The sequence below is a fragment of the Amblyomma americanum genome, chromosome 3 (assembly GCF_052857255.1).
Source record: "Amblyomma americanum isolate KBUSLIRL-KWMA chromosome 3, ASM5285725v1, whole genome shotgun sequence".
NCBI classification, from domain to species: domain Eukaryota; kingdom Metazoa; phylum Arthropoda; class Arachnida; order Ixodida; family Ixodidae; genus Amblyomma; species Amblyomma americanum.
In genome coordinates this window covers 200,374,622-200,446,456 of record NC_135499.1, presented here as the reverse complement: position 1 = coordinate 200,446,456, position 71,835 = coordinate 200,374,622, and the positions used below count along the sequence as shown (strand labels likewise).

At 45.8% G+C, this 71,835-nt stretch overlaps 3 protein-coding genes across 30 annotated transcripts in view; 1 reads left to right on the top strand and 2 right to left on the bottom strand.

Moving 5' to 3' along the window:
• by (focal adhesion protein tensin) overlaps positions 1-1,670 on the top strand; it is a 248,222-nt gene extending 246,552 nt beyond the window's left edge. For all 28 annotated transcript variants that reach the window (XM_077659626.1, XM_077659629.1, XM_077659625.1 and 25 more), the window contains one exon: positions 1-1,670. This exon is cut by the window's left edge and continues 781 nt beyond it. The gene's annotated coding sequence lies outside the window, so the exon portion shown is untranslated.
• Positions 1,671-5,816: 4,146 nt separating this feature from the next.
• LOC144125873 (clotting factor G beta subunit-like) lies at positions 5,817-34,631 on the bottom strand. Its single transcript, XM_077659621.1, has 7 exons — positions 34,284-34,631; positions 29,988-30,012; positions 14,646-15,136; positions 13,677-13,771; positions 11,769-12,064; positions 7,927-8,072; positions 5,817-6,872 (listed from the first exon to the last, which is right to left on the bottom strand). The coding sequence occupies exons 1-7, from the start codon at positions 34,383-34,385 to the stop codon at positions 6,633-6,635; spliced, it is 1,395 nt and encodes a 464-aa protein (XP_077515747.1). The 5' UTR covers positions 34,386-34,631; the 3' UTR covers positions 5,817-6,632.
• Positions 34,632-41,537: 6,906 nt separating this feature from the next.
• On the bottom strand, positions 41,538-64,453 carry LOC144125872 (motile sperm domain-containing protein 2-like). The gene is made up of 8 exons (XM_077659619.1): positions 64,224-64,453; positions 54,116-54,262; positions 52,296-52,382; positions 49,396-49,550; positions 48,440-48,500; positions 44,251-44,289; positions 43,129-43,250; positions 41,538-41,695 (listed from the first exon to the last, which is right to left on the bottom strand). Exons 1-8 carry the CDS (start codon positions 64,336-64,338, stop codon positions 41,636-41,638), a joined length of 786 nt encoding a protein of 261 aa, XP_077515745.1. The 5' UTR covers positions 64,339-64,453; the 3' UTR covers positions 41,538-41,635.
• Positions 64,454-71,835: the final 7,382 nt, after the last annotated feature.

The following is a 71,835-nucleotide window of genomic DNA, read 5'->3' as shown; positions in this document are numbered from 1 at the left end:
TTTATCACTGCACATCTTGTTTCAAATGAAATGAGAAACAAGTGTTTATGTGCCTGCTTTTAACCTTTGATTTGTAATGCACAATCTACCTGCGTGTCACAAGAGTCCTACAAATGTGATCATATCTTTTGCCCAGTATTGAATGTTCACATTTGATTATCGATTTTGCATCGATTTGCCTTGATTCACATTGGATGTATCAGTTGAACAATTTTGCATTAGTGTGATTGTATGCAGTATGGTAAACCCAAAACAATTTGTCTTGTGTAATAAGAACTATCTCAGGTGATCTATTCAATTAAACCCTACTGGTGCATCTGCATTGTCTGCCCTATTGTATTTACGACCAGTGAGAACAACTAGAAATCAGCACAAGCCAATTGCTGCAAACTCGCATTAGGCCAATAAACCAGCTCAAGTGGCCAGTTATGTTCATCTTTGTTCTTGCATTAGAATTTTCTTTCACATTGTGAGAGGTATGCAAAGGCTTTGGCATAAAATGTAGCTCAACCTTACATATATGACCAAGCCGTATTTGTACCAGCACTAGCTTTATGACGTTGCTGCTGTTTCAGTGAAAGTTCAATTAAATATTGCACTTGTTGATAGTAGGCAGCCCGTAACTATCCCACGTTGCTGTGTCTTACTGCCTTTAACATCAGTGCCTCTGTTTCAGTTACCTAAATATAAAAAAAATTTACTTTATTCTGTTCTGCTGAAGTGAAGAAGCCCCATGAACATTTAGTGATGAAAAATTGTCTTCTTTGAACATGTTTATAGGTGTAGTTTACATCATGATGCAAACAAGGTGTGTGTGGTCTGGAGCCAGCATCAGATTAATATCATCAGAAAATTTTGTTACCTCATCCAATTTTGGCAGACTCTTCTTTGCAGGAGTGAAGTAGTGTTGGTATCCTTTTAACATAAGTGTTTTGGCAAATAGATATGTGGCTTGCATAGTTGTGATGTTGATGACAGACAGGCACTTTGGCAGATATGCTGTTTAAAGATGAATGTCAAATTTTGAGTTGCTGCCATTGCTAGTGCTCTGTTCTGTTCGTGGCTGTTGATGTGAAACCAGTGTTGATGACTGCTTCTCAAATTTTACATCTAAAGATGATTTTCTTAATGCTTTTTACAGTGTGTGAAACATGCTTTGTTGGGCATCAAGAGACTGTGCCTTGTTTTTTAGTGGTTGCAACTCACTGTAGCAGGTACAATAAGTGTGGCTTTCTGGCATGGCAACAAATAATGTTATAGCTATATCATTCGTTATGTCTGATGCATTGTCATTTCTGGGACTGTCTCTTATGTTGAGCCTTTCATTTGGTGCAATGGCTTGTCCACTCAAAGGTCTTGTAAGAAAAACCCGGTTCACTGCTGTCAGCACGCATAAATGTGTCCTTGTATGATTCGCACAAGATGTCATGCCATAGGATCAATGTGGCATGAACGGGCAGTTACCTTGTCGTGATTGTTTAGATGCACATACCTCTGCTAAGTGTTCACTGTTCAAAATGTGAATCTGCATTCAACGCTTCATAACACATACTATATACATATAAATATTATATATAAGATGCTACTGTTGATGTTTTCTTTGTAGATTGTCATAGAAGTGCCATCTTTTTAACAGAATTTTGTCTCGCTAATAAAGTGAAGTGGCTGTACATGCTTTATGCTGACTTGAATCTAGTACGCATCTGGCTCATGCCTAGCTCAGCCATAATGGGGCTTTACCAGGAACTGGGGTGACTGTCATGCCTGATATGTTATCAAATATGGCCTTTGGTTTTGACTTGGAAGGGACCAATGTGCTGTAACCAAAGCTGGCCTGACTTATGGCAGCTATAGTCTCCAGGGTACTACTAGGTATTTCTTGCCTCTAAAATATTCTCATGTGTGTATTTTAGAGCACCGCAACTCATCAGTGTATGTACTTTCGGCGTCCAATGAAATGCGAACAGCGGAGCGCGTGGTCAAAGGTGCATTATACGCCGTCTGCCTGTCGCCATTAGAGCGCATCCGCGCTCATTCGGTTCGCGAGCGAGTTTTGCGTGCGTTTTCTTAGTCGTTCATTTTCCCGCTTTGCCACTGGAGCGCCACATTCACTCTTTCCACCGATCTCGACTTGCGCGCCGCGGTTTCGTTGGCGGCATCGGCTGTGGCCCGCGCGTGTGAAGCGAGCGTTTGTAGCTCCCTGGCTTGCAGCACTTTGATTTTGCTTCCATCATCGTCGTGTTACTAACGTCTGGTCGCGATGCGAACAGCGAAAAAAAAAAACAACAAAAACGAACGGGTTGCGGCTGGTGTCCAACGCGACAGTTGCTGAGTCGCTGGTTTCTGGTAGCTTTATCGCCGCCGGAAAAGCTCAGATACACTGGAATAGAACATTCACGCGTCATCGTATAGCCCGAAAAGAGAGCGCGAATCGTTTCTCTTTGCCGTCACGGCGTGCATTTACGCTTCAGAACGGGTCGAGTGTCTGCAATTACCAGAATTTTCCAGGCATTCTGTGGTGTGGGACGGCTTGGAAACACGCACCGTGGTCACAGACAGTGGGTTACCGGCAAGGATGAAGACCTACTTACTGTGGCCGCTGGTGCAGGCACGCCTAACATTTCGGCTATAGTGAGGTAGAGGACACTTTTGAATTGTGCCAGCACGTCAGTCATTAGACATCGTCTGCACGGGGATGTTCTGCGAAGCTGCTGTACCGTCGCAGAAGCCAGCAGTCTCCGAAGCAAATAGAAAAGCAAGGCTTGTGTTTGCACAAGGCCATGCATCATGGACCACGGCGAACTGGCGCTGCATGATATTCTCTAACAAGTCAACGCTTTCAACTCACTGGGACCAGCGTCAGCGATTTGGAGAGCCGACAACAGGTGGGCCTTTCCTGCCATAAGTGCATGCACGTTTCTATATATGAGGTAAGATTGCTTTAGTGCAATGGCCTTCATACTGCGACGCGAGAAAAACCATTCGTTCTTAAGTTACGCAACCGGTATAGGCCCGCTATTCACAGCGCAACGAGACGCTGATAACACCATCGCTGATCTTGTGACAACAAAATCACTTCTTTGCCGCCTCATGCATCAAGTAATGATGCCGGTTTTTTTCCCTAGATGATTGGAAGGGCTTATAGTTTAACAGGGGCTTCTCGCTTCTAAGTTCACTCGTGAAGATTCTCAGCATATAGCACATTGCAGTTTTACAGATTTACAGCTCACGTTTGAACCCAACCGCCTTTCTTAGCGAGAAAGCCTGATAACACGCAGCATTTAAAAGTAAAATCAAAGTGCTGCAGGTCAGGGAGCTAAGTGCGCTCGCTTCACCCATGCGATCTACAGATGGCTGCCAGCGATACCGCGCCGCGCAAGTTGCGATAGGAGAAACATTGCACGTGGTTTTCTGCGGCACAACCAGAAAACGAACGTCAAAGAAAACAGAAGCAAAACTATAGCAAACCGGATGAGAGTGCCTATCTGATGACGACGGGCAGACAGCGTAAAATGTACGGGCCTTTGGCCACGCGTTCCGCTGTTCGCATTTCATTTGACGCCGATAGTATACATTTTATAAAGACAGCCGCATGAATTGCCCTAGATGATAGCACTGTTCAGTGCTTTTCCTTAGGGGTATGACGCGCTTTTTTCACATTTTCTATAGTAACCATCACATTGTTTAATACTCCTTCCACAACTAGTATTTTTCAGGTGACTACGTAGTTGAGGCAGGTGAGTAACAGAACAGCAATAATCCGCCGCTTTGACAACTAGAAACTTCTTGAAGACTACCGCTGTACGCAGTGCACCTGGCAGTAATGGGCTCCGAGGGAATCATTGGTTCAATAAAGAACAGTTCAAATGAAACGAGCCGACAGTTATCGCGGCCGAGTTGGCATAAGCTTGTTGACCTCGACGCACACGCGTGAGCGCGCCCTCATAGCCGCTGCGACACACGTAATCCGCTGCGTGAACTAGTAGATGTAAGGCTCGCCGGTTGTCTTGAGCTCAGTTACTTCGTCCCGAATTCTCGAAGAGAAAGTGAATTTTGTGATGACATATATACAACCACGTCGAGACCGCATGAGTGGCAGAAAACGGCAGTGCTCTTTTCTAGTAAGTACTCGCGACCAAGTCCTTCGTGGCTATGTTAATTTTTACTGCGTCGGCCGTTTAAGGCACAATGCATACTGCTCATGCCTTCCTCCCCTGGTATTACTGACTCCACAAACACGTGACAAACGGCTGTGGGTGCGGAATCCGTCGCCAATAACCTAACTACAACCCGCCGCGGTGGCTCAGCTGGTTAGGGCGCTCGGCTACTGATCCGGAGTTCCCGGGTTCGAACCCGACCGCGGCGGCTGCGTCTTTATGGAGGCAAAACGCTAAGGCGCCCGTGTGCTGTGTGATGTCACTGCACGTTAAAGATCCCCAGGTGGTCGAAATTATTCCGGAGCCCTCCACTACGGCACCTCTTTCTTCCTTTTTTCTTTCACTCCCTCCTTTATCCCTTCCCTTACGGCGCGGTTCAGGTGTCCAACGATGTATGAGACAGATACTGCGCCATTTCGTTTCCCCCAATTATTATAACCATGACTACAGCTGGCTTCCCTGATGCCAGAAAAAGCGCCCCGTAGCAGACTACGTGCGTGGACCCCGTTGACATGATACGTGCAGAGGAAAGGCAAGCTCATCGAAGATGCACTGCGCACGCGTGCGAGTCCCCCGCGGCGCCGTTTTCGAAAGACACTCGCTCCTGTGCTTACGATGACTGTGACCAAGGCTAACCCCACCTGTAGCATTCAACACCTCAACCTCAACCTCACGGCTGTACACCTTGCTCAGTCATGTGTGCTCCTTCGGGGTGCACATACCCACAGAGAAAGCGATTGGCGCAGGCGTACCGTTTCTGCAGTCCAGACGTACGTCGAGGCTTCGGAGGTTACTTATCGCTGCTGACCGGTGTAGTTTGCATCGCTTAACGGAGTCGTGGCACACAGCTAATTGGTAACGCGTCGAACTATAGCTTTGAGTAGTGTTTTCTAAGCGTAGAAGCCCGCGGTAGCAGTATGCTGCGCATTCAGGCTTTGAATTTATTTATAGCTCATTTATTGGAGTTAAGCGAACTAATAATAAAGATTCCATTGTGAACATAAGCTTGACTACATATTCCGTGACTGCTCACGGCGCTCTCTGTGCACTGTGATATATGCGCTAGACGGGCCCCAAGCTGCAAGAAAAAAGTCGGCTGTTACTTATGATATTTGGAGAGGAAATTAAAAATTAGCGGATATACATCATATCGCAGTTTAATTTCCCCGACCGCACCAGCGAGGTACAATTTATTCAAAGGTGCTTCTTATTAGCAAATTTCTTAAAGAAAAGATGCGCACGTACAGGAAGGTTAAGGGGGGAAAATTATTCTAAAGCAGGAATACACACTCTTGCTATCTGCTGCTCTGAATTACGCACAGCTTGAAGCTGCTGCGTATACACTCGGTGCAGTTAACGCGACAGCGTTAATGAGCTTGTGCCACAGAAAATGCGGCTGCATGCTAGTAACCAATTATTAGTTCCTTATTTAAAGCCTACTCCACTTTGAGGGATTATCATAAACACATTCGACTAAACTAAGTCCAGTTGAGAAGCCTTGTGATGTTGCTTGCATGAGGCAGCAAGAAGAAAGAAACAAACAAACATATTCTAGGTCGTCTGCATTCTCAGAATACAATGCCCCCTATTTTAGGGTTGCAGTTTTTGAACATATCAGCCGTACATATATATGGCTCGGCAAGCCTTAAGCAAGAACACTTCAGAACAACCAAAATTTATTTTTATTTTGATATCACATGTTCTTGAGAGCATCCACGTGAATCTCACGGACACTGTTTATTTGCACATTAACAACGCTTTGAGCTGTAACGTTGCAAACTGCATTTGCCTTTTCCGCAGTTCTTTAAAGAATGGATTCAGTTTTAATATGACGTTAGGCGATCATCAGTGCATGCATCATATGGCGCTTTCTTTGAGATCTTTTGGGTATTTGCTAGATGTAAGCACTTATATCTGAGCAACTGCTCACAGCGTCTGTCATTGCGCCCCCTGCCCTCTATCACAAGCCCGTTATACTTTGTGGCACGGGCAGGGACACTATTTCTCGTTCTTCTTTACCGTCCCACAATAATTTTTTTGCCCTCTATCACACAACGCAGCTTAGACTTTACTCAGGAACTTTTTCTTGCCGGCGGCAAGTTTCCCTCTTCACTCCTGGGCAGGCTTCGCGTCTCACACCTGCCAGCAGCATCTTGGAGTAGTTTATACATTAGGCTCTTGCATTCGCAACTAAAGCTGAAAACCCGTCAACCATCGGCGCCGTGTACTCATCTGGGCGCGCCTGCTACATACATACCGGGAAAGCTCGGAGTCTAAAATTAAATTACCTGTTTGCAGAGTCATTTTTACAAGCGCTCCCCACGTTCGCCCTCATCTTACACGACCGCCACCGAAATCGCAACAACACTCGCTGCTGATGCGGACACAAGCTCAGAGTCTAACGCACGTTCATCAGTTCAGGGCACCACAAAAGAGTTACTGGAGCAAGCGCTGTTTACGAAGGCTAAGGCACATTCATTCTTCTTTATCTTTCGTGCTGTTTGAAGGCAGCTGAACTCCAGCTTCGTTGGAGGATGAGCCGAAGCAGAGCAGGCCGTCGGTGACCTTGCAGATCCAGACCAAGTAGCTTTGCACGCGAGTGTAAGTACCATAGTAACCGGGCTCGGCGCACTTGACACCAAAAGACACGACGCCAAGCGCGTACCATCGGTCGTCCGCCTTTGACCGCCACATGAGGGCGCCTCCAGAGTCGCCCTGCACAAAGAAATTGTTCGGTTACGTTTCACAGATAAATGCCTCTGGCACAATAAACTGCCGGCTACCCGCACGCGCACGCGCGCACACACACACAGAGAGAGAGAGAGACAAGGTAAAATAAATGAGGGGCCCGTTTGACAAACTTATGAAGGGAGCCAACAGTCACCGAAACCAAGGTGCATAGGGGAACGTTATTATAATTTTTTTACTGTGTTGTGCTTATCAGTGGGATAATATTACTTAGATTAATGTATCGCTTAAAGAAAATTACTTACAAAGCAGCAGAAAAAAACAACCATGCCGCCGGTGGGATCCGAACCTACGACCTCCGAATATCGCGTCTGGTGCTCTTACCAACTGAGCTACAGCGACGGCTGTCCAAGCTGCTGCTCTCGTGGGTATTTATGTTTACTTGGTGTACGCGAACCTTGAGAGTGTTCACCAGCGCCACCCTCGACCATAGCGGCGGACGTAGCACGTCCTGTAATACCGCGAGCGTGACGTGGAACGTCATCTAACGGCGAGGGTGGAAACTGTGCGAGAGCCCTCTTAAGCAACCTGTGGCATCAGGACTGCCAGAACCGAGAGCCTCGTTAAGCTATTAGCAGACAAGGTAAAGTAAATGAGGGGCCCGTTTGACAAACTTATGAAGGGAGCCAACAGTCTCCGAAACCAAGGTGCATAGGGGAACGTTATTATAATTTTTTTTAATGTGTTGTGCTTATCAGTGGGATAATATTACTTAGATTAATAAATCGCTTAAAGAAAATTACTTATAAAGCAGCAGAAAATTAAGACACTGATAAAAACAACTTAGCAGTAAAAGCCTCGAAACTTGCGGAAAACTTGAAACTTTAAGGGCTAAGTGGAACGCTGAGTGGTACTTGCGCATCTTTTCATTTCTTGGTATGCTTAGTTATAGAACGGGTTCAGGAAACCGCAATCGATATTTTTTTTTTTGCCTCACCGACCTTGTCAAGAAGCACTGAAGGTGTCAGGTGACGTCAATAAAGGACCACCAGAAAAATTACGCTTTCGTGCATCCTCTTACCTGGCAAGCGTCTTTTGTGCCATTGATGTCACCGGCGCAGATCATCTCGTCCCGAATCTTAAGTACGTCCTTGAAGACTTTAGCGCATGCTTTATTTGACACAATGGGCAGTGCGACCTCGCGAAGTTGTTTACTGCTTTCGCCGCCTGCGAAGGAGATAGGAATGAGAGAGCGAGACATGTAATGAAACTGCAGAAAATGCGTCTTTAGCTGTGCAGTTGGCTTTCCCCTCCAGACGCAAAATGTGAAAAAAAAAAACTAAACGGCGCTAACATCTGGAACAACAGGTCCAGGTGGTCTGGGGTGAAATTGTCAGTTGTAAACAGCTGATATTAAATGGAATCAGCGAAAGTCCCAAACAGTTTTGGATGATTAATATTTTTCTTAATTTCATTAAATAAGAAGGTGGTTATAAAGCAGCGCAGACGAAGCGCGGAGAATCTACCTAACTGCTCGGCAACAGAAGCATCTGTGCGAAATACATGCGCATGCTTTATTCCGCACATATGTTGCGTGAAAAATTCGCGCTTTGGCCAAAACACGAAATCTATTTCCAGGCATATGGAAGTGTCGGTAAATCCTGAAAGACGGCGCTGTAGAGTGCTCCATGTTTTTCCGCCACGAAGTGAGCGCGGATACCACCATTCATGAAGACATCACCGCAGGTATAAGAGAAATTGAAAATTGGCTTTTGGGAAAATGAAATGGCGCAGTATCTGTCTCACATCTCGGCGGACACCTGAACCGCGCCGTAAGGGAAGGGATAAAGGAGGGAGTGAGAGAAGAAAGGAAGAAAGAGGCGCCGTAGCGGAGGGCTCCGCAATAATTTCGACCACCTGGGGATCTTTAACGCACATTGACATCACACAGGACACGGGTGCCTTTGAGTTTCGCCTCCATCGAAATGCTAGAAAGAGTTCGACATCAAACATTCCCACACCATGCCGTAGATGGTGTGGGGAGAGTTGCCAGGGTGGCTGGGCATGTCCGTTGTGAGGTGAGGTGGAAGTGTCTGCCTGTATCTTCCGGTACAGGGAAGACTCATCTCTCGAGAGTGTGTGGTAGGGTAAAAGCGCGCTCAGCCTCTACCCCGCATTTCGAGTTCGAGTTAACCTGATTCAATGTACTCGAAGTTGTCTTCTGGGTGCATATTTCGCAGTGCGATAGTGACGCAGATCCGAGCTCACTCGTGATGGGAGGGTTGTACGATGTGGCAGGGGTAGTCTCGAACACCGCGTAGCCGTTGGAAGCTAGCGAAATCTATACGTAAACAACACGCGAGGATGCGCCTAATGCTCTTGAGCGCGTCACGGTCATAGCACTGTCAACCATCCTCAATACATACTAGCAACTCCTCACTGATGTCGTCCACTTGGCGATTTCTTGCACTGTGGATGGTCGCTGAATTCTTTGTTACAGATTTCTGTTACGAAAGCCGGGAGAAATGCGCTGTGTGGTCTGTTCTGACGGATAGTACGGAAAGACGTTCGTTTGCATGCTTAAGAGACCACACTTAAAAGACGAATATTGAAATAAAACTAATCACATTTTTAATTTGCGGTTTTAGCACGCAACGTTATAGGGCGAAATTTAAAGCCGCCAACATCGAAAATGAGCCCACGTTTTAAAAGTTCCGAATCGGCAAGTTGGTTCGAGATATCGAACATGAAAAAGATGCCTTCGAACGCTGCTTAAGCTGGCTTTTCCATGTTACACATTCATCAAATGGTGTTGCTACATGCAGTGTCGTCAAGGAAACAACATAGGTTTTTCTACGCCGTAAACAAATGCACTGCATAGGCATTTCCTGCATTAGATATTCGAACGAAGCCATTTGATCAATGTGCAACGTGGGAAAGGTAGACTAGCGGAGTTTTCAAATGCGCGATTTTTCACATTCGATTTCGAACTACACAGACCCGATTCCGACTTTTAAAAACTCAGCTCGTCCTCAAAGTTCATTGCCTTCAATTTGGCAATACATTCTTGCGGCCTCAAAGCAGAAATCGAAATGTTAAAAACGTGATCTTAGTTAATTATTCGTTTCTAATTAATATGTATCTCGCAAATAACGACCGCAAGCCGCGCAGACCATCTGCGCAGACCCTGCCGAAATACTTCTCGCGCTTTAAAAAATTTCTGCATTGAATAATGTCAAACACCTGGTATCGAATTGAAATCGGCGCGTGATATGCCTTAGCGATGATGTTTTAGCGCAATCCTGGTGAGGGGAGTTTAACTGATTTTGACAAACACGGTGCCCAAACACATTATCTCGGTGTTCAGCGATACCTTCATTCGCAAGTAGGGCGCGAAATTCCCAAAAAATTTTTAGACAGAACTATTGCTGTCAGTTGCTCAAACCGCGATGCGGTCGTCCCCTACTCCTGGCCATCCCCTGTTCCTGGCAGAGATGGGCCGCTTCCCCAACTGCACGCCTCCCAACTCTGTCATTTAGGTAACGTCACCAACGTTTTGGGCAACCACCACACCGCGTCGAGCTGCAGCGTATATTCATCCATCTAAACCAGCGACTTGGAGATACAGGGCGCGTAATAGAGTTCTCCATCTCCCTCTCTCGGTGATGTCCGCAGCACGCGCAGCTAAAAGAGGAAAAGGAAATAACTTTATTCAGTGCGGTAAAATTGTCAAGTTCTGAGTGGAGTCCTCAGTCCAAGATCCCAGTGTCAGTGGAGACCAGGCGAACCCTCTGGAGCAGCCATCGTTGCACGTCGAAGGTGTCTCTGGTGAAACGAGCCTCCGACCTCCAAGGAATAGGGTGCGCTGGATTGCTCCAGGCCGCCTCTGCGAAAAGTAGCCAGGCTGGCATGGTTTGCTTCCCAGCCGTGCATGGTCGCTTCTCAGCCTGCCTTAATGCAAGCGAAAAGGCGAAAAATGTTTTGAAAGCTAATGGCGAAGGTCCTCCTTACCATTGAGGAGATTTAGATCTCTGAAGGGTGCCTTAAGGGTTCTATTACAGGGCTGAGAAGCAAACCATGTAGCCTGGTTATTTTTGGCAAAGACTGTAGGTGTTGGAAGACTGGCCAGCTGGCCGGCGGGCTGCGTTATGTTCCCTCTGTCAGATGCGATGGGAGAGCTGGCCATAATAGAGCTAGGCGAGGTGCTCCCCGATACCGGAGAAGAGAGCGGTGAGTCCGTCAAGACCTGCACTTCGTGTAGCGCTGAATGGGAGGCCCATAGGCACCGGCGTCGACGCCACAGTGCGTGCTGCAGAAGCCGCAGCAATGAAGTTGCGGCCTTAAGGCACCCCGCAGCAGCCGCGCCGCTGAAGGCGATGCGAGGTGGCTTCAGCGACAAGACGCCACAGTGCGTGTCGCACTTTTTGAAGCAAGGAGGCGTTGGACGCAGGCGGAAGCCCGCAGCCATCAAGATGTTTCACCAGCACTGCCGGGGCTGCCCGTTTTATTACAGCTGCTCTGTTTATGGCCGTCTGTGGTTCCACAACGACCTCGTGTCATTACCAACGGCTGGCTACTCTGCGGCACAAAGGTGTTCCAGAAAGGTGCACCCGTCTTCGAGATGTGTGTCGGTTGTTACTGAATTTCGGGTTATATTGCCGCATCAACAGCCTCATTTGTTTTGCCTTCCTTGTTCAGGTTGTTATCACCTTCGCGTTTTATTTCCGTCACCCACATTTTAAAGCCTTTCAAGCATGCAATCACTCGAATTCTGGAAGTATGCCCTTAACACGGCGCTAACAACGACTTTTTGCCGCAGAAATGACTTGATGCACGCGGTGTGTATTAGAGCTTTTCATCCAAAGATGTTTAGGTGTTTCGAATAAAAAGAACGTTGCTTCGAAACGAAAACTGTTCTCTCACCGTAAGTGGTGCGGCCCCATCCGGCGACCACGCCATCCGTGCCCACAATGTCCGCCGTCGTGATGGGCGTGCCGGTGGCCTCCGGGATGCAGATGGGCGTCACCGGGTAGCCGCCCTCTTGCAGCGGAGAGCTCATCTTGAGGATGGATATGTCGTCGCCGTGGACGATGTCCTTGAACAGGGGGTTCTGGTAGATGGCCTCCACTTCGATCAGGTGGTCTTTCTCGTCGCTCTTCAAGCGTGCGTGATTGATATGGGTTACACCGAAGCTCACGCGTAGGTCCTGGGCCATCTTGCTAGAGGAAGAAATAAAAGATGAGGAAACAAAATGCAGTAGTCTTAAGGGTAAACACCGGGCAGCACTTTCGTCGTGGTTTTGTGATTGAACAACTCTCCGCTTCTACTCCACATAATGTCTTTAATTTGTCTGGGGATAAAATCGGCGTTCCGGCTTTTCAACCGCCATGGCAGTTCCAGGAAGTGTGAACGTGGAATTTGTGGAATTAGTTTGTGGATTGCTGATTAGGCTGCGGAAATACGTCTCTGGATGCAAGAGCTCTAAACAATGGCGGACGATTTGGTCATGGTATTTGCACTACCGCAAAATCCTTCATTCAGTTAAAAGTGCTAGGAATACAAGCAAATTTTAAAATATTTTTTTTGTGTGTGTGGGACAAAAATGCGCCATATTAGTTCAAGTCCAGCTTTCTTGGACAAAACTATTAATTGTAGGGAAACTGTGGAATATTGTAAGATACTGTTATAAACATACTGATGGGAATGGTCAAACCTTCTGATACGTAGCAAAATCTGGCTTTCAAAGTTCGTCCTGCACTCGCAACGCGTACTTAAAGCTGCCAAAGAAATATGAACGCGCTCCGTTTTTGACAATAAATAGCAGAAAACTACAAGCGCCCCGAGAAGTGATCTGTCGATATATTGAGTGTTAGGGGAAAACCTTACGATATGCGAATAAATTGCGTTCACAAACAACTTCCCGTTGCAAAAATGCGCTATAGTCCTGAATTTCTAGGTACGTTGTGTGATTCATACGAGTAGATATGTGCGATACGTGGATGAAGACGAACAGTGATAATAATATAATTTGGTAAATTTTCTGTACATGGCAAGCGATTTAAATGTGCACTGGGGACTGCATCTAATTACGGTTATCTCTAAAAATTGATACTCTGCCAATATTTATGTTGGCGTTTGTCCGGCAGCAAAATACGCATTAATGGCTGAGAAAATTGTATTTAAAAATTTTCCCTCCGCACGGTTCTAGACTGAGAAGGACTGCATAGAGAAAGACTGGTTGCCACCGTATTGAAATGAATGGTGGTGTAGCATAGCCTATGGGATCAGCGCACAAATACCGATTTTACTTGCAAAATCGGCCGGTGGTGGCGCCACCTGTATTTCGTTTTTGTTATTCTTTCTAGCTTGTAAAGCTCCGTTTCCAGTGGCCGTGTAGTCTTTGCCACTAGAACGCGGTAATATATCGATACAAGCCAAATTAAATTTGTTCTCGGTGCCTCTTTAAGTCTAATACTTTGCTTAAAAGTGGGTATACTTAGATCACGTGATTATGATGACAATATGAAGCTTGTTGCTCCGTGTCCTGGCTGATCCCATTGTTTAGTGAGATAGAAATGATATCGGTGTTATACGATTGACCTACAATCAACGCAATACCTTCAGTTGAACAGAAGTGTTGCGCGCGTTGTTTCAAATGGTGCAAATTCTACAAAGGCCGGTTAAAAAGTGGTTATGAAGTGCCCCTATTCACTTGACGCAGATGTTCATGAAGGCTAAGCTGGTGTACGCAGGGCTGCCATGAATGTTGCTGCAATTATTTGAGCGCTTTTGCCGGCTAGTGGCTTCCTGGATCGCCTGCAATTTTCTTACTTGCGTGTGCAGTGGCCGGCAGTCATGACAAAGAGCCAGGACACGATGACTCCACCGCAGTACGGCTTCTCTCCAAATCTCATCCACACGCCGACCTGGTGGTTTAGAAGGCATAGGGACAGAAACACGCACAAGTAAACACATGGCTGCTGCTCTTGCTTAGCAGCTGACGTCGCACAACACAAATGCTGGCTAACGTAACATTAGCTAAAGAGTCTATTTTGTTCATTTAGCGCATAGCAAGCATATAACTTTTCAACCATAAGTCAGGGTCTGCGCGTACGTATACACACTGTGGGGTGACGATAACAGCCCATTTGCATCCTCTGTGCTCGCGATGCGCGTAGAACAGTTATAAAATTCACTAACTGTAAAATATCGTGCGTTTTCCCGCCGCTAGTTCACGGATCAACAAATCACACAGAAAACGTTTCAAATGCTTTTGTTTACCGACGCTTTGTGCTCTGGAAGCTCCGTCGAGCATCCACGTTCGAAGGCCTTGCCAAGCGAACGCTCTAAGTGATTGACCTATTGAGATGTTGATTGATACTGGCTACAAACAGCTGTTGATTCCTGTTATGAGGAAACAGGCCTGCTTGTGACGTCATTTCTTGACTTGGCTGTTGAGAGGGCGACTGCGCTTGTAATGAGCCCACACTTACACAAGCCAATCGAGACGTCCATGGGGGTAATAACGGATGTGATTATAGTAGTGTTTTTCTTATACGGGGGGGGGGGGGGAGCTTGACTTTGGGATGGCGCGTGGGGGGGGGGGGGGGAGGTGAGGGAGAGAGAGAGGGCTCGAATACTTTGTCCACGTTGCATATGTTTGTAAACGATATCCGATCTAAAGAGCAATTTTTATCCTGAGGCAGTGAGGCAAACCACTCATACTGCTGCTCCAAGATGCAGAATCCTTGACGATGCGGAAGATATTAAATAATCAACAGGAGGGTTCACAGTACTCACCGTCCATGGATAACGCTCCAGTGTGGTAAGCTTGCCTCCGACAATTCTCCGCATTCGTGCATGCGGGATGCCGCAGTTTTTGACGACGTACTTTGACATGTGCTTGTTGGTAAACTGCTTTTGCAAGCGAGTTCTCTTGGTTTTCGTCGGCTCTTCCGTGTTTGTATCTGGCTCGAAGGTGACGTGCGTGTCGACGCCCACGGCACCGGGGCCAGTGGACGCGTTAGCGCTCACGATGGGAACCACTTTGATGACGACGCTCGCTTCTGCGTTGCTGACGTCTGGGCTGTCTTGGGGAACAACGACGGCGTCCTGCACGATGGCGGGTAGCCCTCGCGGAGGTGTGGTAGACGTGGCCGGCAGGTTGCTGGTCACTACAACGACGTCGACGATGACGCCTGTGTCCTCGGTTGGGGTCGTCTGCAGCCCGGTCACTTCGTAGCCGGCAGCCGTGGTCGTTTGATCGTCGCCGGTGGAGAGGCTTGTTGTTTCTGGTTTTGTTCGGAGGAGAACCGAAATTTCGACCTGAGTACACCTAACTGGTGCTTCGCAGGGCTCGGAGGCCGAGTGAGGATATATTCACAGTGCGTGGTACATGTAAAAATGGTCTTTAGACAGTCTGTAGACTTCTTATAGACTTTATTGTCTTCCTATAGATATTTATTTATGTCTATTCATAGTCTATAGACTGTATATAGACAAAAGTCTACTAAAAATGTATGGCCATAAATCTATCGATTGTCTGTACACTTTCTATAGGATTTGAATTGCCTATAGACTGCTCTCTAGAGTTTGTCTATAGACAGTCTATAGACGTTATAAAGTCTGTGGACAGTCTATTGACTCCCTAAAGAAATTTTTGTAAGGTGTACAAATAAACATACACTCGCCAAAAGTATGCCACGAAACATGCTCTTGACAGGACACGGGGAAATCTTCCAGACATCTACAATCGTACATTACGCAATTTTAACCGTATTTAAGCCAGCGTCGTTCCATGCTGCGCTCTATGTGATCAAGGGACGGGCCCCGAAACGTCGTGTTTCCTTTTCGTCGAAACTATTGGCGAGTGTATGTTTATTTCTACAATGTTCGCCCCTCGCCAGACGATATTCCGTCAAACTCTGGACTGTAAGGTGTACAAAGGTCGGTCTGAGTGATGAATTACTGGCATGCTACTCAGCGCTGGGAAAAGAGAAGGGGGATAGAAAGAAAGACATTACAGGGACTATGCGGACAGCAGTGCAAGGAAATCCCCTAATTGTCGGATCACAGACATCAGTCGGTGCCCATGCTGCTTAAAATGGGGATTAACCAGCGCGGGTCTCGAATTACGGCTGTAGTCCGACACGGTGAGTAGCTCACTGTATGACTGGTGCGGTAACAAGATGCTGTTATAGCCAAAGAGAAGAGGAACCTGGCCCAACATGCGACCATGTTACATGAGAGCGCGGGCTGTTGTAACCGGAGAGGTGGCGAGAAACTTGGCCCAACATGTGACCATGTTGCAAGAGAGCGCGTTACCGACAGAGCTGAGCACGTTGCTCGCAAATAACCGCGCGCATTGCACACAGTAAATTATCACTTGAGAAGGGTCCGGAATTGGTCATCCGCTAGGTCAACATTGGCATGTTTCACGAAAGCTGGCTGCTTGGCGATGTACGCTCTTTTTCCGCCGTGCGAATTGGGATGCGAATGAATTTTTGACAGTTTTTGTGATTGAGAGTCGCAATGACTAATTACGGTTTCCATTCGATACATCGATGAACAGCAACTTGACTGATGGCTTTCACTTAATTTTACGTTTTTCAGACAGCTTTGTTCTTCAACTGTTTGCGAGGAGAATGGATTTTCTTGGGCACGGTATAACTTTTAGAAAACAAAAAGAGGTTCTGCAGGCTACACGAATTCAATCGTTGCTGCTATACTGTTTGCCAAAGAGCTGGCGTTTTTGAAAAACACTCACTAATTAGCTACAACACACAAGTTAGTCTTTCATTGGTAATTGTATAGCGAAGGTCTTTATTTCTGGGAAGAGAACTGTCAGTGCCCAAGGCTAAACTATTCTGTGGAATTCTAACGCACGCGAGATTCATGATAATAATTTGCACTGCTAAAGTTGTCCTCAGATCCACTTCACTGCGAAATGCACTAACGTGAAAAAGTTGGACAAAATGGTAATTTGTAGGTGTTGTCTTTTTTCGTCCAGTGTCGTCTTGTTTGCGGTCTTTAATCACGCAATGTAATCAAACGTCCATGAGTTGCGGGATGGGTCTACCTAGAGAAAGCCTACACTGTGCGCCATTCCTCTTGTACTCGTTTTTAGCCGGCGGGCAAATAAAGCAGGGCCAGCTCCCGCGGGGGGGAGGGGGGGGGGGGGGGAGGGGGTTTACGGCACCGCGACTCGGACAAGTTCGTGCTCCACGCTTAATTGATACCGTGAAATGGAACACTATGAGGCGCATTTGGCGTGACATCTAGATACATCAAAGCTCGTGGGGCTAACATGGCTTGATTTCATAATGGAGGCAGCGTTATGCCTACCGCAAACTGGCATGCGCCGGAGCATATCGACTCAATACTGTCCCACACAGTTAGAATGTGGCATTTTAAAAAATAACTCAAAACCCGTATCCGAGCTGTACTGTCCGCTTGCATTAAAGGGACGGTTGGCAACGTGAAGAACGACCATTTCCTTCAGCAAAAGGCAGGAATGAATAGCGGGCCCAACCTAGACTATGCTCCCTAATTGGAAGAAACCGTGGGCTTCAATATAGCCGACTATGCGTCTGTTCATGTCCCATTTACCGGGCGTACTTCGCGGGAAGCTAGATATACTGTCCTCCCGGGTGGCCAGATTATCTGATCAAATGAACCACATAGCGCACCTGAAACATTGCATCTTCGTCGATGAGATTGCAATGTGTTGCACAAATAAATGGTTCTCCGGTTTATGTGCGAGAAATGGTACAACCCGCAAAAAACTCCAACCTGATTCTGATATCCTGAAACGACTACGGAAACTCGGAATACGGAAAATACGGGAACTCTGTATGAAAAAACTACCAGTTCTCAAGCCCTAAACCATAAGCAGAAAAAAAAGAGCTCAAAATAGTTTGCAAAGCAGTCCCCGGAATAGCTATGACTGTCAGCACATAATAAATGGCTGGGAATAACGCAGTTTTCAAGGTGGTTGAGGTGCATCATCAAAAACAAGAACTTAGGTGCTGTGTGAAACACAGAAATTGTAAGCTGTAAATTGTAGGGTTCAGCGTCCCGAAGCGACTTGTGGTCTATGAGGTGCACCGTATAGTGGAGGACTCAACATTAATGTAGGCCACCTAGGGATCCTTAACGTGCGCTGACATCGCACAGCGCACGGGCCTTTCTATATTTCGCCTCCAGCGAAATACGGCCACTGTGGCCGGGATCGAACCCGCGACCTTGGGATCAGCGGCCGAACGCCAAAACCACTGAGCCACCGTGACGTTTTACGTACACAACGCAAAATCCTTCGCAATACCATCGTATCGCTTTGTTTCCCAAATTGTACCATCACTCCATACTTCGCGGTTGCCTTATCCCACAGCCATTTTATGTATCCCATCGTATACTAATCATCCTCATAAATTCGGTTTCGATTCTTGCAATAGCAAATATTTTTGTCTTTCATTTTTGACGCGTACCTCACGCGACTGGAATCACCTTCCCGCAGATATTGCCGACCTTAATAATTACGAGATGCTCCGCAAAGTCATAGTTAGCATTGTATACTCAGGTGTTATTTAAATTTGTCTCTTTGCTGTATTTTTTCTAATTTTATTCTCGTTTTTTTCCACTCCCCCTCTGTAATTCTCCTGACCCTGAGGGGTAGAATAAATAAATAAACAATAAATAAATATATACAGCGCAAGACCCCAAAATATGATAATCGAGCTCATACCAAAACACGTGGATCCGACGTCGGCTGGACTGACGTGGCGTTGGTTCGGACTGCCGTCGTGGCTGACAAGGGACTGCTTATAAAGACTGCCGTGGAAGACGGTTAACTAGAGTTTAACGTGCTCTTTGAGCCAGGTTTACGGCTACTTGATTCACCTTGACAACTGTCACTCGAGGAACACGCAGACGGCTTACCACGCTTCGAGTAGCCCTTGCAGCCGCCGCAGCGTCGTCCTGTAAGCGCCCCTTACAAGCCCGCTTCTCGCGTCTAAAGGTTACTTCGAAGTTGTCTTTGTACAGCTCCGTAGTTCACAGTTCGAGGCCCGCATGTGCTCTATGACTTGGGGCTAGGTGACACGTCGGACAGCGTCACTCAGCCTTCCAAGAAGCGCCTGGTAAGTTATTATATTTTTTTCTTTTCAGTGCTTGCAATTCTCATATTGCGATTGAAAAAAAAATTTAATTGAGATGGACATTCTAGAATCGTCTGTGAAGAAGGTACGAGTAGACACACATGAATGTAAACATAAAAAAAATTGGTAAGGTTTTACAGCAGTTAAACCGTGCCGACGTGCAAAATCGTGTGTTAAGCCTGATTGGCTGATGCTTTCGCTTTTATGGGTCGTCGGCACGTATGGCGACGATATTAGACTAAGCTCTGAGCGAGCTTAAGCAGATCTGATCTGGTCGCGCCGCAGATGGAAGCTGATGAAGACGACGATGCGCAGTGCACAGCGCGAGAGTATGCTGCAGTTTAACACGACGCCATCGTGCCATCGTTACGTGCCATCGTTTTTTGAAACAACAACAACAACAACAACAACAACAACAACAACAACAACAACAACAACAACAACAACAACAACAACAACAACAACAACAACAACAACAACAACAACAACAACAACAACAACAACAACAACAACAACAACAACAACAGCAACAACAACAACAACAACAACAACACGCGTGTTCGGCCGAAAGCACTAGGCTATGGCCGCATTTTTTTATATCGCCGCATTTTTTATTTAAATAGGGCGATGGCCTGGTGCTCTGGCTCAGCAGCCTTTGAAGCTGATCTGTTCGTGCCGCCGCGGGTTCTACTCCCAGTCGGGGACCTTGATGTGATTTTTTTAACTTAATGTGGCGTCTCTGTTGCTAGGCGACGGCACAAGGTCCAAAGATAAGATTATTCTTGGTGAGCATATGAGTGTTTCTGCACCAATACAAAGATGTCGGCGATGGAATCTGTCATGAAAGCTGATGGAACAAGCAACGTTCCCTGAGCTCGCCAAAGGCGTCGCAGTCAAGCTCAAGATGACGAGCGGAATTCACTGGATTGAAAACACGGAGAGAATTTCTGGCACAAGTCAAATTTGCGCAATAATACCCAAAAACGAAGACAGAGAACACGGATAGAGCACACGGGCGTCTATTGTGAAAATTCTTACGCAGAAGAACTAAACCTTGGCATACGACGAAAACAAGCTTTTTCACAAACTATATTTGCTCCAAATGACGTTTGCTTCCTGTTACATGACAAAATTGATGGCATTTACATAAAACGGCATTTGAGATCGACTGCGGGCCAAGAACGTGTTCGCTTTCGGTCCAAACGTGCAGTCTCTGTAACAGAGCGCTGTTAGTAGAAAAAAGCCAATTTAGGTCGATGATCACAGGGAAGCGGATATATTGATGTGGCTATTCTTGGCACTGGTTTTATATAATACTAGAAAGGAAAGCCGTGCGCATTATCAAATCTTAGCTTTGTTCTTCACGATCTCGACGACATTTGCTCGCAGCCCATCGTTGCTTTGGTGTGCCTGGCTTACGCGTTTATTTGGTTTTAGGCATCAAAAGCAAGCCGGGCAGCTTAGGGGGGAAATGCAAGCTTTCTTCACGCAAGGACGCTCTGCTTATGTAATGCGCGTGTCCACTGTTCGATGTTGACGGCCAGTGACGTTTACGCCTGAGAGCTGGTACGCCGCCATGTTTCTTGACGACTACGTCTTGAACTCTGTTTCGCTTGTCTGATAATGGGATAAATCCTATTGGGTGCTTAATGATGGCCTTGACATTTATCTGTCGGGTTTTACAGGCGTCTCTTGACATTAGATGCCGTTTAGTAACATGTCCTAATATCGCACCTGTAGTTTCCCGTTGAGCCACTTTTTTTATTGTCTGTATCGTCATTAAAAATCGAAATTATTTTGCCTTGAAGCAGCACGCAAGGCAAATGACGTTAATACGATCAAAAGTAATTCGCTGGAGATGAAATTTGACGTGCGAAAGTGGATTTGAAAGAACGTTGGATAGAAAATCATTCTTGGATCTGATGAATTATCCCGTGTTGCCCTCAAAAGCATGCTGCTGAAAATGCGATATATTCCTTGCCTTTTGGCTCGTGCCTGATTGGCTGATGCTTTCGCTTTTATGGGTCGTCGGCACGTATCGCGACGGTATTTGACTCTGCCGCCGCGGTGGCTGAGTGGTTATGGCACTCGGCTACTGACGTGAAAGACGCGGGTTCGATCCCTGCCGTGGTGGTAGAATTTAGATGGAGGCGAGATTCTAAAGGCCCGTGTGCTGTGCGATGTCAGTGCACGTTAAAGAACCCCAGGTGGTCGAAATTTCCGGAGCCCTTCACTACGGCGTCCCTCCTAGCCTGATTTGCTTTGGGATGTTAAACCCCCGTAAACCAAACCATTAGACTCAGATTAAGCTCTGAGCGAGGTGAGGTTAAGCAGATCTGATCGCGCTGCAGAAGGAAGTTGATGAAGACGAAGATGCGCAGTGCACTGAGCGAGAGTGTGCTGCAGTTTAACCTGACGCCATCGTGCCACCGTCATGTGGCAACGTTTTTTTGAAGCAACGACAACAACACGACGCGTGTTCGGCCGAAAGCACAAGGCTATCGCCGCATTTTTTATTTAAATACGGCGATGGCCTGGTGCTCTGGCTCAGCAGCCTTTGAAGCTGATCTGTTCGTGCCGCCGCGGGTTCGACTCCCAGTCGGGGATCTTGATGCGATTTTTTTAAAAATTAATGTGGCGTCTCTGCTGCTAGGCGACGGCACAGGGTCCAAAGATAAGATGATTCTTGGTGAGCGTATGAGTGTTTCTGCACCAATACTAAGCTGTCGGCGATGGAATCTGTCATGAAAGCTGGCGCAACAAGCAACGTTCCCTGAGCTCGCCAAAGGCATCGTAGTCAAGCTTAAGATGACGAGCGGAATTCACTGGATTGAAAACACGGAGAGAATTTCTGCCACCAGTCAAATTTGCGCAATAATACCAAAAAAAAAGACAACACGGAAAGAGCGCATGGGCGTCTATTGTGAAAATTCTTACGCAGAAGAACTAAACCTTGGCATACGACGAAAACAAGCTTTTTCACAAACGATATTTGCTCCAAATGACGTTTGCTTCCTGTTACATGACAAAATTGATGGCATTTGCTTAAAACGGCATTTGAGATCGACTGCGGGCCAAGAACGTGTTCGCTTTCGGACCAAACGTGCAGTCTCTGTAACAGAGCGCTGTTAGTAGAAAAAAACCAATTTAGGTCGGTGATTACAGGGAAGCGGATATATTGATGTGGCTATTCTTGGCACTGGTTTTATATAATACTAGAAAGGAAAGCCGTGCGCATTATCAAATCTTAGCTTTGTTCTTCCCGACCTCGACGACATTTGTTCATGGTGTTTTACCAGCGCAAGAAGACGCGGACGAAGGAACACAGGACAAAGACAAACGAGCGCTGAACTGCAACTTTGTTTTGCAAAAACGCAAAACCCTTACATATATACCCTCAGAGCCGCCGCCCACCAGGAAAAAAAACGCCGAAAAAACGCGGCCCACCTTTGCTTTGGTGTCCCGGATCACGCGTTAATTTGTTTTTAGGCATGAAAAGCAAGCCCGGCAGTTTAGGGGGGAAATGTAAGTTTTCTTCAGGCAAGGACGCTCTGCTTATGTAATGCTCGTGTCCACTGTTCGACGTTGACGGCCAGTGACGTTTACGCCTGAGAGCTGGTACGCCGCCATCTTTCTTGACGTCTACGTCTTGAATCGTGTTTTCGCTTGTCTGACAGTGGAATAAATCCTATTGGGTGTTTAATCATGGTCTTGACATTTATGTGTCGGGTTTAACAGTCTTCTGTTGACATGAGATGCCGTTTTTTAACGTATCCTAATATCGCACCTGTAGCTTCCCGTTGAGCCACTGTTTCTATTGTCTGTATCGTCCTTAAAAATCGAAATTATTTTGCCTTGAAGTGGCACGCTAGGCAGATGACGTTAATATCATCAAAAGTAATTCGCTGGAGATTAAATTTGCCGTGCGACAGTGGATTTGAAAGAACGTTGGATAGAAAATCGGACATTCTTGGACCTCAGGAAATATCCCGTGTCCCTCAAATGCAGAAAATGCGATATATTCTTTGCCTTTCTGATCGAAAATTACCGTATATATATATATATATATATATATATATATATATATATATATATATATATATATATATATATATATATATATATATATATATATATATATATATATAGGGTGGATGGATAGTGTGGACGCACTACCCGCCTTGCGCTTCTGACCCATTTGTGAAAAGTTTTTTAGCCTGTTTTATGAACACGATCTAGTATCGGCACACTTTTCTTTCCAAAACTTTGCCAGAGGTCAGACGCGCGCCATCTATCGCGGAAATGACAGAGGCTGACAGAGAGTCATGTCAGAGAGTCATGTCGCAGACCGTTAATAAGCACACAAGCTTTCCTGTGTTGAAAATTTTAAACTCGCAGTTATTAGTCAGTTGACACGCTAGTCTAATAGGACGCCAGCCACATGTGAGAAATATAGCTACGCGATTGTTACAGAGCGCTGCTGATATTGTAACCGGAATTCTCAGAGTGGAATGTTAATAAACATTCCGTTTGTTAATAAGGAGCCGTGGCTACGAAGATTTGGCTGCAAGCGAGCTAATCCCTACCGAGGCTATTGTATTATACATAGCTCTTTCCTGTATTTTACCGCTATCGCTCCACTCTGTACTTCGCGTCGTTACCTGTCGCTGTCCCAATTATTTCTGGCGGTGCTTAAGATATTAATTAGCAATTGCCGCGGCCTGTAACATCTTTTCCTTCCGTTTTCGGCTACCACTACCGTACTACCGCTACGAGATTGGACAGCACTTTCTTGAATACATTGCAACCCTTTCAGCACCTGTAGCAACCGTCTGTGAATTGTCACGAAGTTAATTTTATCGACATTGTATTCGTCTAGCTGAAGCTAGAAATTACTTGCAGGAAATGCGATCCACTGGCTCTGACATCTTTGTCGCCTCTAGGATAGGACACTAATCGCTTTTGCAGAGAACACTGCCTCCTCGCGCTGTCCCCGATGACGTCAGAGAGGAAAATGACTGTTTCGTTTCTGAGGTCATCGCTTTTATTCGGTCATTGGCTATTCAGATGTCACCAGGAGTGGAGGAACTGTACACTTGAAGGACCCTGAGCTCAGCACGTGTTTTCGTGGTCTCTTTCTTTTTAGCGTCGAGCTCAGTGCAGGTGTTCAAAGAAAACTCGAAGCTTAGAATCTGCTTCTGATCTTAGTGATTCATACAAGACCGTTGCGATTAGTATTCACCGTGGTAGATCGAGCTATTCAGTAACTGTTCTAATGCCCATTCAAATGCACCACCACAATCATTTAAACGCGAAGAACATACCACGTGTTTCATGGAAGCTGATCACTAATTTAAAAAAAAGTTTTTTTTTAGTTATGGGGACGGCTTCTGCGGCAGAATAATAGCAGTGCCGGCAGATATCAGAAAACAGGGGAATAAAGTTAACTAGTTAGCCGGTTAACTACTTTCTGATAACTAACTTTTTGACTGTTGCAGAGACACACCTGGTTGCAAATAGATATATGTAGCCTGTCGTTAGTAATAGCCACATCAGTTTTTAGACCTTCGAAATCGCGATTACCCTCGGCCCTGTGGCTCGACAAAATTTGGCTTTTCCGACTAGTTACTGCACTGGAGGAGTTGCTCTGCCTGCATGCTTTTCGAAAGCGCATGTATTTTGGCACGATGTGGCCAAAATTAGTTGAGCCATAGCGGCGAGAGTAATCGCGTTTTCAAAATTCTAAAAACTGATATAGCTATTACTAACGACCTGCTACGCTACACATCTCTAATTGCAGCCAGGTACGTAACTGTAATAGTTAAAAGTTAGTTATCAGAAATTAGTCAATCGGCTAACTAGTTCACTTTTTTCACCTGTTTTCTGATGTCCGCCGGCGTTGGTATTATTCTGCCGCAGAAGCTGTCGTCATAACTCAAAAAGTCTATTTTTAAAAATTATTGAACAGCTTCCCTGAAACGCCTAGTATATGAAACAAATGCTTGCGTGCACACGTGCACACCACAAAAACCACCTATGCACCATCTCTGCATTCACTTAACTGGGAAGCTGACGGTACTGACATTTTAAAGTGAAGGTTCGCGTTTGAATCACGATAGGTGACTATAGCAGGAAACAGGTCAGAAAATAGCAGTAGCTGGCAACGACAGCCCATATGGCTCACAGTGTTTTGCATTGCTGCACTAACCAAACACAGCAGTTAAAGAAATCAACATTCTTCCACTGCGTCAAACAAGTCGGCATTCATATTCTTTGGCTTAAAACTTCATCTTACGGCTAGCTTTTTATTCCGTTAGCAAGAAGAGGTTTAATAATGGTTGTTGGGAACCGAGTGAACAGCGCTAACAGACAGAACATAACAAAAGAACATAGACACAAGCGCTGTGCCTGTGTTGTTCTCTTACGTCCTAGGAGTCTGTTAGCGTTTTTCACCATGGCACTCATTTTTACAGTATTACAAGCCACCTGCAGGGCCTATTCGAGTGGACGTGTCCCACGTACGGCTATCCGCGTTCTCGGCGGCCATCTCCAGTATGATCACGTCATCACCTGGATCCCAGTACATGCAGGTCTCGATGGCAATATTAGGGCAGATCCCTAGCTCGAGAGGGCACACCGACTAACCGAGCGGGGCACACTGACTTTACTCCCTACCTCTTCTCAACCCATTTTTAAACCCGCCTAGAGACCCTCCGCCTAAACCGGCGTCTCTACCCCTCGCCACATAAACTTTCCCCGGAGGACTCAAGCTACCACCTTAGACGCATCCAAACACTTACTTTCCCTAATCTTAACCACCTACACCGCATTCACCCAACATTATACCCAGACACATGTCCTTGGTGTGGCGAAATTCCGACATTCACGCACATTACATGGACATGCTCAGCTAAACCGAACCACTTAAAGCAGCACAACGCGGCGCTGGAGCAGTGGGAGGTGACGCTGGCCAGCGGCACCCTGGAAGATCAGGAAGCGCTAATCGCCATCGCCAAAGCGTCGGCGGAGGCCACTGGAGTCTCGGACTGAGGACCCCACCCACACTCTGCTCCGGTCTTCTTTTTTACAATTAAATGTTTATTCTCTCTCTCTCTCTCCATCAACATGCACCAACCATCCCGACTAAGCTGTCTTCTTGATTCGATAACGTTTTTCTTTAGTTCAACGTTACAAAGCGACTCCGGCTATAAGGGACGCCGTAAGGGGCTCCGGATAATTTTGATCACCTGGGGTCGAAATTTCGACCCCCTGGGGATAATTTCGACCACCTGGTGACCGCCATCGTGTACTGATATCGCACACTACACGGGCCCCTAGCATTTGGCTTCCACCGAAATTCATTTCCCCCATCGAAGCATTTCGCCTCCTTCGGCCGAGATAGAACCTGCGTCTTTCGGGTCAGCAGCCGAGCGCCAACCATTGAGACATCGCGGCGTTTTTTTTTATTAACGGACCATTAGCGGATCGTGGAAAAATAGTCGGTGGCAAAAATAGTGGGTGGAACTTTACTGGACCCCCGCCGCGGTGGCTCAGTGGTTGGGGCGCTCGACTACTGATCCGGAGTTCCCGGGTTCGAACCCGACCGCGGCGGCTGCGTTTTTATGGAGGAAAAACGCTAAGGCGCCCGTGTGCTGTGCGATGTCAGTGCACGTTAAAGATCCCCAGGTGGTCGAAATTATTCCGGAGCCCTCCACTACGGCACCTCATTCTTCCTTTCTTCTCTCAGTCCCCCCTTTTTCCCTTCCCTTACAGCGCGGTTCAGGTGTCCAACCATATATGAGACAGATACTGCGCCATTTCCTTTCCCCAAAAACCTATTATTATTATTATTATTATTATTATTATTATTATTATTATTATTATTATTATTATTATTATTATTATTATTATTATTATTATTATTATTATTATATTATATTATTATTATTATTATTATTATTATTATTATTATTATTATTATTATTATTATTATTATTATTATTATTATTATTACTGGACGCTTGAGTTCTATCGGACTTTAGTTATCCCTCTTTATTTATTTTGTGACATCATTCACGTCTTAGCAGCTCGCTCAAAACTTTTGTTATGGTAATTTTGTGCAGATAAACAGTAGTGCTTTATTATAAGGGACAAAAAAGCGCATCACTGCCATTTCTCTTTATTATGCTTGGTGCATTCATAAATATGTCGCATAGAATTTAAACTTTCTCGCCGAAACGAATGAAAGTGTAGAGGGCACGTTTTTTCTACACTGCCCTTTCGGGCATTAATATGCACACGACGCGTATTGCTAAGTCGTTCATTCCGCTTACCAATTCATCGTCATGTATAGTGTGGTACAAAAGTCTCTAGAGCACGCGTTCCTCAAATGAAGCCAACAGCTCTACTGTTATTCGGCTGCTAGACACCGCACTTGTGGAGATGAAAGAACAAAATTCTGACTTTCACCTCCACAAGTGTTGTCTCCAGCCACCTGCTAATAGCTTAGCTACCGGCCTCGTTTGAGGAACGCGTGGTACAGAGACTTTTGTCCCACACTGTACACCTGGTCAATTCATTAACAGTATCATCTGAGCATGGAACACAGGGTCGTACAGCGGAGTATGATCCTATAAACTGCTACAATCATGTAATGATCTCCTGGGCATCAATCAAGGTGCTTAAGCAGCTTTTGCCCAGGATACCTTGCAACTACTCTTCTGGAAAAAATAAAGTGCATTGAATTGAAGTGGAAAAATTGCTTGCCGTTTGCAGCTTCTTTCGCCGAAGCGCTTTGTCGCAAAGCGCTATAGGGCCGTTTTTTCGACGCTAGCGTGGTACTGTTAAAAATTTTAGCCTGCTTACGGTCAAGTCAAATCACCTTTATTTAGCGATGTCAGGAGTGCAGCCAAAAAGCCTATAGATGGCTTGACAAAGGGTCTGCGCCCCTGCACAAAACTTGGCCATCTTCAGTAAGAGAAAACATTTCACTTGCACATCAACAACAGGAGACAACATTTTCGCATAAGGTTGACAGCAACAACGGGATGTGTCATGCGATCGCACGAGTTCCACTCTGTGACTAACATAAATCGATTACTAATAACATAATGTTTTCATTGATAAAATTATAATGCGTAGAAAATCAGACGCAGAATATTGGAGGCCAGCGCTAAAAATGAGCGATACTCTGGGCATACAGCTAGGAAACTCACTGAAAAGCTGGGAAAGAAATGGAGCATTCTTCATTGCAATCGCAGATGCAGAAAGTTGACCGCACTGCGCCTCGAAATGATCTCTGCAGTTCATTACCCGCTATTCAAAACAGGCACCGTTTTGGAAACAAGCCGCACATGTTTATAATCATTCCTCCAAAACTATGAGGAAAGAAAGGCAAATGATCACACTCTTTGCGTTGCGTTTATCTGCCGAGATGGAAATCTTGTTTGTCCTCTGCGTTTACATTACAACCTTAATTTATACTGTTACCTTTCTTAGTCACGCGCTGCTAATGAGATTTCTCAATGATATTTTGCAAACAGCTACCAGACTGTAAAGTCCTGTTTCTGTTCGTGTGTCCCGGGGGCTCGTGGGCGTCGTTTTACTTTATATTTTAATTGTTCTCTCGCAGAATTAAAAGCGGGTTTCTTTATGGTGCCCCTGCGTGCGCGTGCTTGAATAGAACCTTTATTTCCTGCTAAACCTTTCTTTAGGCAGTCTGGGGTTCTGTACTGATGCATAAATAGGGTAGACGTTCTTTCTTTGCTACTAAGAATCACTCAGTAAGTGAAAACAAAAGTAGACGAGGCCTATACTCTATTGACGTCACAACCTAGTCCATTGTTAATAAAAGAAATTGCTCTAAAACTGAACTTGCCCACAACAAGCCGCCGCGGTTGCTCAGTGGTTTTGTAGTTCTACTGATTCCAAGGCCACGAGATCAAATCGAGACCTTGGCAGCCGCTTTTTAGATGGAAGCTAATTTCAAGAACTCCCGGGCGCCGTGCAGTGTCAACGCTCGTTAAAGAATCCCGTGAGGTCAAAAATAATCCCAGCTCTCCACTAAGGCACTTGAATTCCTTCGATAGGTTAAATCCTACATATTCTTATTATTAATTCGTAAACGCATTTGTGCGCATTAAAAAGTCATTCTCTCACGCCAACAAAAACAAAACAAAAAAACTGTCCAACGTTTGTATGGACCAGTCATACAGCTGTGCGCTCAGTTTTAGAGTTTAGCGATCCAAAATCTAAATAATTCGATGGAATATCAATAAGAGTGCTCTTCTGCATGAGAAAGAAAATGATTATACATTCTTTCTAATGTTCACAAGAGCATCTTTCATCGTTTGGTTGGCTAGCTAGCGTCAGTTTGATAAACTATCTGAATTAGACCAGAAAATTTTGTGCAATATAATTCTGTTATCTAACATGACCTCGCCTAACCTAAATCAGCGTGTCTTGAGGATATCGCTTCAGTGCCAACATGGTTTCTATCATAAAGACATAGTCAACGCATGGTAAAATACGTGACACTCTCACTTAAAAAAAGGAATCTAGCATCGAGAAAATGACGTCTATAGAACGCTTTAGTGAAGCTATATGAAAACGGTTCTCCTTGCGAAAATAAAAAAAGGGAAATATCTCGTATCCTCCAGGAGAATTCATCAACCTCCCAGCGCGTGCAGACTGACATTACATGCCTTTTTGAAAGCTAGGTCAGAACGAAGCTTCAAAAAGCAGCAGGTGGCTGTCTATGTGTGTGTTCAGCAGTATACACGTCAGCAGCATAAACGCACGGCTGAGTCTGGCGTTGATGCGTGCGGCTGGAAGGTCCGCAAGCACGTGCCACGTCTCGTACGAAGCGAGGATGAGGAGGAGAAAAACATCTCAGTTCTTAGAAAACGTGACCGGAGTGGAAGTGTTTTGCACGAGAACTATGCCAGCTATTTTGATGAGCATAGATGAAGGAAGGGTTTATGCTTACCAACTTGCACCATCGGATATACGATCTGCAAGGAAGGACGAACGGTGGCGTTAGTGTAAAGTTAACGTAGAGCGAAACATAGGAGGATTTATTTTTTTTATTCCGACAGAGTGCCTTGCTTTCGTAAGCCTTCAGTGCAAACAACTTGTGTAGAAGGCGGAGAAATGTGGGCGGCATAAGACCATCGTGCGAGCAACGTAATTTAGTTTAGTGCTGAACACATCTCTCTCTCTCTCTCACACACACACACACACACACACACACACACACACACACACACACACACACACACACACACACACACACACACACACACACACACACACACACACACACACACACACACACACACACACACACACACACACACACACACACACACACACGCACACACGCACACACGCACGCACACACACACACACACACACACACACACACACACACACACACACACACACACACACACACACACACACACACACACACGCACGCACACACACACACACGCACGCACACACACACGCACACACACACGCACACACACACACACACACACACACACGCACACACGCGCACACACACACACACACACACACACACACACACACACACACACACACACACACACACACACACACACACACACACACACACACACACACACACACACACACACACACACACACACACACACACACACAGAGAGAGAGAGAGAGACAGTACTTGAAACGCATTTAAAGGCACAATCAGACATGGAAGTGTGCTAGGCAACGCATCGTAAATTTAGATGCGCTAGTTCAGGAAAGAAGCCAGACGCCGCCAAAGGGAATGAGGCAGGGCGACTGTTGGTTTCCAAGTTGTTTTCGTATAAAGCAGCTATGAATAATAAAAAATTACGCCTTCATAGCAAATTGTAAAGAGACTTCGTTTGAAAAGCGCAAGAAATAAATAAACATTTAATAAACTCCACAAGTCTGCCATGCAAGCTTATCAAGTTTACTTGTTTCGAATGCTCTTAATACAACTTCAAACGCGAAAGGTTTCTGATGTTGGGACTGCCAATGAACAAATGAAGAGATCGTTCCGGGAAGCTTCCGACCAGATTTATTGCCTCCGAGATCTTAAGGAAGCTTGCACTTCACTCTGTCGGCTGCTACAGTGGGCTGCTCTGAGCACACATGAGTCATCCCTCTTCATTTTCGCACGTTGCAGTGTTAGTGTCTTGAGTAAAATGGTAGAGCGACATGGTGAGCACATTTACAAGATTGTGGCTTGTTCAGTCAGGCTTAAAAACTGTTCAAATGTCCTGCGAAGTTTTAGGGGAGAGCTTGGCATGAAAGACTCAAGTAAAATTCCTGTATCGTAGGACAGGTTGTGGAGATGCGATAGGTACTGTAGGAAGCCCTACACTGCTAGAAAATTCTAAAATGTTGGACTGCTGGCCGCCGCGATTATCGCGAAAATTGCCGACTGATATACAGAGAACTAAAAGACTAGTTCGCACTCTAAGGACTACGGCTTCTGAAGTTCTGGCAGAGGATTGTCAGATAAGACAAATGGTTGCCTAATTCGCCCCTTAACCTGTTAATTCAGGAAAGTTAAAATTTCGGTCTCCTCAGGAAGCTGCTAATAAATAGGCAGAATTGCGGAACAAGATCATGCCGGAAGATGAGACACAGATATGTGAATGCAAGCTAGAAACAAAAGCTGAGTTTTTTAGCCGAAGTAACCAAATCAATAACCAAAAAGCAGCAGAAAACAGAAAATTCTGATCACCGTGAGAATCAAGTTGACACCTTTCTTTGACCACGACGTCATTGTCCCCTACTGGTATGCTCTTTCAGTCCAGGTCATGAACAAACATCACTGGGTACTACAGGATACCGAAAGCAGCTTTATATGTCACATCCACAACCACGATGCACCTACCCACTCATTAAGACCTCGCTCAGGAGCGGATTTAACAAAGGAGAGGGCGACTGGTCCCCCCCCCCCCCCCCTCAGCAAGATTTTTTAGTCGCAGTAATGTGAAAACCTATTTTTTTTTTCAATGATACATTTCGCAAATAATACCCTCCCCCCCCCCCCCCCACCCCCCCGAGCATCCCTTCAAGAATCGCCATAAATCCACCACTGGCCTCGTCCGGGGTTTTTGCAGAAGCATGGAATTATTGCAGTCTGTCAGCCCCGGCGCCGGCGAAATGTGCTTCCATGAATTCTCTAATATAAAGGCCAAAGTCTCATTTGAAAGAGAAAGAAATTCACACCAACGAAGAAATAAACGATAAGGCGACAAGGCAGCTGATGGTCATGCCACCGGAGGCTTGGAAGCGTGCTTCGAGGTGAAGGGTGTTTGCCCCGAACTGACATCTTTTACACTTGTCGAAAATAATGTCGGATGTATTCAAGACGGACCTTTTTTGTGCTCGGGCCAGCACCAACGTGCGTTTTATGTCGGTCTTTTCTTCACGTCTTTCCTTTCACCCAACGTAGTGAATCAGAGGCTATGGCTATGATTTCTGGCCGCGGCGACCGCATATCGATGCAGGTGAAAATGGAAAAACACCCGCGTGTCTAAGCTCTTGTACATGTTGAAAACATCAGGTGGTCGAAATTTATCCGAAATCGTCCACTACGGGGTGCTTCGGTAAATTTTCTCTCCAGACTTCGTGAGCTCGTCAAGTTATGGTGTCTTTTTAAAACATCCCGTTCTTATTTCTGTAGGTTTACAGGCAGCCAGGAGGGACGATATTCAAAGGCAAGCTTCTGCAGGTTGAGTCAGGGAAGATGTGTTAAATCGGAATAAATATTTTTTGTCTTTTCTCCGTAATACGGTAAAACACGCGAAAGTCCTGGCGAATAAATTCAGGAAAAATAAAGCAAAAACAAACAGGGCGTTGTTTTGTATATGGCTCAGACCCTATAGCTGAGTACACACCTAATTGTAGTTCGAGGTTGTTGCGGTGAAGTTGTGAAGTTCTTCCAAGAGCAAATGATTGTGTAAAGAAAACTGCTTAAAGAACTATTCTTTCCGACAAGAAATGGTGCCAAAGAAAAAATAAAGAAATTTCTCCGCTTCAGTATCAAAGTAATACAATAAGTGTGATAGGGATCCTTCCTTTCCAATTGAGTACAACGAAGAAAAGACTACGTTCTCCGTGCGGCGGCCGACGAATCTAAAAACAGCGGCATGACAACGTACTGTTCGCTGCGGTCACACTGGCAAAAATTATGGGTTGATCTGTCCGCGCGTACAAGGATAACAAAGCGACAGCGCTCAGGTTCAGACATAGTCCCTGATTCAGTATATGCACGCGCCTACGGCGAGTAGTGAGGTGGTGCAAGACAGGCAGAAATCAAATTCCATCTATCGCGCAATATTATAGCCGCTTTCTCTAAGAATGTGTGCGTCAAATTAAAGCGCATAAACTGTTGGGATGTTTACTTTGTTTTTTGCACACTGGTTTAATAAAGATGCGGTACTCCTCGGAACACTACTCACTGTGAAGTTCACAAAACTTGAGCAGCTTCCTTCGCATCAGCAAACACCTACATCACGCTCATACTATTTGGTTCCGGTTGGCGTTACTACGTATCGTATTTTAAACGTATCGTATAACGGACAGCTGTTAATCGATCCAAGCTGCAAATCTCGTTGATTACTGAAATGGGATCGGGGCGTGATGAGAAAGAGAGCAAAGAAGGCACCCGAATTCCTCAGCCAGAATGATCGTTGCGCTCACCGTCGCGCTCATTAAGGCTTTTGTTACCGCGCCAGCCGTCACTCGCTTAGGCTGTCACCGAGAGTGAGAATAAAAGGGTCGGAAATTTATGCGCAGGCACATTATGCTACTTAGCCAGCCAAAAGTCTGCAGCTGTACCAAGTGACACACGAAACAAAATGCTCCGCCTTTACAGCAAATGGAATTCCTGTTCGAATGAGATGCGCCCTGCGTCATCTGTTGGGGAACATAATTTTTCGGTGGAGGTTTTCATAATACTTAGTGCATCGGACGCTTGATACTACAATATGTGACGGCAGAAATAAAAACCCGGATTTGACACGGCCTTGTAATGCAACGTGGAATACGCAGTGACATTTCCCGGTCGCGGGCAGTGGGGCTACCAGCGCCAGCGACGAGCATAGCCCTTCGCACAGCCATTCGCAGATCCACACTTAAGTGTTCGCCTGAGCGCCACTTGCCATTCCGTGAACCACCTCGCTGTTTCACAACGCGCATTGGTAAAGTACTGACGTGTGTCCCTATAACGGAACCTCCAGGGAAGCTCACTCACAGAGGCAGCGCTTGATCCCCTCGAGAGGAAGAGGAGAGCCCAGATGAGTCGGTGAATGAGCGGCAGCTTCCGCCGGACGGGCCGCGCTCTGCCGGGTGTCATAGCCCGCCGCCGCTGGTCAGGGGTGTCCGGCAGGAAGCGTCCGCCATGATGGCACCCGACGTCGCCGCTGCTGTGGCAGCAGCAGCCGCACGTTCCTCGTCAAGTCGTGGCGGCCGCGCCGGCGGCCTTTGGCGTTGAACTCGCCTGACGTCAGGCTCGGGAAAAGGCCTGCTCATGTTACAGCTGCGCAAGGGAGGAGCGAGGCGTCGCGCCCTCAGCAGCACTGGCCCCCGACGCGGCAGCTGTGAGCTCGCGTCGGAGCCGACGCCGGCCTCCGGCGCCGAATCTCGCGCTCGCGTCGCCTGATAGATGGCCGTATTGTTCGCCTTGTTTCGCGGAAAAAAGAGCCAGGAGTGTCGACGAGCACGCGAGCAGAGATCGGCGGCAGTCTGTCAAAGACAGCTCGGCGTTGCAAGCAGTTCGCGCTTCAGGAGCACGGCACTTCCGAAACGGGAGTACCCGACCTTGGAGCACCCTACCAGTTGGTTCCCGGAGTGGTTGACATAGATTTGAGTTTTCAAGTTCGATCCCTGAAGCCGTCCTGCGATACTTTATGCCAATACACCTTTCCTTGCCATTTTGTTGTTTGCTTTTGAAGAGTTTTGTGAAAGAGTGGCTTATATTAACTTTTTCGGTAAGGTTGATTTGTGAGCTCCTGGTGTGACAGCGCGCAGCATTGCGAAATTTCGTGAATTGTTAGACTTCCTAACCACAGTTGCATTCTTGGCCTCCACCTCGTATCGCGTTCACGTCTGGATTAAATTTTGTACTAAAATAAGACTTCAATGGCTCGCAGCTATTGGACGGTTCCACGCCTTAAAGATGACAATATGCTGTACCCAATGATACATTGGTGTTGCTAAATAGAGCCCGTGTTCATGAGTGACGCCGTCGTCACCACCCAGTTTTATGTCGATTTTCACTGACCTTGGTTGGTAACTCAACTGATTAAGAATTGACCGATTGGACAGGTGTAGTACGCTTTAAATGAGGCGGTTAGGTCAGTAGTCTCATTCTTAGAAAAAGCGTTACGTTATTAATGGAGAATTTTATTCCTGGCCTCCACGCCATACTTCCTAAGCTTGTAAATAGCGGCCTGTTTTTGTGCTTTCCGTCACAAGTGTTCTCATCGAGTGAGACGCGCCGTCGTAAGAGGCGGCCAAGCGCTCCGAAACTTCTCCCGAACGCTCTGTGCCATAAGTGCGCTCTGTGTATAAGTGTATTAGAGAGCACTCTGTGTGCTCTAAGGAGTTATAAGTAGTTAGTAAAAGAATAATGGCAGTACCTGTTATTGCAGGTGCTCACCTGAACACCTTAGTCATACCTGTGAAAAAAAAAAAGGACAACGCTTGCTCCTGTCGAGTTTCGCTATTTCCGCACTACAGGGTAAACGCACTGAGTTATTCTTTATTTGCGTTTCTCCACAATCTTGCTCCAAATGTCTCCACACTGCATTGGTAGGTTTCAGTGGAGCGAAGGCGCACAAGGCACAACGGCAGGTGACGATTTCACGCGCCGTGTTCTGGGATCTCATGTTGCTTCACTGCGCTTCGCACAGGCGACTTAAAGGTGACTTTTGCACCGGACAGAGCATGCTGTGGCCAATGAAAAAGTGACACGCAGATTAAGCGTTGGCGCACACACCTGCTGAGGTCACTTGTCAGTCGCGTCGCAATCGGAAAAGAACATCGATCACGTCAGGATGGACCTTTCAGCGCTGCGTATGAGATTTAAGTGGTAAGCGTGGCAGCGAAACATCACAAATTAACGGAGTTGCAATGACGTCAGTATTGCGGAATTCGGTTTATAGCCAGCTTACGGCGTAACGCGGCAGACGCGCTTGCTTGTAGTCTTTGCATACCCGAAAAAGATGGGTCTATTGTTCAGAGACTTTCAATCATGAGCTGAAGCGTGTCACTGCCGTTCAAACTGACCTAGTGCACAGATGACGGGAGAAGTAATATATTCATTTGCTGTGCTGCTCTGAGCTACGGGGCCTTTTATTAGATTTTGTATCTTCTTTAAGCTGCCAAAGTGAACACGTGCAGAGAATGAGAAGACATAGCCCGATTCGAACAACGTGGTTGCTGTTCCGGGCAGATGTCAAATATAAAACAGGACCTTGACATTTACTAGCATGCCTTGTCATTGTGCGTGGCCGATGATGACTTTTGCAGCGCGCATGTCTTTGCTCCTTATCCAATCCCTCTTTTTCCACTTGCCCATTTAGGGCCCCTTTTCCTTTCCCCCAGCGCAATGTGGCCAACCGGGATAGCCTTCTAGTTAACGTCCTTACCTTCTTCTTTCCTTTTCACTAGTCAGCAGTAGCCTTCAGAGGTATTAATTCCGGTGTAACATGTCTGCTGTACCATTTGCTCTCCTGAACCTCTGAGCATTTTTGAGGGCTTACTTTATGCACACATTTCCGGAAGAAAGCCTTAGCCTGGTAATGCGTTGTATGCCGGCACTACTGTGTTAGAACGCAAAATTTGTCCGCAGCGTCCTACATCCCTTCCATCATTCTTTCGTTTTCAGTAGGGAAGTAGGCTGCCTAAAGCGGCAGTCAGAAAAAAACGTGCAGATAAACTTACCTGTATTTTAAGTCTTTTGGGTAACACCACGTACAAACAAAACCGATAGATATTTTCCGTCCGCCCACTCTTCATTACAAAAAAAAAAGCATTAGCAGGCGCCTCATGCGCTACTTGGGATAAATAGGTGGCAAGAAACTGATTTGATAGGTATGGAAGGTTCGAGGCACTTTGCTGCATCATATTTCGTGCTTACGCTGCGTCTGAGCAAAGGTGAGTGTTGCAAGCGCATGCTGTCGCAGCAAACATGGGCGCAGTGAATAAAGAAATGCTGGCTAGTCTTAAGCTGCCGTTATTCACCTCTTTTTATTTTTACCTGAACAGCAAAAAGAATGCACCCTAAATTCACCTTTGACTATTCAATGCTCCGGGAGAAAACACGGTCTGCGGTATCATTTTTTTAGGACTGACAGGAGCCTATATAATTCCTCATTGTACTTTGAAAACACATTTAAGACAGCCTGTACCCCATAGAGGGGCCACTGTCTCACAATAAAAGTTAGAGCTTTTAACATCAGTGCTCAATTATATCTCTCCCTGGTCCAAAATGAGTGTGTGGTCAGTAAAAATCGAGCCAATTGATCTGATATTGGGCCTACCAATTTGTGTGCAAGTGAAGCCTTGATTCAGTGACTATGTGTGAGGTCGAATGGGTCCCAATTTATGATTCATATGAGTAGGCCCTAGTAATTCCGAGCTTGTGACTGAGTGATCGAATTAGTATGAGTGAGTGATTGTGCGTGAGTGAGTGAGTGAGTGAGTGAGTGAGTGAGTGAGTGAGTGAGTGAGTGAGTGAGTGAGTGAGTGAGTGAGTGAGTGTGATTGGCTGAATGAGTTTGAGTGCCTACGAGTGTTCGCGAGCATTGCGATTCTGTGTTCCCGGTAAGTCTGAGCGAGAGCCAAATCGACAATAACTTTTGGATAAGTTCAAGCGCGAGTAACTAGGACTGATTTGCTGCGAGTGAGCACCAAGTTGAAACATCCTTGGGAGTAGGCTCGAGTGAGCTTTACTTTTTTTTAGCTAAGACCTTGATGCACAAATGCACCAGTTTCCATAAACAGCTACATAGTAGATTCAAAGGCTACTTAGTTTCGGCACTGCATTCGCAAGAGGAGGATGTAATTCTTTGATGGCTCTTCGCACTGAGTCCTTATTACAATTTCTCTCGCGTGATAGGCTGAGTGGTAGCTGAAATTTTATTGATCAACGTGAATGAACTTAACTGATCATTTATGGTGTTTCTGATGAGTTGCAATTGAATGTTTTTATTTGTGTGCTGCGTGTGGGTGCTGCATATTTTGCAATGAATGTACTAAATATTTCTCACTCAAGACGTAAAGATATGTATATTATGTTCATAATCATCATCACCATCAATCTGACTATGCCCACTGCAGGGCAAAGGCTTCTCCAATGTCTCTGTAATTAACCCTGTCCTTTGCCAGCTGCGCCCACCATATGCCCGCGAACTTCTTGATCTCATCCGCCTTGTATATATAATATATACACACAACATTTGCCCGCAAAGTTTCGAGACTGATTTATTTTCTTTTCTAGAAATGATCCCCCAAAACAAATGTTGGTGCATGTGTGTAGTGCCATTTTTTCGGGCTAACCTGCGCTATTTATGTTAATTGCTGTGGCAGTCGATAGATGGCACTGCATGTAGAAAAATACGTTGCCACTAGTCGTCTGCGCATTTTACTGTGAGGGAATGTGGAGAGATGGACGTCCACCTCGAATGGCGTGTAAACATAAAGTTCTGTGTGAAGCTTGGCAAGGCAGCCTCACAGACGTATGAGCTCCTTCATGACGTTTACGGCAACGAGACATTATCGCGGGCGCGCGTTTTCGAGTGGCACAAGATGTTCGTTTTGGGGAGAACGTCGGTGGAAGACGACACAAGGCAGGGGAGCCCTTCAGCCTCACGAAATGAAAACAACGTGGCTCGGATCAGGGAAATCGTACAGCAAGACCGCACCATTACAGTTCGCATGCTATCAGATGCTCTCGACATTAGTAAGACAACATGCCAACAAATTTTGTGTGAGAACTTGTGGAAACGAAATCTGAATGCCAGACTTGTGCCTCACTCCCTCACACAGGACCATAAGGATACGCGGGCATCAGTGAGCGCTGATTTGCTCTCCGAGGCAGAGAAGGATGCTGCACTCGTCTACAGCATCATTGCTGAAGACGAAACATGGTGTTTTCAATACGATCCTCAATGAAAGAAGCGGAGCGCCGACTGGCGGTCGACAAGCTCTCCGGCATCGAGAAAGGTGCGGCGACAGAAGACCAAACCAAAACAAAGACGATGCTGATAGTTTTTTTTGACTCCAGAGGTGTCATACACCACGAGTTCGTCCCACAAGGACAATGGTGAATCAGGAGTTTTATATCCGCGTGCTCCAACACATGCGTGATGCACTGCGACGCCGTAACCCTGACTTATGGGCATCTGGACAATGGAGCCTTCTCCACGATAACGCAAGGCCGCACACTGCTCTCAGCGAGACAAAATTTCTCGCCAAGCACAGCATTACTGTACTTCCTCATCCACCATACTCGCCTGACCTCTCCCCATGCGATATTTTTCCTGTTTCCTCGTGTGAAGAGAGCCCTAAAAGGTCGCTGGATGGGGATCGTGGAGGCCATTCAAGACGCCAAGACAAAGGACCTGACAGCCGCGCCACAAGAAGCGTTTTCAAACTGCTTCCAAGACCTGAAGAAGCGTTCGAAGCTGTGTATAGACTGCAAGGAAGATTATTTCGAAGGGGTGCTGCACAAATCATTTCAATGTTAAACGCATTTTTTTAATGGACTCAGTCTCGGAACAGTGGTTATGACGCTCGGCTGCTGACCCGAATGACGAGGGTTCGATCCCGGCCGCGGCAATTGAATTTCGATAAAGGCGTAATTCTAGAGGCCTGTCTGTGTACTGTGCGATGTCAGTGCACCTTAAAAAACCCCAGGTGGTCGAAATTTCCGAAGCCCCTCACTACGGCGTCCCTCATAGCCTGAGTCGCTTTGGGACGTTAAAACCCCATAAATCAACCATATTATGACGACTTCCTCATCTTCCTATCCTTGTATGCTGAGTATATCCCACCAAAATACTGCTATTAAACAGGGCTACAGAGAAACGTTACAATAATTATGTTGTTTTGTTTGGGGAAAAATTAATACAATGTCCGTATTGTCTGCTCCATACATTGCTGAAAGATAATGCGTAAATGCTAAGATACCACTTTAACAAACGTAATTTAAACATCTACTACGAAACATCCAAACCATAATCTAAGCAACGAAACCTGATTTCAGCGGCCGTAAAACAAGAGTTGAGGATGTTTTAGCTTAAGTTAAGAAGAGGAAATAGACATAAGCGGGACACGCAATGGGCACTACTGACGACCAGTGGTTCATTAGAGTGACATAGTGGTTACGAAGGAAAGAAAAACGCAGCCGAGGGAGCAAGAAAGTCGGGCGCCGAAGGTTTTAACCTTGGGAGCTTTACTGGAATAAGGTGGTCGCAGTTGTAGCGGGCCAAGGCTAATTGAACATCAATGGGAGATGATTGGACGCAACCCGGCTAATGCTGCTTCTGTTCATGATGATCTAAAACAGCAGTTCAATGACCTGTACGATGCCATGGTCGTTCCTGAGGAAAGAAATTTTATGCAAGGTTCGTACTCCCAACGTTTCATTCTCATGTTTTACAAGTGATTCTTGTTTTTCGTGCACTGTTTCAAAAGGCAAAAGGGATTAAGAAGATAACATTTCTCGGCATTAACGTTACATGTGATCTTCAATTAAATTAGACTTTTCCAGGTTGCGATTGACTCATTGCCTAATATTAAATTACTTTTTAAATTGATTTTCCTTTTTTTGGACAACAGTAGGCTTTCACAAAACAATGAGTCATCGATGAGGTCGTTGAAATTATAGACAAAGAGCATTCAAGAAGAACTTCAGACATCTTTTTCTGCACCACGTTTTTCTCGACAAACGTTTTGACTGGTCAACGACACAGGGCACATGATACATTAGCAAATGCAGAGAGGAAGTAAAGTCGTTGAGAAATTTATTTTAATGATTGTCAGCCTTTATTTTCATTCAGTACTCGGCAAATGAGATTTAAGGAAATGCTCGCTGCGTAACTTTCGACACGTGAACACTGTCAATAAATACCGTCATTCAAATAACTCCACTCTCGACGACCACGAAGCACGTTGGTGGGCACTGGGAAGCTAACATTTTTGCGTTGTGATCTGCTTATAAGAACATAAGCCAGTGCTCATAATATCCTATTTGAGACTCGTGTTGATGTTTTAAGTTGCAACGTATACATAAAGAGCTAATAGGAGTTCGTGCGAGTAAAAATTCACTAAGAGCACGTCAACAATTTTTACACCTACGACGCAGGGAAGTGGGGCCGAAGCACCAGGTTCTAATACTCGTCAGAGCTTTCTTGCTCTCATGGGTGTGTGTACCGTGGAACCGCATGTTGTTGAAGCTGCTGTAAATGCGCTACCGTGCACATTGTCCACCGAATAAAGATATATTCATTCAGCGCTTAATGGCGCATGAAAATCTGTGCACTGCGCTCGGTCACAATGCTCCGGCAGTCGGCGGCAATCTTTGCAGGCTGGTCATGACTAGCATTGGAGGCGGTCTCCGAGGGGACTTCCCGGGACGTAGCTGTATTCATACGTGTCCTGGAAGGAAAAAAAAAACAGAATAAATTTTTAAAGGCGATTGCACAACTGGTACCATTGGCGTTAAGCTAACGCTTGTAAGTTAGCGTTAGGTGGCGCATCTAATGCATGCACAGTAAGACGCAGCCCACGCGGAGACCTTTATCTTTCCTCCTCTGCTTCCTTCCTGTCGGTCGCGATCGGCTTCAAGGACGCCTTTTAGCGACGCCGACGACAAACACGATTTGCCCGGAAACCATCTCCTTAACAGCTATAGCACTGAAAAAAAAGCAGGGCGCACATTATCCGGGTTAACTGTATTTTCCCTTGTTTTCTGGGGGTTCAGCTCGACGGTGTGTATCCCAATGCGCTGAAACCAGCGCATACACCAGAAGGTACCGTACCCAGAAGGTACCCCTGCAAGTTCCCCCAGAAAGTACCCCAGCCCCACAGTTCAGCATTCCAGCATTGTTTCAGGGTGCATTTTAAATCACTGCAACACTTTTGGAGGTCCTCAGAACAGCACGAGAGACTGCAGCGACATTTGCACGCCTTGTGAATTGTCCTTCAATGCCAAAGCAGTATATGCCCATTATAGCAAAAGCAGCCGTCCGCTGTTCGTCGGCGTCTATGGCATGAAGTTGCTGTGACGTCACCATGGTCTCGCATGACGTCAGCAGTAGACCATAAGATAATGGCGTCTACAGCAAAGAAGAAAATTAAACTTTCTTCCGAAGGTGCGACTAATTGAACCAAGGACCTTCAGACTGCGAGTCGAACATGCCACCCATGGGCCACGAAACCGCGTTGCTTCTTGGCGAATAAAGGTGGACCTAGTGTACGTGTTTCCTTTACGACTGTATGCTAATGAGCAGGTGTGTCATTAGAAAGGAAACTATCTTTAACGAACCTCGCAACAGAGCTCACGATGAGACAATGCTTTCGAATTCAAAGCAGATAGTAAGTCTTAAGTGCCCTCCGCAATTTCTTTTTATTGACCTCTTCTCATATTACCCTGTGTTTTTGCTTCTACTTAGCAACCGTCCATTGTGCACACGCGATAAGAAAGAAGTGCGCCGTTTCCTGTCTCTATCTATCTTTACTATTATTTTTCTTCCCGCCTTCACGACGTTGTGCAACGCAGACGCTGTCCATTTTACTTTTACGTTCCCAGGCCAATAAAAATCTGCGCCCGTACTCATCATTTCAAGTCGTTTTCTGAACGGAATCTCGTTTTGATGCTTTAAGTGTTGTATTTATTTATCTTAGAAAGTAATTATGTGAGATGCTACCGCGTAAAGGTTTCAAACTGTGTTGAATAACAGGGATTACAAATAACATACAACGTTCGCATGGAATTCGCAATGGAAGACTTGTGGTCAAAATCTTTTTTTGCTGCGAGGGGCCGTGAATGCATATAAATAGCTTTAAGTCAGTGAAGGCCTGTTGCTCACCATTCCACCCATGCGAGCGGGGAGGTGCCTGGCGTCGATGTACCGCTGAATGTCGTTCTTGTTCACTGGCTTCAGTCTGTCGGCGCCGGTAGGAATTACACTCGTAATCATTTTCAATATAGCTGCAGGAATGAAATGGAAGTCATTGGTAAGTGGACAAACATCAGGGCACGTTGTGCAGCGTATCAGGCTTGAGAACACCGGTTTCTTTCTCAGCTTATGCATCGAGCAACGACTGATGCTGGGTCAGTTGGCCCACCGCGAACGACGTGGTCGCTGAGTTCAAGTTAGTGCATGGATTGGCCACGTTCGATTGCGCTTCGTGGGAATTAAGAAATTTTCTAAAATAACCATATATTCCATAATTACAAGTAAACTTGCGATTTACACAACCTGACTCCAAGCGCTGACAAAAAAGGAAACGTAAATAAGCATGCAATAATAAAGTGCACGGAATAAAAAAAATAAAGTGCACGGAATAAAAAAAAAGTGGTTAGTGGCAGCTTGTTGCACCGATTTAAGACTCATATGGCTTAAAGCAGCCTTAAGGGCTCCTACTGAGTTCAGCAATGACTTTTGTCGCGTTCAGACGAGGTTCGACATTTTTCACAACATGCATGATAAAAAAGAGCTTCGTCATGATCGACAACAGGGTGTGGAAAAAAAAGAAGCAGTGTTTAAAACAAAGTATTTACGTGGGGAGTGAACGGGACTACTAGGCCAATAAAAAGGAAACGCGGAGGCAGCTGATTTTGGATTGTAGTATATGGAGACTGCTGAAGCCTCCATTATTCCGAGTGGCCTCAGTTTTTGTAACGGAATACCCGTCACCACTTAAAAAGGCAACGACTGCATGTGGCCAGAACACTATTTTTCCCATAGTTTGCTTACTGAGCAGATAAATGTCGACGTTAACGAAGACACAAAAAGAACATCGTAAATCCATGGCATTTTATAACAGCCGCATGTAACTCGCTTTGGAGTCAGATCATTAAACCCACTGATATAGTTAAACCCGTAATGGCTAAAAGCCCCTTTTGCATATTCGCCACGATCCCGTGTTTAAGGCAAAATATTTGAGCAAAAGAGTAATGCCGAAACAAAAAAAAAAACAACACCTACCGTTAAATATCCATGGCATGTTGTATATAAGCGCGTTTCCTGAGAAGAAAAACAAAGAAATATATTAGCTTTTCACTGAAACAATGCCCACATCAGATATTATGCTTAATTAAACTTGCAGCTTTCGTGGTCATTTCTAGCTTTCTCATTTAAGCACAACGTCTTGATCAATTTGCCACATGCTTGAGCACACTTGAATTGCTCTTCTCGCTGTGAGTCCTTCATGCTTGCAATTTTATTTAGTTACTGCATATTTTGGAGGAATATACACAGATATCCGCAAAAGCATCATTAAGCCTAACTTCAGTCCAGCTGTCAGACTGCTTTGTTTACAATGAACGCATACTGCTGAGTTTCGGGGATCTCAACGTTGTGTTACCGATGACGAATAAATGCCTTTAACTGCGGCAGCTTTAGTGTTTTTTCCACACACTTGTACACTTGGTGGCAACGTAATGATAAACACGGCCTTCGTCAAAAGTTAGTCTGCAATGCTTATTTTATTTAGTGTGTTTGCTCTTAGTTTGGGTCACTTAATTCTCTTATACTGATTCTTGCCTTTAGGCGCTGTTGCTCGATGCAAACGTTTTATTTGTTCAGAAAGAAAGAAGGAATAAAAACTCTCATGCGTCCACGTGCGCTAGCGCATTTTGTAAAGTTTGAAGTAAGATTGTTTTATTTTTATTTTATTTTTTATTTTCGAGAGAAACCAAGAATACTGAGACGTAAAGCAATGCTGAGAAAAGGGAACGATAAATTTTGGCAGGAAATACAACAGCACGGACTTCGAACACGTCGAAACCGGCTGACATCCATTGTCGCGCGCGCTGGTTTACCAACTCAAAGGTGGAACATACTATGAGCTGCTCTTGAGTCGCGCCAACATCAGACACGCGCGAAAGAAATGTTACACTCAGCTACTTGCTTCAAGTTAAAAAGTTAAGTGAGAAAGCGAAGATTTCACACAGGACTTGGTGCTAGCGGTTTGAAGCCACGCCGCAGGAAGACCTCCTTTTGTGGGACAGAGCAACACGCTGACTGCGCTTTGTTATTATCTTGAAAACAGTCATTTCCTCACTGCTTTCAAACACCTATAGAGATTTCACGGGATCACCAATTTTGCCCTGATGTTTTGTGTATTCGAAAATACCCACCCTTTGGCCTTTTTAATGTGTCACAAGCATGTGCCGTTGTCTGCAGCGTCTTTTTCGCTTGAGAAATTCCACCCCAGCTCCCCAAACCTCTTCCTTGCGATGGCTTTACATGTCTCCCCGTTTCGTTCACTATGTTCGTGTTTCTTCCATGTAGACGCAAACTGTTTCCAACTTTCGATCCATAACATTGACAAAATGATTCCCGCAGCATCAACGACTGTCTCTCTCCCCTTATTCCTCCTCTTTGACTTGAGTTCAGGCTCCAACGCAGTGCGTACTCTCCAGCAGTGAAGCCACTTTGTGGACGGAAGTTGGTCTCAGTAACTTTACTGATAAGCAGACGTGTTTGGTTTGACTTATGGCGGTTTAACTTCCCAAAAGGACTCAGGCTATGAAGGACGCCGTAGGAAAGGTCTCCGGAAATTTCGACCGCCTGTTTTTTTTTACCGTGCAATGACATCGCACAGTACACAGTGCGTGTTCCTGTCCCTGTTTTCTTGCGCCGTTATATTCCATTTACGATGGCTCTTCACCAGTTAGCTAAAACTCAAGTCTTGAGGCGCCTAGAATTTCGCCGACATCGAAATGCGACTGCCGCGGCCGGGATCAAACCCGTGTCTTCTGGGTCAGGAGCCGAGCGCCATAGCCACTAAGACACAGAGGCGGTCTGATGAACAGACATGTCCGTAAATAGTTAAATTGCTGTAATGAGATTACAGGAATTTATTTTCCGCGGCAATTTGCGATTTAATGAATTAATCTTCTGCTCTAATAAGTTAGCAATGTATTGAATTACTTTGAGGCGGTAATTTAGCAGCCATTATGGTTAATTATCTTCTAAAATTACTCTTCTTTGTACAACGGATAACTGCTCTTTGTGTCGGCATGGATTTAGTCTCTCATGTGCCCGATAGGGAGTCTAGAAATCGGGAACAACGCGTAACAAGCCTGCTCCAGTTAATAGATATCGTCAAGTACAAAAGGCTTCAGTAAGAACAGTCTTCCGAGACATCCTGCATTCTGTGTTGTCCGGTCGCCGTCTGCACGTACACGAGAGCATGTACGCGGATAGGGAGGGGTGTACATGGTGAGAGCATACCCCAAGCAGCGAGATCTGAGGGCATGCTTGTGGCGCCAAAGGTGCACATGGCACACGTCGAAGTTCAAATCGGGCCAGGAGCGCGCACAGAGGCGGTGCCTCTGTTACGCTCGAGGCCACGATGCCCGTGTGGAGCAGGTGGTAATGCGCATGGCGAGAACATTGCCGGGCACAGGCTGCCGAGGTAGACACTTGAGAACGCCGAGTCGGTTTGGTTTATGGTTTTGGGGGGGTTTACGTCCCAAAGCAACTCAGTCTATGAGGGACGCCGTAGTGAAGGGCTCCGGAAATTTCGACCACCTGGGGTTCTTTAACGTGCAATCACATCGCAATGTAAGTACACGGGCCTCTAGAATTTCGCCTCCATCGAAATTCGACCGCCGCGGCCGGGACGGAGCCTGCGTCTTTTGAGACAGCAGCCGAGCGCCATAACCACTGAGCCACCACGGCGGCCCCAAGAGGACGCCGAATCGATAAATAATCTGCTGAATCGATGAATAACCTGGCTCGCAGGCTTAAAACGGCGGAGACAGCTTCAGGCAGCAAGGCGTTCGGTTCGCCGCTCGTTTGTGTCTTCAGAGAAGTGATAATGATTAAAGCTTGGCCATGCTTCTGTTTTCATTGACTTGCTCGTGATGTCTTATCCATGGTGCTAGAATTATCTTTGTAAGGACCCTTGCTTTACGAAAGAAGTATGAGGAATAGATGGATGGGGCGTTCTAGAGAAAGAATTGTGTCTTTTCATTGCTTGCTTTGGTTCACTCTTTTCATGAAAAATAGGAAGTTAGAAGTAATTGCGTCATATTTAGAAAGCAATTGCAATGTATAATGCATAACTTTTTGTTAGCAGTAAAATTGCGAATGTAATTTAGTTGCTTTTCGAAAGGAATTTTGCCCTGTATGCTGATGGGGCTCAGAAAACAAGAGATATCATAAGACAGCTGCTAACTTGCCGAGTGCGCGTGTGCGGTTCCATGGTTTTAATGTGGAAATGCATTGTACGGCTTACATGCCATATTTTTACTCCAAAGGTTGTGCATTCGCAGTTAAGGGCAACTGGACAATAAGAAACTGCAATAATGCGTTTTTAGCGTGGCTGTGATGTAGAAAAACGGGTTATTCACGTTTTCCAGGTGAGCTTGGAAGAAAAAGTAGAAGAGCAATAGGAAGAAGTAGTAAATACAGGGGCTTCTATGAGACTATAATCGGAAGAAGAAGAGTCAAGAAAAGGAGCAGTAATCCTTCACCGGCCGCATGCGCTATTGGTTGGAATGCGTTCCTGCAGCAACTGCACACTGTTTTTCACTGGTGTGTATGGATGTTTTCTGTGGAACGTGTGGATAGAAAAGGTTCAGTCTACGTGATTCTTGTTAAATACAATACCAATAGCAATGTTATCGCTCTCATAATTCAGCGTTCTAATACATGTCAGATTTTCTTTATTGTGCACATATGGGAGGAAGAACGATGAAGCTTGCACGTGCAGTCGGGGACAAAAGTCTCTGGACCGCGTGTTCTTCAAACGAAGCCCATAAATCTGCTGTTAGCCTGCGGCTGGAGACCGCACTTGTGGAGGTGAAAGTCAATATTTTGTTCTTTCATCTCCACAATTGTGGTCTCCAGCCGTCGACTAATAGCTGAGCTATGTGCTTAGTTTGAGGAACACGTGGTTTAGAGACTTGTTTCCGACGGTACGTGTTGCATTTGCTTGGAAAAACCGAAATTACTACTCCCTGTTACATAACCGGAAAACAAGGTTTGATTCATTGCACAAAACGTTTTCCCTTTTATTCAATAGAAGCTTCAGAGTTTATTCATGTAGCTGACAATGTTCATACGGCGTGGTAGAAACAGAAGAGACCGCCCATGTTCCTTTGCAAAAAAAAAAAGGCATGCCCATTGGAAAGAAAACTCAGCTCAAAGAAAACTTACTTACCAAGTCTTATGGGGTACTTCGCAACGAATGCATCCACTAGGAACTTGAGGAGCTCTATGTCCTACATAGAAGAACAATACATAGCACGTTGTAATGCATTTGACTTGAAAACGATCCGCATCCAAGCGGCCCTGCACCTCTGACGAGGGTAGGCGCCATGTTTTATTTCTGTTCGAAATATGGCTCACAGCAAACGTCGCTGTAGAGCTAGCGTATTCCATCAGCGCGAGCGCCTTGTATCCCCCTTTGCATGAGACCTGTTTTTCCACTCGAGCTTGGTCGCTAAAGAATATATTCGCAACCGCGAACAAATATTAAGATATCACGTTTGCAGAGTGCGAAAGAATTCTGGGCGGTCGAATTATATGTTCATAACTACCTGTTCTCACTGTGACTATAGAATATTTCGCTGTACCCTTAAAGACATGTGCTTTGTTCGAAATGCGCACCAGCGCACGGGCTTTCGATAGCAATTATATTTGTTAGGAGAATGAAATACAAGTTTTAGAAGAAAACAAAACATTTGGGATTAACTCTGACAGGTCTCCAATGAAAAACGTTTTTAATTTAAAATCCAACGTTTTGAAGCCGGTTCCTTCAAGGGTGACTGGGCCCCTGAAGAAGGAGCCCATCCGGATTCGAGACGTTGTATTTTAAATTGAAAAACGTTTTTGGTTGGAGACGTGTCAGAGTTTATTACACATGCAAGTCATCAAACCCAACCAAAGAGGCAAATCTGTCAAGATGTTTAGTTCTCATAAAATACAACAGCACGAAGTAAAGTTAAACTTTTTAAGTTACTTTTTTTAGTTTCAGTTAACCCGCCCATTTCGTTACTTCGTATTGTTTTCAGTTCGTCCCTTTGCATAGTCGGTACCGAGCACAACACAGGCAAACAACTAGCCAGAGATTGCTTGGGGTTAGCGGGGCTGCCATTGGATTTGAAGGGTACGTACAATGTTAGCTACGCCAGCGTCAGTGCAGTCCATTAGAAGAGTGATCTTTTTGACGCCGCAATCGTTGAAGAGCTTCTCCACGAAAAATAGAAACACTCTGTGCACAGCATCTCGCTGGACCTCTCCCTTGACATAATTTTTAATTTGGAGGACCACTGGAAGTGACACACAAAAAAAGAAAAGCGAAATGTAACCATGAATTTGTCATCAGGCACTTTTGTATACTGAGAACTGCGCTTTTTACTAAGTGACTAAACTTAGACCTTAAAATAGAAAGTGGCAAGACTGATAATTAGTAAGAACTAGTGATTAACAAATGTGTCTTTGCCTCAGTCTGGTGCCAACATGCCGGCTAAGAGACTTGAGTTTGCCAGGTCTCTTATGAAAACATATGTTCATTACTTGATATTACTTGTATATTTGATATTTGCATGAATTGTCGTTCAAAAATGAAGGCGCATTCTCCTGAAACCTCGTCCCGGTGTAATGCCTTTGACAAATGCACATGGACAGAGAATGCTTCATGTTTAATGCTCTCCGAAATCATGATTCGTCGAAATTCCGTTCAGTAAAGAAAATCACTCTGAAAGAAAGCGGTACAGTGACCAGTGTATGAAGGCCACTGAAGCTAGAAGAAATTCCAGCTGTGGCAGACTTGATGGCTTAGCCACCGAGAACAAAAAAATCAGAAGAAACGAACTTCGTTTACCTGCAACAATCATGGCTCGGTGTACATATTGCCTTCGTTCACGAATACTGTGTTATCTTTTTTCTTGTTCTTTTAGTTCATCAGGTAACAGCCACTACGCCTTTTTCTTTTCCCTAAAGAGAGTGCGAGTCTGCGTCATTGGGCGCTGTCCGAATATTTTCTTCATTCATGGATGCTTAAATATATACTTAGCGTTTCTAACTGAGCCCAAGCTTTTGTGTGTGTGCGTGTGTGCCCGGTGTGTTAGTTGGGCATATTTAAGACAAGCCCTTGTGCTCCTTGTGAACACCGCCTGATCGCATAGGCTGCAAAGCTTCCCAGCAGCTCAATTACGTTTTAAATATGATTTTTTTTTCTCATGAGATATCGCTTAAAACTCCTATATAGCTTAAGACTATCCTTTTTTCTTTTCCTCTGAGACAAAATTTTTCCTTTGTCAACAGCTGCCGGTAAGTGAACGCTTAGAATAATTAAGCCCGCCGTCACCTGACGTAGTAGCTACCTTGAACGCTAAGAACGCAGAGACGTGTTCAAACGGGCGCTGAGATTTCGATCCAGACGGCTCTTGCGTCTACTCAGACTGCGTCGCCTCAAAATAGGTTTTGAATAGCGGCTGCAAACATTTATCATGTCGCAGCATCTGAAAGGCGCTATTCTAAAGCACCCGCCACAGAAACGACCGGAGCAGCTTGCGTATCACGTGTTCTTTGCGCAGAAGGCTGTAACGACAAAATAAGACGTACACTATCGTCAGCTCAGTTTTGTTACATGCGTCGCATGTCGGGCCCACTGAGCGCGTAAGATAGGTCTCATGATATATTTTTCTTGAAATCTCCGCAGGTTATATTTCAGAATAAAAATTCACACATCAAGAAATGCGGTGGTTTTTGCAAAAAATAAAAAAAAAACAAATGTTTAAGATGCATTCTTAGCATCAGTGACTTGTCGCTTTTTTGCTCTCGGAATTTTTTCTACCGCTTTCCGGAGTAATGAAGTGTATACCAGAGCTCCCTTTCAAGCCACTGCCGCTATCAGACGTCGCCTGCCTCTTCTCAAACCAGGTTCAGCAATGTGTTCGTTCGCAAGCTGCTCAGTGAATGACCGCAGCCCTTTCAGTGAGCACTGGTAGTAGCCAGCTAGACTCACTCACAGAATTGCGCAGTTTCGCTTATATACCCTACACGCTAAAACTCTGCGGCCGCTTAAAGCGCATGCCACAGTAGCACTTGTTTAACGTACGAAAATGCAAGTTAAACGATAACGTCAGCCGCAGTCCCGCCATTTGGTGGAAAAAGCAATTTACCCTTAACAAAATGGTGCTTCTCGTCTGGCAAATCATCAAGCCTGATTAAGAATATTGTAAACTTATAACTCACACTTTGGTTTTAAGCGTGGTTGCGACTAAGCGAAAGGTAGATGCATGGTTTGTATGAAATGAACTTACCTGAAAGCGTATAGTTTAGAAGAACTTCTATTGGGGCTAGATGGTTCATTGTACTTGAGAAACGAAAACAGTAGCGCCGAAAAAACGCACACACACCAGCGCTTGTCCTACGTCGTTATTCTGATGTGTGTGTGTGTGTTTTTTCGGCGGTACTGTTTTCCTATCTCGGGTACCTGAAAACGCGGCCTTAAAAGAACTGCTGAGGCTTCAAATAGGTCACCGTGCTGACTATACGCTATTCTCGTTGCGTACGTCTAAGCCTTTGGCGCTTAAGTACCTCCCGCATCACGGACGTATACGCACCGGCTTGTTTTGTGCACCAAGCCATGTTTCTCGCATGTACAACCCGAAGAACTCCATTGGTTAGTCTACGGGATCGCCTTATGGATATCTGCGTATACGTTATTGAAAAAAAAAAAAACCTTAGTAATCCAGTGCAGGAGCGTTGATCTTTCTAGAATTGTCGTTAGCGACAAAAATATAGGAACAGCTTGTAAAATGTAGTTTATCTGCTCGTGTGCTTTAACTGGAGGAGATAGGATGTGTGGCCTGCCCTGGATAGGCGAGATAAACTGGTACGTGGCTTACTCTACTCTGTTCGTAACCAAAAGCGGTGTATAACAATTGGTACAAGCAGATGAGCTAACCGACGCTGTGGTGCATTCAAATACGCTATGAACATCGAGATAAAAGAAAATGAACCATGAGTAGAGCTGTAAACATTGGTGAAGAAGCAGGTGAACTCACAGACGTGGCATCCTGATTTGTCTTTTCCGTACGGGTAGATGATGCCCCGTTCGAACACTGCCCTTGGTAGCGTCTCTTCGCTAAGATCTGCGATTGAAGGAAGTGTATGGGGACATGCATGTTAAGGCGACGACAGCAATACACGGTGTTTGTAGTTTGTACTATCGGGCACGCGTGTACAGACCGAAAGAGAGAGAGAGAAAGAAAGATTGAGCGGAACAGCTGTGAGCTAGTAGGCTCTGAACTATTTGTTTACTTGCAGGAGTTCTTTAGAGCTGAATAAAAGTTCGAAGCAATGGTTTTTTTTTTCTGCGCAGTTTGTTTTATTACCGACGTCAGATGATTTGCATCGAGTGCCATGTCCTGCTTATAAGCTTATAAGCTCCGTTATATCGTGCGCCCGACTACTTCAGTTAACTAGAAGTAGGCATAGTGAAAAAATCGAGTTTCAGCGTGAAGCCCGAAGTGTCGATGGCCGACAGGGGCACCGGCATTGAATTCATACCGCGATTTACCTGGATTTTTCCAAGCTGCAAATGAGCGAACGACCTTGGAGATTCGGGACCTCCGAAGCAGATGCAGCGATGGCGGCTGCAGCGGCCAGCGTCGTCTGGTAGTATGCTCGGGAGTAGTACACCAGCGCTATTAACTATGCTAGCGCTCCTATCGGCGGTCGACATTACCAGCTTCACGCTGCCTATGCGAAGCAGCTCCCAGTTTTCCTACTACCCTTACTTCTTGTTCACTGCAGTATCCACGCGCTGTTACAAACGCCATATATCATTGTCTTGAGGCTGCTCGTGCGAGATTTCGTCTAGCGTATCTGAGCTCGGCTTACGTAGTTATCCGCTGGGTTTTACGTTCTCCCTGGGCCCAGTCGGCCGTTTTTTGCGAATCATCTCACGCTACACTCACTCTGGCATTGCGTCACTGATCCTGGTGATTACCAACTGCTTTTGCTAAGTTCGCATAGTTTTTTTTTTGTCTCCTTACAAAAGTGCCAGGGTATCTCACTCACCGCAAAAAAATAAGCAAAATAAAACAATTACTTCGGCTATATCTGCGCATAATTAGTAGAACGTACCTTCCGAGAAATCGAAGACATTTACAACGGGGATTGACTTCAGTTGTGTTAAGAACACTGACTCGCTCATCGCCTCCACTGTTTCGTCTCCCTGACTGCCGAAGTCCAGGAATTTGCCTTTACCCTTAGCACGGACCTCGCGCTAAGCCGACAGCGCTAGCAGCTCTACTGCGTGCTCTTTTCTTCTATTCTTATATAACGACCAGTGTTGGACTCTGCTTTGAGGAGACTAAGCAGTGCCACATGGGGATCTCAGTAAAACACTTAGCGGGGAAAGTTGGTGCAGAGCTTCCAGAATTCAAGCGCAACAAAGACAGTACACAGAAAAAAGAAGACAGCGCACACAGCGCATGTCCTGTCGTTCTCCCTTCTGTGTGCTGTCTTTGTTGCGCTTGAGTTCTGAAAGCCACATGGGGACTCTGCAAAAGCTTGGCTGCGCCCTCGTTGTTTCCGCTTACAAAGATTTTGCGTTTCGCGTTAACGCTAAAGATAAGCACATTTTTCCGCTGTCTTCACGACACTTCGAAAATTACTTCCGGGAACGTGTTCGCGATACAGTGCTGTTCAGAAAAGCACCGGTAAGCATAACAGTGACGTGGCCTCGTTTGGAATAGAGACCCTGCTTTGAAAAGGAATAATGTGAAACGGTATCGAGGAGAACGGTGAGAAGAAGGAAGCAGGGAAAGGGAAGCAAGACAGCTAGTCGAGAGCTGCTCCGGAACTGTGGTGGTCTTACCTTTGAGACGCATGGCGCGTCTCCAGCGCAGCATGTCTAACATGTACTTGTGTGCACCGGGCATGTTGACGCGCATCTGGCACACGATCATGCGACAGTAATCGTCGTCTTCCAACACCCGCTGCAGATCCTCCGCATAGCACAGTTCTGTGTCCGTAGGTTTGGGGATAAAGGTGGTTGAAGAAAACAGAGTCTATTGTGAGCTTCGTTGTGGCTCATATTTGCAGGCGATCTTTCTTCGCCAGCTCTACTGAAACATCTAGTTCTTTGCTAGTGGAACTGGAGCAATGCAAGTAACGAACTTTTTTTCGTGTGTGTGAGAATCGCCTTGATTGGTTTATGGTTTGGTTTATGAGGGTTTAACGTCTCAAAAAGACTCAGTCTATGAGAGACGCCGTAGTGAAGGGCTCCGGAAATTTCGACCACTTGGGGTTCTTTAACGGGCACTGACATCGCACAGTACACGGGCCTTTAGAATTCCGCCTGCATCGAAATTGGACCACCGCGGCCGGGATCGAACCCGCGTCTTTCGGGCCAGCAGCCGAGCTCCATAACCACTTAGCCACCGCGACAGAATCGCCTTGAAAACATCCCTACTATAATTTCGGCCTGAATAAAAACGAGCAGTAAAATCAAAAGCAGAGGCGTCAAAGTCCAGTTACGCTGATTTTAGACAGTCTATAGAGTGTCAATTGACTTCTGTCTATAAAGTCTATAGACTTTCTATAGACAAACCTTAGAGAACAGTCTATAGGAAATACAAATTCCATAGACAGTCTATAGACAGTCTACAGATATATGGCCATACACTTTTAATAGGCTTATTTATAGATAGTCTGTAGACTAAAAATAGACAAAAATAAATCTATAGAAAGAAAATAGTCTCTAAGATATCTAGGGACTGTCTATAGACCATTTTTGTAAGGGGGGTGGCTGCCTAGGTCACACAAACAACAAGGACATATACGAAAGAAAGACTAGAGAGAAGCCATGAGTATATTAGCGTGCTTTATCACTATTCGAATAAAACTGCGTGGAGACACGCCTAGTTTTTATGAAGCAAAGTAAACGTCGACAAGTAAATGTTCAAAAATTACTTTCCAGCCAGTGTTGCGACGAAAGAATAATGTACGATTTAAACAGAAGCAAATATCACAGAACATTCATGGCATATATATAGCTTTCTAATTTCGTCTTGGCATTTGGTTGCCTGTGGGTTTCCTTCCAGACTTTCTAGTTTTGTTAATTTGTGCTGATTGTAGTTTGCTACGAATTGAGTTTATTTTCTGCGACAATAAAATGCAAATGTAAACAAAAAGAGCCTAAAGTATAACGGCTGGATTTTAAGTCAACACTAACAGCACCAGTAATCTTGGTGATAAGGTAAATAATGAGAAATGCAGGAGTAGACGTTCCATGGCGAAACAGAAAAAAAGTATTCTTCATTTTAAGCAGGCGCCCAACTGCACTACTATGGTGAAGAGCATGCACACGTTGCCATCAGTCGCTCGTAAATGTTCGTAAGAAAATAACGACAGGTCTTCCGGCAAGAAGAATTTTTGTGAAATTAAATTTACATTTACTTCAGTGTTATATTTTCATGAGCAAGTACTCATATATTGGCGTTAAATCAACTCAACTCTATATTGGCGTGAACTCAACTCTGGATCCAACACGAACGTTTCAAGCATGAATAAAAAGAAAAAAATCTAGAGGGGAGACACAAGCTCCAAGCTCCGCCTTAAGGGCATGACACGATAGCGTTAATAGGTTAATGCTCATATATGCAAAGTAGGTGATTCTTTACTTTACAGTCATGGCTCACTGGAAGTGCTCATACCACTCCTGACGCAGTGCTGCAGCGGTTAAGCGATGCGCCACTACCTTGGCAGGTGGCTGTTTCAAACGCAACCACCGATGGGGCTTGTGAGACCCAGGTTGCTTTTCCTGTCCAACCTCTCGTGACCAGCCTGTAATTTAACTGCCCACCTGCCACGGTGCAAAGTTTGTTCACAATCCGGTGGGCAGGTTGTGGTGACACCACAAGGTCACGTGAGTTATGCAGTCCATCTTTCACCTAGGTTGCTTTCCTGGTGATTTTTCGTGAATTTTTTGCTCACAGTCAACGACGGTGACGCCGGCTTTTCCGCGACGCGAGCTCCTTAGCGTTATTGCGTTAAGAACGATTCCTAGTTGATAGTTTCCGCATGACTCCGGTTATTAGGGAAACTGTACGCGCCTCGATGAGCCCCTCACGGAAGCCGTTTTACTCCCCGCTCAAAAGTACACTCCGTGTCGCAATAAAGCTGGTATTGTGCAGTGACGCTTAATGCGTAGTCTAGAAACGTACGCCCTGCGGGAGGAAAAATAAGGGGAATAAATTTAACGACGCTTGTCCGTGAGAGAGACGCGCGCCACGGGATACAGAGTTGGCAAAACTACCGCCACCCCTTGGCTGGCGCACTCGAAAAGTAAGAACCACTCGAATGACGTCAGCGGTCGGCGCTGCTGTCCGGCGGCGCGTCGACCGGAGTTGCAAAAGGAACCGGCTGCCTTCAGTTTACCTCGGCAATTTTCCTCGAGAACAAGGTCGGTGCAGGCTCGTAGGTGAAGGGGAACGTTAGACGCTTCGCACGGGGAAAGCGTCTGGCTTTTGAAATAAATGGCCGGGAACGACGCTGCTTCATTTTCTGTTCCAGTGGTTTTATGTCGTCGTAATGCGCTTACGTCGATAACGACTTTGCCTTGCGTCGATTAGAGAGGTGCGCGTAAAGAGCATACGCAGACTGAGTTTAAATACAAATACAACGAGAAAGTTGTCAAAACACTTCGTTCATTGAAACCCGTGGCATGTTTTATTTATCCGTCTATGTGGGCTAGCTCGAGCACTAACACATCGCCAACTTTCAACTGTAATAAAGACAGGCGAAAACAAGCAGCTAAAAATCATGGACTCGCTATGAAAACAAGCATAACATACCTATATACACTGTGCGCGGTGGTGATGGGAGGCTACATTATTTGTGATGCGCATAACCACCGATCACTATTGCCCACTGTGTATTTATTGCGCATGGTTTTGCTGTCTTCCTTAAGCTGAAAGTTAGCGATGTGCCCTGTTTGTCTCTCTACGTGCGTGTATCAAATGTTCAAGCTGGTCCATCCAAACGGATTCGCACCAACTATCTCGGAAACATGCAATTTTTTTTTATCTCACTGCTCGTTCCGCATGAAGATCAGATGCTGTCTTTCCGAAACTCTTCCTGCAGCTTGCGAGTGCTGCCTGACCAGTCATTGCGCGAATTTTGGTTAATTCCGGCTAATGAACAGTAGAGCCGTTAACACACACAGGCAGCAGCTCCAGACAAGTCTTGGAGCTCAGTTTCTTCGTCACTGTTGTCGCGTTATCGTAACTATCATAGCCGTACGACAAGTATCTCTTAAGGATACGCACATGAAAAGGTCCCTGATGCATATTGCGGCTGGTTAAAGCTACTGTAGCATATACTCCGCTCGACGTATTTTTTTCTGCTTCCAAATTAACTTTGTGGGCCTTCAGTACCAACCACATCATACGCATTGCGACGTCTGCCGGACCGCTTTCGCGGGCTCTGAAACGCCATAAAATCGATTCAGCCATGGTACCGGCAATCGCAGGGTGTAAAGCTAAGTGTTCTGTAATGTAAACTAGAAAGTAAGTACTAGCTAATCAGTCGCTATTCAACTGAAAGGAAATGTTTTAATTATGTGTGAGAGCTCGATTCTGATGCCTATCTTTTATTGGCACTTGTTGCTTCCGCACCGATATTCCAGTAATTACCTGGATAGGCTTGCCGTAATTTCATTGACTAAAGATGGAACTGCCGAGAAGAGATTCGTTAGTCGTGCGCTGTTACCGTGTTTGCTCATCTGTACGCCCAAGGTGTGTACGGCTGGAGAGAGTGAGGATAGAGATTTTCGAGTGGAGTATTTTTATGAAAGACTGCGCGTAATTACTAACGAGCTACAGACAGCATTCAAGCGTCTCGGTCAGATGGAGGTTTGAGGCTTCATGAAACCGCAGATGTGACTACTGCAGGGAGAAGCTTAACGAGAAGCTGTCGCTTGGGTTTTCACGTCTGCAACTGATTAGCTGCGCCAAGGTATGGCTGAGAGGATCTTAACCCCCCTCACCCCCCTTCAGTGCGGCATGCAGCGCAGTCAGATGCAACGCTAAGCAGGCTGCCTACGCAATGTGCGCATTTTTGCGCAGTGGTAGTTTTCTTGATTTTGTCCGTGTCTACCCGCTTACCATCCACCCTTAGTAGCGTGCGAGCCCCTGGCCAACTTCCAATCTGAGCAGGGTGCGTTGCTGAGCAAGTTGGTTTGACATGCCGAACATTGTAGTGCTGGCAGACGAGGTACGAAGAGAGGACGAGGCACACGGCAGGCTGTTGCTGTGTTGTTGCTTTTCCAGCTTCGTTGGATATAACGCTATAATTACAGCTTCGGTCCTTGAATTGCACTTGTCACTTTTTATGGTATGTTTGCTTAATAATAATAATAATAATAATAATAATAATAATAATAATAATAATAATAATAATAATTGGTTATGGGGGAAAGGAAATGGCGCAGTATCTGTCTCATATATAGTTGGACACCTGAACCGCGCCGTAAGGGTGGGATAAAGGAGGGAATGAAAGAAGAAAGGAAGAAAGGAAGAAAGAGGTGCCGTAGTGGAGGGCTCCGGAATAATTTTGACCACCTGGGGATCTTTAACGTGCACTGACATCGCACAGCACACGGGCGCTTTAGCGTTTTTCCTCCATAAAAACGCAGCCGCCGCCATGTTTCGTTTCTGTGTTTCCCTAGTCTACTACTGTCTGACATGCATCTATTTTCTCATTCAATTGGCGCGCCTTATTCCCCTTTGCCAGTGGCTTTCTTCTGTTTGCTCCTTAGCGAGGAAAGGTAGAAGAAAACAAGAAATAAACCAGCATCATCAACGTGCGCAGTCTACCTGCGCAAGCGAGGCTGATGTCTGCCCAGCGTAGCATAAGTTCTATTTAGCTGCACGGTGGGCAAACCGGGGCGGCTCAACGGGTTTTGCTAACCCATGGGCGCTTTTCGCTCGCTGCGCGCGCAGCAGTGTATACCACACGCACGCCGAGGTCTGCCCCGATTCCGGCAGACGGCCGGGGCCCTCGCGGAATATTCGTGCAGAACTACACGGTGCCGTGCAAGAGCGAATGTGAACGCTCAGGACATCTCGGGCAACTTAGGCACAGGAAGCTACGCATCCGCCCCTTCTGATGCACTTAACAAAGCGCAGTTAGTCCGTTGACAGCAAAAATGCACCTCTTGAGAAAGCGACGCAGGTGACGGACTGCCGCAATAAATTTGAAGCCTTGTATTTTTTATATGTCCTATTTTATTGTATAATCCGATGTACTCTTGTCTCCTGCTGTATGTGTTGTAAAGGGAAGTCTATAGGGACACTCAAGTTACTTCTTTTCACCTTTTATTCGGGCCCACCCGCATCTGTGATGCGAATAAACAACTTGAGATTTTAAATGGAGAGCCCCTCGATAAACTGGGAAAGAGTGCCTTGAAGGGCAGTCTGACGTACTGCGACGTCAACGAACGCAAAAGGAAGACGGACACAATAAGCGGAACTTCTGCGGTTTCAGCAAACTTGTCCAGCTATGGAAATCGAGTATGCGGTCCAGAGAAGGTGCAATGCAGTAAAAAGTTAGTGGTGGTGGTCGCCGTGGCGTAAATATAAAGGCTGGATTAGCTTTACACGCCTCTCATCCCACCGAGGAAGAACGCAGTCGCGTAGACGCGGCTCTGTCTTGATGACAGTGTTCCCGAACACCACAAAAAGTTAAAAGACAGGACGTGACGGCTTCTGGGCCATTTGCCATTCCACATGCGGCTACATTAAGTTTTTCGACAAATCAACTACTGAAGGCAGGTAGCGAGGACGTCTCACGAGTGACAGCATTGGGACAGAACAAATTATGGGTCTAGGCGAAGGGTGCATTAGCACGACCTTTCTGTCTCTATTCTTTATGAATTTATTCTTCTTGTCTTGCACGCCTGTAGCTTGCGCCCGTGATGTCCCTGTTCTCGAACATATTTTCTATTTTGCTGTTTTCGTACTGCACCTTCACATTATCGAGAAATGTGGCGCATAAATACTGAAACCCTTTCACGATAATAAATAAAACATTAGAAGTAGTTCTCCTATTGCATACTGGTGTCTCTTCTGGGTTCGTAGTTCTTTTGCCCTTCATATGCATATTGAGATGAACGACGGATAGTGTTATTCCTAGGGTTATGTTATGCCATGTCTTGTTAAGAGATGCGTAGAGCAAGTGAGAAAACTAGTGCCGCATCAGCGTCGGTTTTGGCAGCAGGATAGTTACGATAGGGCAGGATAGTTAGAGGATAGGGTAACATGAAATTTGGCTTCCTTACTCTAAAGATTCTTGATTGTAAATATGTTTTAAGACCCAAACTAGAATTGCATGCGCGGTTCGTGGTCCTCATCAGGGTAATTTTTCTAACATCCACGAATCAATCAGAACCACGCTGCACTTTATTATATTCTTTCCAAATAGATACTCATATATACCAGAAGGACTTATTATATTACTGTCACAGCACTCAAATATCTTGCCGAAATTCTCGACATAAAACTGTGCAAAAATAGCCAGACTCCGCCTCTCGTAATTTTCATCCGGTTCCAATCGATAACACATTCATATCATGTCGCCTGCTCACTGGCACTTTTTGCGCACAAGTCGGTTAAAATCGTCGTACACTCCGTCGCGCGCAGATAGTTGCATCTTCACAGTTTTCTTTTTTTGTGTACAAAACAGCCAAAGACGAATCATCTACCAGAAAAATCGCGCACCACTCCAATGCTGCTCATTTTAAGACCGCCCTGAGACACGTAATCATTCATTGAAGTTGCCCATCTCTCACGTAGTGAAACCCCTGCTCAGGCGCACTTGAGGAATAACAAGTAAAAAAAAAAGAAATTCATATCTTTTCATTCTCAAATGTTTCTTGATTGCAGCAGCTAGTTTGCGCTCAGATGTTTGTGCCTTGTGGTTCCTGTGCCCATGTCTTCAGTGTTAATGGTTGCGCAAAATCTTCAAGCATTAATCGTACCTCAGGCAAAGGCTAGTTTCTCCTCAGCAGAGGTACGCGACAGACAAAAAACTTATCTTCGAAGCAACGCTTTTTTGATTAAACATTAACTATATTAAAGTTCCTTCTTACCAATTCTAGAACTTTTTAAAAATTAAATCACATCATGACGGAAACAACGGCTTCCAGATAGACTGTGGACGGCCTCAATATTTTATTTTTTTCAAAGAGTGCTCGCGAAAAGCTCTGTTAAGGTGCCACAAAGTAAAAAGTGCTTCTTAAATTGCATGAAACAGGTATTAATGATGAGGTTCTGGACTGGAGAGGCCTATCAAACTTGCCGCAAACAGGTTGAGAGTACTGATGACATTGAATATGGCTTTTTGAATGCGTACTCGGGCTTTCCACAAAGGTCTGTGGTTGGTCCGTTTCTGGTCTATAGCATCAACGTAGGGACTGCAGTCTAGCCGCGTGTAAAATTAGAACTTTTAGCTGGTGATTGTTCAGTTTATGGATCAATAACTGGTATGAATTACCAGAGTAGAATTAAGCAGGGTCTCAGTATTTCATTGCACATGGGGGCGTCATAAATGGGAATTGCGAATAAATTATGGTGAGCCACTCTCACACATATCTCCAGGAAAAAGAATCACACGTTCCTTTTTGTACTCAATTAGTAACTATTTCTTGACAAATGTAAGGCATTTTAAATGTTTAGGAACAACTATTTCACGTGGCTTAAACTGCGTATGCTTGCAGAAATGTTGTCATCAGCTGGTTTTAATAAGCTGTGATTTTTAAGAGCAAAATTGAGAAAAGCAATGAAGGACGTCAAGTTAATGGCCTGTAAAGCAATCAGTCAACGCTGAAGCATGATTCAGTTGCCTGGAATTCTCAGCAAAAGGCGTTGCAAGGTAATCTAGTGAGGGCATGCCGGAAGTTTTTATACACGGTTACTAGCGGCATGTTTTATCTGTGGCAAGTACGGGAAGATCGATTCATTCACCGAAATGCTACAGTCATGTAATATTGAGCTGCTAGAAACTAGAAATCAGATAAAAAGTATTATAGCAAATACTTCATCAGGAAATGAAGATCAGCAGGAACAGGTACCGTCTCTAACAAAAGTAACCGAGCAATTATCTGTGGCAAGTACGATTCATTCACCGAAATGCTACAGTCATGTAATATTGAGCTACTAGAAACTAGAAATCAGATAAAAAATATTATAGCAAATACTTCATCAGGAAATGAAGATCAATAGGAACAGGTACCGCCTTTGACAAAAGTAACCGAGCAACCGCGGCGCCGGCGGCGCGGGAGCTGGCGCTCATCTGAGCGGCGGCGCTGCGGTCGCGAGTGTAAACTGGGTGACGTAAGCCCGCGCTCTCGCCCTCCTTCCTTGGATGATAAGAAGTAAGCGGATAGTATGTGCGGCGAGCAAATTCGCGTGTTTGGAGCGCTATCATACTGCGCGAGGGTGCAGGCTTACATCAGCCAGTTTACGCTCGCAACCAGGGAGCAGCGGTCAGCGCCTAAGATAGCAGCAACGCCGTCGCTCGGCCGCCAGCCCGCTTCGGCCGCCGGCGCGGCTGCTCGGTTAGTTTTGGCAAAGGCGGTGCTTGCACCGTTTCGGTTACTTCTGGCAAAGGCGGTACTTGCACCGTATCTTGTAATGATTCTTATAACTAATCTTTCTTTAGCCCCGCTAGCTTTCTAGCTATCTAGCTTCCACGCGGCCGCCGCCTGCACTTACCGCGCACGTGGTGACTAAGAGACGCGTCTATCTTGCCGCCTTTCTCTTTCACTTCTATTTACTCTCCCTCTTCTATCTGTACGTGGAGGACAGACTGGCTCTGTCGGTGCCAGTCGACAGGTCCGTGCACCTTTCCTTTTCTATCCTCATTCAGCCTCTAACTACTGCAGCTACTCTAGTCCAATATCTACCCAGCGATGCGAAATACTGACCTTGATAAGAAGGGTGTCACTGGCCTATGAAAGATAGTCAGAGACCTTTATTTTTGTGTCAGAAAGAAACAAATGGTGCAGAACGGAAGAGAGAGGCACGAAATAAGAGGAAAATCGCTGTTTTAACTGCCATGAGCAATGATAAACTAACCCGGAAGATTATGGAAGTTGCACGTATTGAAATTAAAGGATGCGTTAGCTGTCTGTCTATCACTAAGAGAAAAAGTGAGTGTTCTTTAGAATTGTCACTAGTCAAATCCCTTTATCATGCCTTGATTTGTCTCCAGCTTTTTTTTTCTTAACGCATACGCTTGTTGCAATGCATTGCCTGTAGGTTGTGCCACGGGTTTTTCGGAAATAAACCAGCCGGAAGTTTGCACTCGTACTGTGTACCGTCATCGTCTGCTTGATACCAGTTTTACGCCAAGACCCATAGAAATAAAAAAAAAGTATCGAGAAGAAGAATTCCTACAAAATGCGTCCCATTTGATAACGCCGAACCATGAAGCTACGCACGCAAACTACGTGGACCACACGTAAGCAAATACGCAATCAATTTTCACGAAGCATGCCACTGAGAAACTTTGAAATGGGGTTTGTGATGTGCAGCGCCAAGACAGCGGTTCTCTAAAAGATGCTAGGTTGTCAGTGCCTAGACCAGGCTAGTGTTCGAATTCAGCTAAGGTAGAAAGTTTTTTCCGCGTGTTTTCCTCTGGTTCTAAATTTAAAATGTACACTTGCGTCATTCAGCAAATATTTGCGAAAAAAAGCATAGCATAGCAGAATAACACTTGCGTAGTCAGCGTATAAGACGGTTACCATACTTGGATGTCGCTTATGTAACAGAACCAGAACATTCTGGCAGATTTATACAGAACTGAAATTGAAATAACGTAACCGCCCATTGAAAGCGGTAAGCGTACTACATGCGCCTAGTCACCTTTTTTTTCTCGTGGTATTATAACTATTACGAATTATTCTATGAGAATGCGCTCACCGTGCCTTTCCGTCCATTGCTCCAAGCGCTCACGCAGTTCCTTGATGTGCTGTTCGGTTACTCTGTCCCAGTACTGTCTGTCGCCGAAATCGTCGTTATCCACCAAGTATGGCATGTTGGGACTACAACAGTTTCGCGGGGACCGCTGGCAAACGAGAACCAACCGCCACACCGACTGCACCGTCACTAAAATCTGGAGCCTGTGACGTCCGTCCGAGCGCCGGAACCACTCTGAAAAACAAACTTTCCTATCGACGAAAGTGCGTGCGTGCGTGTTTTCTTCTTTCCCGAAGTCGTGCGCGTGCGTCACCTCGCACGAGGTTCGTCCAGCGAGAGCGCTTCCTCGGCTCCATTTATTATCACTTGCCAGCGAGAGCGTTTCCTCGGCTCCGCTTATTATCGCCGTTGCCCCTCGAGCTGTTTGTAAGCGGCCTTGAACGTTCGTTCTCGCTGTCTATAGCGTGCACACTGTCTAATGAATGTGGCGAGAGCTTATAACTGCTCACCCGGGCCGGAAAAGCCATGCATGGAAGGTACACATAAACAAAACTTCCGCCAGGGTTTAGCATGTTCTAAACGAACATGCTTGAAGCTCGCAGAGCACGTGCCAGCTTGAGCGCGCAGCCGCGCAAACGAACGAGATGGCCGATGACTCTTTAGCAACATCCGCGCGTTGTCCTTGCGTTGATGAGGCGTCGGCGCGTGAAACGAAGGTCCCGTAGATGCTTGGGAAGGCAGTATCTTAAAGCGGAGACTTGGGCTAATTGGTACACCTTGCCTAAGAAAGAAAAACAACGCAGAAACACGGGACGAGAAAACACGACGGCACAACGCGCTGATTGGCAATTCTTTTTTTTTTTCCGTCACAAGCGAAATATACTACATAGCTGGAAAAACAGCTAAACAACAAAAACACAAAACATTACAGACAACCCCGATACAGAAGGCGAAATCATTGCAGGTGCTTTGCACAAGTCAAAAGGAGAGGTAACTTATTTCTTTGTTGAGCAGTTTAACGGATGTCATGTTGACACAACTTTGGCCTCTCCGCTGAATGATTAGAGCTTCTATGATTTCCCTTGCTTTTTTTTTCGTTTTGTATTTCTTTAAGAAGCGCGTGCTTTGCCGGAAAGCAGTGCTGTTTTTTGAAGGGCAAGAAATTCTTGCTATGTACGGCTAGACTGCTGCCTGTACCTGTTTCAAGCAATCAGGCGTGCTCGCTTAGTCCAGTGTTGAGACAGCGGCCCGTTCGTCCGACATATGCTTTCCCACAAGACACTCACGCATCGTACAACAGACACCGCACTGACAGTCAGTATAGCTAGTTGGGTCGTGTCACATGGGCCGTGTAGTAGGTCGTCACTGCGGCACAAAGCACTGAGCCTGTTCGGTGCAGAAAAAAAAAAACTACTCGAATGCCAGTGCGTACTGCATATTTCTTTATCTGATGTGACAGTTCGTGCATATATGGCATGATTGCTGTATTAGACGGTTGGGGATCAAGTCGCTAGGCCTTCTTCACATTCCGCACTTCCTTCAGGAGGGACTTTGCCACAGCAATGGGCACGATCTAGGAAAGCCTGCATCTAATAGTCTCTCCACCTGCGACTGAACAGTCGCAACCATCTCGTGGACGCGACCGGCCAGGCGTGCTCTTCAGCGCCGCTTCCACTTTTCCACGCTTCACGAGCTTTGAATGCGCCGAGGAGCACGGGAGGAATTTCTTCTTTGGGCGTGGAACAGTCAGACGACGTGGTGCGTTGTGAACTCGAGCTCCATATCCAAGCAGCGCGGCACCTTGTTTTAAGACAGCTCTTTTGTCAACTTGAAGTCTTTCAGGGCAGATTCAAACAATTCGGCTAAGCACGAGGATTGTCTTTCCGTGTCTCCTTCTTCATAATCAAACAGGATCGAGAAGTCATCAAAATAGCAAAAAGCTCTGACGACACCGTGTGCCTGAAGGTTTTTTTTTTCTAGTTGTCTGTCGTGCCGCCACAAAAGATCGCTCAAGTTGGGTGTTTGGTGAGCGATACTTAATACTGATACACAAAATGCATCGAAAGATAGTATCGAAGATACATGTACCTTCGATACTGCGCCCATGCCTGCTGGATAAGAATATGTTCTATCGTTTCTCTGTCTTGCACGCAGCAAGAATAAGTGTCATCCGCAATTTTTGCCCGCAACACTTCGTCTTCAAGCACCCAGCCCTAGCCTGGCAAAGTAAACCATTCCCTTTGAAATTGTCAAAAAAATTGTCCCATTTAAACTTAGCTTTAGCCGTCCTATAAAGGTCCGACGTCGGCTTGTTCACCATTTTCTTTTGCCAATGAGTATCTTCCGAGGATCATACTTTCTCTTTCAAGGTTCTTATTTTCGTTTTACTCCCTGTGGCATTGTATTTATTCAAGTCATTCAGTTCTTTTCCCCAATGTAGTATCGATACTGCATCGGCATATGCATCTGGAATTTTTGCCACCCATCGCTTCTCATTCATTTTCCACAACCTTTCGTCACACTGCACCTTATTGTTTGCTTCACGTGCTTCGAACGTTGACCACCCCATATCACTTTAAACTGCTTCATTATTATAGTAGTGTTTCCATGTGCTCCGAAGGCAAACCTACCGACTGTGCTCTGCCTATTTTAAGTGCAGAAGTTGTGGCAGATCCCAAGCACACCACAGCGTTTGCAAACGGCAAGCCCAATACTGTCGCGCCTGTCCAGATTATCAGAATAATTTCATATTTCATATACTCCCAGAGAGCTCGGTTCTTCATGACAGCTGCATTTCTTGTTGTTTTATTTATAGTTTCCTCCCTATGGTCGCGCACGAGGCATCTGGCATCATTTATCCACTTACCAAGATACCTGGCTGGTGGGGTGGTGTAAGTGTACAGGCGGGATTAGTGTTACAGTTTCCTGTAGGCAAATGCTCAGCCTGAGTCACTGATTTAAGTGATCGTCTCTCGACCACTGTTCAGTATATGAGGCCAGTGTCCTCTAAAACCCTCAATAGTGATCGTGACACCAATCGCCGCTCAGCTCGTGAGCCCTCAGGGTACACGATGTGTGAGACGTCATCCAGGGGAACGTTCAGTCTCCTCAGGTGAGTGTACGACTTAACTATAGGTCATTCTTAGTCTTGTAGCGTGATTGTACCGGGCCCATCATTTTAAACTATGATTCCCGATTTTTTTGGGTGCTAAATATCAGTTCTAGAATGTCTGTCAAGTGTTGAAGGCCTATCAGGACGTCTGCTACGCGAACGATATACATTAATAGTACTGGTAAATCAAGCACTAGCGGCGCCAAATAGCGGTGGTTTCAAGTACCTTACCAAGTATGCACAATTCCAGTTTTGGAAAAGTGTTTCTCCCCTAGGCGCAGGTCGCATTGAGGACTTCGAAAAAGACAGCCATAAAAATCAATATAGTGCAATCAAGTGTATCTCACAGACGTTGTGATGAAGCGAACAAAAAACAGACAGGGTAAAACCGTCTTGTCTTCAGCACCTCAGCACAAACGCCATCGAAACACAGAAAACCCGAGAAAACAAAAATGACTGACCATTTCACGAGTGTGCAAAAAATAAATCACGCAGGAGGCAGCATCTCAAGTAGACGACCAAAAAACCGAGCATTTCAAGCAGAGGTTTGTTTATTTGATAGTCATATGTAGCGTTTTCGTACATCGAAATGCGGCTGCCGCTGGAGGGATGACATCCCGCTACCTGTGGATCAGTACCCTCCCTCCACAGTCGATGAACAACTGCGGCGCGTATTTTTTTTTCGTTTGTTCAAAGCACAGGAAGTCTTCCTACGTGTTCAGTGCACTTCATGACAGCTCGGATAACAGGCTCTCTTCTCGAGCAAGCATGAATAAAATATACTTTTACAAACGACGAAGCCCAGCACCCAACCCCGGTGATCCCCCGTCACTCCAATGTCGTTACGAACAACGCGCTGCTTGATTAGGCGACCTCCCTTTTGCGCAAGGTGCGGTCTGTGACCGCTCACAAAAGGTGCTCAGGTCACCATTGTCGGGAGGCCTTTGTACCCTATGCATTCCGCGCCGTTCTCGTTCTGTCTCATCCAATTGACTTGGAGAGGCGGCTGTGTCGAACGGAAGTTGTTCTTTCGCCTTGCACCATTGGCGTCCAACACGCTTTCCTTGCGACGGCGCTCGCTTGCGCAACAGGATGACCGCCAGACCGGCAACCTTGTCGGGTGGCATTTGCGCACGTCGGCCGCGAAGTCATTATACGGCTCGCCCACCGCACACGCAACAAACACCTCTCTCTCCCCGGCACGTCGGGCAGAGCCAGGCCAACTGAGCAGCGTCGCGCACCCGTCACGCGGCTTCGATTCCCGCCACGCTTCGTTCCCTCGCCTTGTTTACTCGGGGCTTCACTTTCCTGGTTGTCAGCCGCTTCGACGGCGCGCTGATGACCATCGACGGTGGCGATCTCCGCCTAATGTGGACGCCTGATTGCGCTCGTTTGACGCCCATATAGAAGCCCGTGGACGATGGCGTAGAAGGAGGTTAACTGACTCTTGCAACAAAAGCTGCGCGGCTTCCACTTTTGGCAAGATGGGCGCCAAACTGCAGCGCCCTCCGGAGGTCTCGCCGTGAAGCAGTGACGAAGAGAAAGAACAAATGACGATCGGAAGAAGTGCCTGAGTTTGCCATTGCTGTCTAGGGATTGAGGCTGAGGAGCCAGCAAAGCTTCCATGGTGAGACCACGTGATGTGCCAATACCCTCGCAAGAGAGGATGTTCGCGGAACATCGATGGAGTTGAAACGAGCGCCGAGAATGAGCACTAAGGATATAATGCCTGGCGAAAGCTCTCCGCAAACTCGCCGCATCACGTTCGCATTGACGCAGCTAAGTGGCGTTTTCCGTGAGGTTTTACCGAAAGACGAACGCTATAAATACGCTTCAAAAGGACATTTATCTCTACCCCACCGCTTTTTCTACCGTTTTATTGATCCTGTCAGCAAATTATAAAAACAACATAAAAGGCCGAGAGGAGCGCACAGCAGCAACGCTTTTCCAGACTTATAACCAATTCGAGATAAATGAAACGGAGCTGAACATTTAAAAAAATCACAATATAAAAGAAAAAGCAACGAAGTAAAACAAAACAAGACCAAACAACAAGAGAAAATCAAAATAACATCCCAGTCACATTCACCCCCTTCCCCCTCCCCATTTATCACTCACCTATTTGATTTTGGCGAGTTATAGCAATCAACGGGTGGAGTGGATATCACCAGGCAATTTTCTGGGAAATCATGCCTGTCAGGGCTCATACTCACTACTACAGTACATGTTATTGTGCCTTGTTCACCTTCTGTGCTGTGCTTTGCAATGTGTGCCGCTTTCTGTATACAGCTGTGTATGCGTGGATAACTATTCTTTTGTTATGCCAATTGCAATGCCCGTATGAGCCTACAGGACAAAGTAGTAAATAATAAATAAATTGATGTTACATGGTGCAGTCTGCAGCCCATAGAACTAACTAACGAAGCATGATGTAAGGACCTTTTTTTTTTTTTCACAGGTCCTCTATGCGCTATCCTGGCACAACGCTGCACAAGGCGTTAAAGAAAAGGGGGGGGGGGGGGTGGAAAGGGCGCCCGCATCAACGTCTCGGGCCGCCGCTAAGAACTGCGCTGGCATGAGCAGCGGCATCGGTCACAGCCTTGGCAAGCGAAGCGGTGTACCCAGATGCGGAAGTCATGGCACGGCGGAAAAAGCTCGAGTTGAGGAAAACAGCAAAAAAAAAAAGCATTGAGCATTTTATCTCTGGGTTCTTGTTGCGCGTTCTGCAAGATTTTTTTCGTGATCTTTATAAGGAGGCTCAGGGCCCTCTGAGTACATTGCCGAAGCATTTGCCCTACTTTGTACTAAACTCGGCTGATGATAATCACATGTGCGGGGTTGCAAAGAGAGAAGAAGACACTACATTTAAAGACCACAAAAAGAAGGAAAGTTCTTCAGTATACTTCGACAAATGCAAATATTTCTTAAAACCCACACAGTCTAATTTCAAGGGGTTTCTAAAACCCAAACCCTCACTAAGGTTTGTTCCGTGCACTCTCTGAGACTACGGGGCGGCTTGAAAAGCACCACGTAATCGAAATCGAGAAACCTTCCTCTTTTACAATGTGCATCATATAGCTTGCAGTGCAGCTTAATGATATCCATTCTTAAACAAGCATGCCGCATTCTAGGAACCACCCTATAAACAAAAGGAAAATTATAACTCATTCCAGAGTATACATTTCTAGTGGCGGATACAGCAGTGACGAATGCTGTACATGCGGCCCATTGGCATCGTGGACGCAGCATGAAGAAACAGAGGATCCTTGCAGATTTCTACTGCGGTCTCCCGTTCTGCTAAAGCCGTAGACAGTGTAGCTGGGTTTAGGGACCTGGCTTACCGAAAACACAAACCCCTCAACAACAGTGATGTAAGCAACTGCTTGTGCTTGTTGCAAATGCAGCAGGCGAATTCGAGCTCCCAATTTGTGAGGAAAGAAGATGATGATGACGAGGCTGTTGATGAAGCAAGCGGTTCTGATCGCGGAAAGCTCAAAAAGAAAATAAATAGTGCATGGCAGCGAATTCCTCTTTCTATCTCACACGCACGCACACGTGAACATGATCGCACGCAAACCAGTACTCCTCTGACAGACCTCCACGTGCCACGCAAGTATTGGTTTTATATGCGGGCAGGGCAAAAGTGAACGGGCTGTAGGGCGCGCTGCTTTAATTTGATTCACGCCTGTACTAGCAAGAATTCAGTCTCCAGGTTAATTCATGCACGACGGCACCAAAGACACTGTTGCCCATGTTCACACCTTACATAAGTTTGCTCTTGGCAATGCCCAAGGAGGGTTAGATCACAGACATCTGTTTCGTCTGCGCTTGTACTCATATCTATGCAACATTACCTTCCCACACTTGAAGTCGCCAGGGCATTTGTGCCAACGTGATTGGTAATACAATTCTGGCTAGGCATTTCTGACAAATATAGCGGGACGGAAGCGTCGCTGAGGCTGACAAAACTTTATTGCGCATAAGCGTAGGGGATTAAGGCAAGTTAGCTAGCGTGCCGCAGGCCGTGGAGACATTTGGCTACGCCGGCCCATTCGACGGCCTTGGACTGAATGTCGGGGTCATCGCTGGACCCTGTAGCTTATCCCACGCTTCTTTGGAGGGATCAGGCAAGTTTTTGGGGAAGCTTACAGACTTGGCACGCCCAGATCATGTGGTCGAAGTTATCTTTCTCACCACAAAAGCGGCAGGAGGGATTGATATCCTTATTTATGAACTTAGATATGTAAACAGAACAGCGCGCAGTTTGACAAGGACAACGAATATGTGCATAGATGGTTACTTCTGAAGTGGACTGGGATGTGAACTGTGTGGATTGATTGTGTGCATAGCTGGTGACTGCGGGATAGAATTTGTGCTATTATAAGAGATTGTGCGCTTAGCGAGGTAGATGCGGCATTGTTAATATCGAAGGGACGCTGCGGTGGAGCAATTGCCGACAGACAAAGCAAGGCTAACCCCACCTGTAGCATTCAACACCTCAAC

Excerpts from the sequence above, each read along its gene's own strand:
- LOC144125872 (XM_077659619.1), bottom strand. The coding sequence starts at position 64,338 with ATGCCATACTTGGTGGATAACGACGATTTCGGCGACAGACAGTACTGG. Across the intron at positions 44,290-48,439 it reads GAAGTACCCCATAAGACTTG|GAAACGCGCTTATATACAAC; the intron begins GTAAGTAAGTTT and ends TTTTCTTCTCAG. Across the intron at positions 43,251-44,250 it reads CATGCCATGGATATTTAACG|CTATATTGAAAATGATTACG; the intron begins GTAGGTGTTGTT and ends TCATTCCTGCAG.
- LOC144125873 (XM_077659621.1), bottom strand. The coding sequence starts at position 34,385 with ATGACACCCGGCAGAGCGCGGCCCGTCCGGCGGAAGCTGCCGCTCATT. Across the intron at positions 12,065-13,676 it reads GCCGGCCACTGCACACGCAA|CAAGATGGCCCAGGACCTAC; the intron begins GTAAGAAAATTG and ends TTCTTCCTCTAG. Across the intron at positions 8,073-11,768 it reads ATGGGGCCGCACCACTTACG|GCGGCGAAAGCAGTAAACAA; the intron begins GTGAGAGAACAG and ends TCTCCTTCGCAG.